General features: G+C 36.8%; 3 protein-coding genes and 1 long non-coding RNA gene across 6 annotated transcripts; 3 read left to right on the top strand and 1 right to left on the bottom strand.

The window, feature by feature from the left end:
• Positions 1–32532: 32532 nt before the first annotated feature.
• LOC149186158 (metacaspase-9-like) lies at positions 32533–32954 on the top strand. The gene is made up of 2 exons (XM_089409239.1): positions 32533–32698; positions 32815–32954. Exons 1-2 carry the CDS (start codon positions 32569–32571, stop codon positions 32952–32954), a joined length of 270 nt encoding a protein of 89 aa, XP_089265365.1. The 5' UTR covers positions 32533–32568.
• Positions 32955–34849: 1895 nt separating this feature from the next.
• LOC149186157 (heat shock factor protein HSF24-like) lies at positions 34850–36716 on the bottom strand. The gene is made up of 2 exons (XM_089409238.1): positions 36681–36716; positions 34850–35608 (listed from the first exon to the last, which is right to left on the bottom strand). Exons 1-2 carry the CDS (start codon positions 36714–36716, stop codon positions 34850–34852), a joined length of 795 nt encoding a protein of 264 aa, XP_089265364.1.
• Positions 36717–37568: 852 nt separating this feature from the next.
• LOC149186156 (uncharacterized) lies at positions 37569–38064 on the top strand. Its single transcript, XR_016256112.1, has 2 exons — positions 37569–37627; positions 37810–38064. It is a non-coding gene; the product is annotated as an uncharacterized LOC149186156 (long non-coding RNA).
• A 16462-nt stretch (positions 38065–54526) lies between these two features.
• LOC149186155 (chaperonin CPN60-2, mitochondrial) lies at positions 54527–68826 on the top strand. Of its 3 annotated transcripts, none has more exons than XR_016255685.1 (18): positions 54527–54887; positions 55112–55133; positions 61632–61763; positions 61952–62111; positions 62394–62569; positions 63005–63100; positions 63202–63306; positions 66073–66159; positions 66326–66415; positions 66572–66652; positions 66827–66895; positions 67040–67117; positions 67258–67353; positions 67457–67556; positions 67663–67766; positions 67871–68068; positions 68206–68284; positions 68399–68551. XR_016255685.1 is itself a non-coding variant. In XM_089410918.1 (18 exons), the coding sequence occupies exons 1-18, from the start codon at positions 54850–54852 to the stop codon at positions 68511–68513; spliced, it is 1734 nt and encodes a 577-aa protein (XP_089267044.1). In that variant the 5' UTR covers positions 54531–54849; the 3' UTR covers positions 68514–68826. The 3 variants fall into 3 exon arrangements, 2 of the variants coding, with proteins under 2 accessions (XP_089267044.1, XP_089267045.1); XM_089410918.1 differs by having other exon boundaries at positions 54531–54887; positions 67871–67976; positions 68399–68826; XM_089410919.1 differs by lacking the exons at positions 54527–54887; positions 55112–55133 and adding an exon at positions 56286–56309 and having other exon boundaries at positions 67871–67976; positions 68399–68826.
• Positions 68827–72089: the final 3263 nt, after the last annotated feature.

The following is a 72089-nucleotide window of genomic DNA, read 5'->3' as shown; positions in this document are numbered from 1 at the left end:
ATTTGTTGATGATTTAGTCTCCAAAAGTGCTTCCTAGTTGTCTATCAATTGGTGATAAAATTTACTCGATAATTTCACATAAGTGATCCCACCTATCTTCACTTGGTATAGAAAGATTAACTAATTTTTGTAGACTTCATCAACCTCGGTATACTTTTCAAAAGTAGGCTTATTAAAAAAGATGTGTTTGATTTCATGCTTGATTATTAAATCAAAATCCAAAGCTTCTAAGGTTTCCTTCCCTACAAGGTGATCCTTTATACTTGCAAATCTAGTTTTATCAGTTGCAATTGCATAAAGCTTTTGACAATATTCCTCCAAACTAATCACCCTATAATTTGGTGCCACTAATCCTAGTAGTCCTCTCTGGTTGAGTAAGTTGAACTTGAAATGAAACCTTTGGAGAACAGTTTTTAAGGCTTAGCACTTGGTCTCCAACTGAGTCATGAGCTTCTTTTTTTGCAAAACCTTCTTAATACCTAAAATAGTTTATGTCTTGTCCACAATTTGAATCTGCTCCAACTCGACTCTGGTTTTTGAATTGAGAACTTTAATCATATATGTGGCTTCACTTGGTTTATCCTTAAGAAGTTCTCTAACTTCTTCAATAGTTGTCTGACACCTATTTATCAACTCTTCCTGTTCAAAAATAATCTGTATGGAGGGCCAAACTTCAATTATAGCCCGACTGATGTCTGTCCAAATATTTTCCTTGGCTTGGGCCAAGATCTGAGCCATTAATGACTTATTTTCCAACTCGTCTATTCTTCTATTCAATCTATGGGACTTCTGCATCTCTTCAACATAAAGAGTGTCATTTTTAATCTTTCGAGTCTCCAGATTCTTAAATTTCTTGTGAAGCCTTTCATTCTCCTGTCTCTGGAGAGACAGCTCTTGTATGACTTTGTTTAAATCACCTATTGTTGATGTAGACTTTGTTGTTGCTGATGTCGATTCCCCTGTTGTCCTTGACACTGTAATAGGTATAGTTGTAATTGGAGCTATGGCTACTTGAGCAGATTCTTCTTTTTCTTTAAGTAATTTCTCAATTTTCTCTTCCATTGTCTTTATCTGTACATTTTTCTCAATGATCAACTTGAGAATTTCTTCTTTGTGTTGCTCACTTTCTACTATCTCCTTGGTTTGAGGATCCTTTGTAGAAGGTAGTTTGAGCTGCTTCCTTAATGCTGCAATGTTTGCATTCTTATTTTTAATAATTTCCTCTGCAGCTTTAACATTAGTGGGGTCATACCCAACTTTGATCACTAAGTCTTCTAATGATTTTACCCTGTTATCCTTTGCCAAAGAGGATATCTTTTCTATCTTTAATTGTGACTGTACATTTGAAAGAGTTGTCCTTAGTTTTGATAATTCCATAGCAATTTTAGTCATGGCATAGAAAACCATATCACCAGAATTCCTATGCATGTCCATCTGGTCTATTGGATGTATCTGGTTGGCATCAAAGGAAAATACAATCTTCTTATAATCTGAAGAATCCTTTGGAAAAGGCACTTGGGCTTGTAGGAATTCCATTTGCATTATTCCTTTTTCACTGTCAAAAATTGTCAATAACTTGTGTTGTGAAGTTGATGTTTATTTCCAAAACTGAGCATAGACATTTGCCTTCAAATATTCATTCTTTTGTTTAATTTCAAGGAAATCAATGAAGATGTTTGTCTCCTCTTGCTCACTTACTCCTACAAACTGGGTGATCTCCAACAAATTCTGTGAAACTGAAGAAGTGGATGGAACCTATGAATCATCCAAATTGATGATTATAGGCTCTTTCTGACTTTGAGTAGTAGTGCCTTTGGAGTCAGTCCTTGGTTTCTTCTGATAGATAATGAATTCTTTTTCACCTTTTGCTGATGATGAAGATTCTTCTCTTGGCCTCTTGTCCTGCTTGCTTTGAGAAGTGGGAGTCTGGAGGGTAGAAGGAGGTAAAGTTTGTTCTTCTACTTCCTGAAGTGTATTCTCCTCCCACTGTTCTTGATTTCTGTATTTTTCAATCTCTGGTCTTGGAGTATGATTGTAAGGTGTGGTTTTGAGTTCCACCCTTAAGTTGGAGATTATACTGAATGGGTCATAAGACCAGGTGAAACTTGGTTGGAATCCCATTTGTTTGAGGATTGAATCTACTTCAATACCTACTGATCTGGTATTGCAAATAAATGATCCTACTTGTGACTTGATTTTGAACTGAGATTTCCTCTTCCCTGAAATGAAATGTAGTTCATCCATATTAATCATTTTCCTAATATATTCCAGAGAGAAAAATCTCATTGGAACATATTTGGGCAATTTGTATGGAGCTAGTTCACAGCCATACACTCTAATCTATGTATAATTCTGGTAAAGATATCAATCCCTTGTCTTGGCTTGGTCACTCAGATGTAGGATCCTTTTGATTTTTGGACTAATCCTAGGCTCGCTCTGGCTGCTAAGAATCTGTGTAATTGGATGAATAAAACAGTCAATGAAATCTGAAAACTTGAACTCAGTTGAGTTCCTCCTGATCAATGAAGTCCATTGTGTGGTTGATTGAATCACTTGCTCATCATCTTTCTTGTGTAAAGTTATAGGCAACCTGTCTCCTTGTTGAAAAAGGATCATATGCACTAGTACAGAGGAATATTTAAATACTCCTTTAGTAGTAATTTTCATCAATTATTCATGCATACTTTTAGCCAAAAATTGACTGTAATTATACATGAAAGCAAGTTTGTTTTCTTTGGAGAATATGGATAGATAGCCTAGAATAGATTCATCTACCCATTGATCTGTTTGGCAACCTAACAAGCAATAAAATAAGGAAATGATGTGTTTAGCTCTCTCAGGGAACATGGATGTTGGGTATGGAGGGTTCCTTTTAGGAAGTTCAACATATTCTGGAAGAAATATCTCAAAATTTTGAGCTCTTTGAGGGAAAGTCAACTAATGGTATAGATCCATTAAGACAGGAGTGGAGAAAAAGCTAAGGGAATTATTTTGAGGGATAAGAAGCATCTTATTGATAGTTTCAAGGGTGATGGATATCAAAATGTCTCCATTTTGAGATATCACAGTTCTTTGTAAGGGATTGTACTTAGCTTGACACCACATGACTAAGTCAGGAAAAGGATGGGTCTGAGGAAACATGTACATGGGCAATAAAGATTCCCATAAGTTGATTTCATCTTCAAAGTCCTGGTAAGTCTACTTTAACCAATGGTGCAATTTGAATATATCAAATTCGCACTCTCTGTCTGTAATTTTGAAGAACTGGACAGCTAAGGGAATGTGATCAAGGTCTATGGTACAAAGAATTTGGGATTTTCCTTTGATGAGGTTTTATTACAAGAGGGTTGGTCGTTTCTTTTAGAAGCCATTATTTGCAAAATTAGGAGGAAGAAATAACAAAAGGTTAGGGATGAAAATACCTAACAGAAAGAAGGTTTCGTTCTGATGGTAAATTCAGTTATGTCGTAGAGTAGGAGAAATGAGCAGTCGAACTTAGGAAACTTGAATAAAAGAAAAAGAAAAGGAAAAATGCGTAATGGGGATGAGGGGCCTATTTATAACAGAGAATGTATTACCGTTAAAGGGAAACTATTACTGAACAGGAGGATTTTCATTTATGGGCAACGGGAGAATGTAACGGCTGGAAGAAATGGATAGGCAGATAGAATGCAATGGATATGGACACGTGGAATGAAATGGTTGGGGGATGGAAGGCGGATGAAATGGAATGACGTTGGCAGGATGACATATGAGTCAAGTAGATAAGCGGATTTCAAGGGGGGTAGCATAAGTGGTAATGAGCGGCGAGGTGTGAAGTGAGGAGAGAGTGACACGTTGCGAGGGTGGCGCCTTGAGGAAAACCACTTTTCGTACCAACCCCCCTTGTCGTTATCGTGCAATGGTGGAAGGGGGTGCGAAATGGCTTCCCTGCCATTGATCTGGGTGGGGAAGAGGATCATTGTCCAAAGGTGTTGGCTTCTTAGCGCTTCGCGACAAACTTGCCTTGTCGTTTATGAATTTGGTTAAAAACATAATAAAGTTTAAATTAATACAAAAAATTAATCACCCTTAAGAGGTAATTAAGTACTAATCAATCCAACCTTAATCTAAATTTGGCTCATTTTGAACTAGCAACAAATCCTTTGCCTAATTTGCTTGTAACCCTAATCTAATATATCCTTTGGCCAAATTTTGAGAATGTTAGGCCACAATTTATTCTATTCTATCCTATCTAATAATGTTCTACCAAGATTAAACAATTTGGTGAACTTATTCACTAATCTAAAACATAAATTTAAATGATTTGATCATGATTAAACAATATGATTCAAATCAAAACAATAGGTTGTGGCATTTAAACAAGTTGCACACAAAACCTTAATTTATTACAATGTAATTTATTTCTTTGAAGTGGCATTTAAATTGGCTCACTTATACAAATTTTGATTTTCTTTTGATGGGGTTTCATTTCATCCTTTTATTTTTATTTTCCATTTTTCATTTTCATTTTTTTATTCTTTATTTTTTTATACCCTCTTTTATAAATAAAAACTAACTTATCAAAAATAAAGGATGTTACAACACATGCCACATTGGAATGTCACATCAAGGAGCATCAGTCGGAAAGGTGGTCGATTTAGTTATGTGAGAGTGGGTGATAATTACGAGGGTAGACTGCATGATCACCAATGGTGGGACAATGGTCCCAATGTGGAAATCTCGTACCACTTCCAACCAACGCAGCGCTCCAAGAAATCGACCATAAATAGTAAAAATTCCAAACTTTCATGCACAAATTATTCATTTTGATATCAAAGAGACTGGGACCACCTTGGAAATCCATCGAGGAAGAAAACCTTATTTTTTCCACCCTACAGAAACCACAGGAAACTCAGGGAGCTACAGGAAGCACTGGAATTTCACCAGAAATCTGCAAGGGGGTGCCTAGGGTCCAGTTGGTTAGCAATTCTCATCATCCAAAGCATCATAGTGAAAGGTAGGTGGCCCATCTCTCCTATGTTTTTGACTTGATAGCTAGGGAAGAAAAAGGGACAAGTTTGAAATGTTCTAGTAATTATAGTGGGACTAGGGTTTAGACAGAGTTTTGTGAAGTTTAAAGAAAATTGTGTGGAGATAGGAAAGGGTAAAAATTGCAATCATCCACCAAAAATTCTAAACTCTCGGTCACCTTGAACTCACACTAAGGCTAGCCTACAAAACCTCCTACAGTCATCTAACCAGAGAAGAGAAATGGGAGCAGGGTTCAACAGAAGGGAACCCACAGACACATCCAGGATCCACCTTCATCCCCCTATGATACATATATTTAGGAGACATCATTGGTTGAGATTCGTTGAATTGCGCAGAGAGTACGATGATGATATAGCTCAATAATTTTCCATAGCACTCAACCCTTAGGCTAGAACCAATGCTACTACTATGGTGAGGGGTTGTCAATTAGAATCAACCCTGAGGTGATTATCAAAGTCACCACACTTCCTCAAGGGGTGCAATGGAGAAAGGAGGATAAGGCTAGCAACAATTTTGCTAATATTTTTTTTTTACTAGATGATGAAGAGCCAATTGAGAACAAAAATGGGGTCAGAAGGGAGAGCCTTCCCTATCCTTAGAATAAGGCGAGCTATCACATTTTCAAATACATTTCTTGTGAAGGGAGGCTCAGTGTAGTCTATGGCTACCAATTTAGACTCCTCCATGAGTTGAGATTTGGAGAGGAGCTACCCATAAACCAAAGGCTCAGTGTGCCTTATTTCCTATTGCAGTCAATGATAGACATGAGCCAAAAGGTACAAGAAGGGAAACATCAACAATTGGCACATCATGGACTCATTAAGCTAATACTAGAGGATGCCTTGAGCCAATTAAGAATTCCTATTCTATGGTCCACATTTAGAGACATGGACAGAGAGGTTGTAATTGAAATCCAAGCCCTTGAATATGATAGGGACCCAACCTCTAGTGGTGAAGAGGAGGCAGAAGAAGAGGAAGAAGAAGAAGAAGAAGAAGAGGTAGAAGAAGAAGAGGAGGCAGAAGAATAAGAAGAGGAAGAGCAGAAGGAAGAGGTAAACCCTTAGGAACATACCAAATAAGGAGATAAATCTCCAAGGTTGACCCCTAAGCCCACTGAGAAGGAGGCAATTGTTTTCTTGACTACCCTAAGCACACCCATCAAGTCAAAAGGGAAAAGATAGAGGCAAAATCATCTCTATTTCAAAAAAGAAGAAGCACCGGGATCAAGAAGGGGAGGCCACAAACACCCACAAGGACTCCCATCATAATTCAGGAGTCACCAAAAAAGTAGGAAGAGCTAGTTTCCTTGGGAATGAAAGTTGAAGAGGGAACATCAAAACAAGCTCCCCAAAGGCTCCCATCACCTATGTTAGGAAGCCTGTCACCAGGTCAACGTAAACAAAGTAAGAGAAGGCACCTGTGACGCCATTACAAGGAGGAAAAATCCTTCTATAGGAAACTTTGTCAGTCCTACAAGAAACACAGAAAAAACTACAGGAAGGACACGTCGCTGGATAGAAATTTCCAAGTCAAAGAAGGTAGAAGATGTGGGCCATATGGTATAGAAACTCCTAGATATGGGTAGGGGGTTGAGTGAGATGAGAGATAGGGAAAAACATTATGAGATCTTAACTACAGGCAGAAGACACATGGCTAAAGAGGCAGTTGCAGGAAAAAGAGAGCCAATTGGCCACCATGGAAAGCCTCTCCATGGAGGCACTTCAATGCAGGATGCCATCAAGATCATATGCATTATACCTCAAATATCAATGGCTACAATTTTAGATCAAGACACTAGCACAACAGGGGACTATGCATTTCCAAGAATATAGATAGTTCATTGAATTATGTGACAAAAGCACCCTGGAAGATAAGGCCAAGATATTTGAATTTTACTTACATAACTTGGCCTTAACATATTTGAATGTGTGGGACCCCAATGCAAAGTTGGGGGATTTAAAACTAATGGCCCTTGCATCATGGATGAGCCATGAGGAGGCCAGGGCTAATGAGGTGAAGAGAATATTGGAAAAAGAGGAAGGGGATACCCTTTACATCAGAGCAAAACGTATTAATTCAATGGTTGTCATTAGCAGCCACAACATCATCTCCAATGATTCCCAGCTTTCACCAAGATACATATCTACACAAGAACATGCCATCACCGACTTTGAAAACACCTTAAGGTTTTTGGGAAATGAAAGCCAACAAGCATGCCAGAGGAGATGGAGCAACCTACCACACAGTCTAAGGATCAGAGAGTTCCCTCGAGAGGTTGAGGAATGCACTAGAAAGGACCCCACTGTATAGGAATGCCATGTAGAGACTAAAAATCAATTCGATTGGTTTGAAACTCAATCCACCCTTGTTGTTGGGTCCGTTAGAAGGTAGGAAGGATGATCCAGGTGGATCTTCAGATATAATGGCATGGAAAAACTCAGAAAATCAAAGTGATCAGAAGGAAGTCAACTCAGGATCAGAGTGGAGGTCTTGTCTTCCTAATTCCAACAGCACAGACAGTACTTCAATCTGATTCCAGATGATGAAGTTATCACACAAAGAAGGATGTTTTAATCCTTAAGAAAATGAGGAATTTCCTTTAAAAATGGGTCTTAAAGCCTTAAAGGCAAATCACAATCGGAGGTTGCATGTGGGCGGACTTAAGGTTTGGACCGTGGAATCCCCAATCGTCGATTTCTGATCAATCGGATAGGCGGATTGGAGGTAATCACAACCGGCGATCATATATATATATATATATATATATATATATATATATATATATATATATATATATATATATATATCGGTGGTGGCAGGGAGCGGTTGGTGTTATATCGGCAAGCGAGAAGTCGGATCGACGATACATCGATCGACGGAACCATTATAGGGACATCAGAGCATTATATATGAGTGGGACTGACGCGATCGGTCGACGATGATATCGAAGATCGGCGATCGACGGTCGACCCTTCCCCGAGAACAGGACCTATCCACCAGCAAAACGCCGATTGTGACTTCAGTGCAGACCCGCCAATCGTTCCACTCTACCAGCCTCCATTTTAAACCAAGACAAGCCCGATTTAGATGGGATCATGTTCGAGAATCCATTATAAAAGAGGATCGTTGGAAAGAGAAAAGGAGGCATTTTTAATGGTTGCAGCACGTTGTTTTGTAGGAGGCTGAGAGCACATATTGATTTGTTTTAGACAGTTACATGACTCCAACCCCTTTCATTGTTGTGGGACACTTTGGTGCTGCATACCACTCCATCTCAGGCATTCATTTCATAGCCATCTTGCAGATTGGAGGTATAAGCCTCTTTGTGGACAGATTGATGAATGTAATTCTGTTTATTCATGCCATTTAATAAGAAAGGCCTCACCATTGCTGAGCTGGGCCTAGAGACGTAGTCTAAATTGGACGAACTCTGTTATCAAGCTTTGGTGTCTTCTTTTTGCGCCTTGTATGTGTTTACTTCTTCTTTTCTTATGTGCACATTTACGTGTTAAGCTACAATTTTATATGCAATTCTTTTCTATACATCTATAAGCGAAAACATCCTGGATCAAGTGGTATCAGAGCAGGGCTTTTTAGATGTGAATTGCATGTTTGTATGCTAACAAGAGGCAGGCTTCAAAGAGGCGAAGGGAATCTAGAACCTTTCGATCCAGAGGCAGGGCATGCACCTCGAAGAAGAAACATGGCTGAAGAGGAAGCTCGTATTGAAGAGGAGCGCAATTTCAGAAAGACTTTCTATTCAATGGCAGAGAATATCAGTCAGTTGGTTATAAGACTGGAAAAAGTTGAAGAGAGGAATCCAGAAGGACAAGGTTCAGCACATGGGAATGATGGAGAAGAACCCCCTCAACCCCCTCCTTCTCCTTTTGGTGGTGAAGGTTCTTCTTCCCCTCACCACCATAATCAGAGAAATCCAAAGGATGCATCTAAGAAACCATTTTTTTAATTAGATGTTAAATTTGATCTTCTTGTGTTTAATGGTGAAAGTAACGCAGAAAATCTTAACAACTGGGTCAGGCAGATTGAGGTTTATTGCAGGATTCAGCAAATCGTAGAGGATGAGGCGAAAATCTAGCTGGCCTCTCTACGACTGGGTACCACAGCTCTCGTTTGGTGGGAGAGTAAATTGTAGAGCAGTAAAAATGTGGGTAAGCTCTTTTCCCCATGGTCTGATTTTACTTTTGTGTTAAAGGAACAGTTTTATCCCTTAGGATACAAATAGAAAGCTTTTATGAATTGGCAATACTTAAGGCAAGGCAAAGAGCAGGATGTTCATAGTTTTACAGAAGAATTTAGGAAGCAAGCACTGAATTTGGGTATTGCACCTGATGCACCTGAGATTGTAACTAAATATATTGGCTCATTGCATAGTTATATTAGGCATTCATTGTTATTATTTGAACCAACCACTATTGATTCGGCAAGCATAAAGGCAATCCATATTGAGAACAGGGGAAAGAATTAAACAGAGGACCAATCCAGAAAGCCACCGTTCAAACCTCCCAATGGCAAATCCAAAGCGAAATGGAAAGGGAAGGAGAAGAAAACAACAATAGCCAAAGAGGGAGAGCGGCCTTATTGCAATCATTGCAAGAAAGAAGGCCACAATGATGATCACTGTTGGAAGCAGCACCCAAAAAGACACCCAAAGAAGTATGGAGGAAAAGGGAAGTAGAAAACGGTGGCAGCAACACAGCAAGACATTGGATCAGATTCAGGAGATGAAGCATTAGTCGCAGCAACAGGAACAAAAGGTACCCTTACACCTACTGTCGATTTTAAATCACATGGAAGCACCAATTCTGTAGATGAGTCCCTTTCAAATGATAGAAAAAGAATTGAATTATTTCATATCAGAGTTGTAGTAAATCACACCAAAGTAGAAACTTTGTTTGATACTGGGTCCCAAGTGAATTTAATTGCAGAATCCCTAGTAAAGAAGCTTGGCTTAGAAACAAAACCACACCCAAAGCCTTACTCACTGGGATGGATACATGATAAAGCTAAATTGAATGTAACCCAGTAGTGCAAGGTAAAATTTGTGATTGCATCTAAGCTGGTAGACGAAGTAGAAATGGATGTAATCCCACTGGATATCTGTGGCATGGTATTAGGGAGCCCATACCTATATGACAGGAAAGCAGTCTTTTTCTGCCATGAGAATAAATACCACATCACTAAGGATGGGGTAGAATACATAGTGCGGGCTCATCAAAACAAGATTAACACCAGCCTCGTAAGCGCTGGGCAGATGAAACGGCTGGTGAATTCCAGCAAGACATGCATGCTTATGGTCGTAAGGGATAAATGGGTTGAATTTACTGATGTGTTCCAGGGCTGCGATGGGAAGCATAAACATGAATTGATGGACTTAATTTCTGATTATAATGAATTTTTTCAGGAGCCGCAGTGACTACCTCCAAAGAGGGAAATCCAACATGAAATCCCCCTGTTGTGTTAGAGCCTAGATTTACCTCAGCCTGAAAAGGTAAGATCCAGTACCAACATCAAACCACGCTCAGCCTCGTAGCTAGCCCTACGAGGACAGGAGAGGGCTCTCTCCGGGTCAATATCAGCAAAAGATAATCGATGGGGCTTGAAATGACTAAAATAAAAACTACTTTTAGGCTAGGTATGAAGTGCAAGGATTTTATTTGGTTTTTTGAGGGTTTTGTTGGAAAAAAGGGAAAGGCAAATTTGGGTCCAGGGATGAGGCCAAATTTTTGCAGAGTTCTAGTTGGGGCAAGGTAGACAGTAGTTTAGATGCTTTAGATAAATGAATGGATGGAAAAGACCGCTGAGGAGCTGAAGAGGGCAAGAGGTTGCAAGAATCCTCTGCAAACAGATGAAAATATGTAAAACTAAACAAAGTTTTAAGGCAAAGCACAACAAACTCATGGATTCTACCTTTGTCACTCAATTTGTTTAATTTCAGAAGCAACGATAAGGGAAATGGCATACATAAAACATCAATGAACTTACAATTACATGAAGAAAACCACCATCAAAACTCAGAGCCACAAGGATTCCAACTAGTGCTACAAAACCCTGGTCTTTCCTTTGCCAAAAATGCAGAAATCAGATGTACAATGAAGTGCCAAGCAATCCCAAGTGTCCAACCATGAGAATGACTTAGAAATTACATCATATAGACAATCCAAACCCATTCCCTTCCCTCTAGGGGTCGAGCTCATCATTCTAGGAGCTATTTCAACCATATCTAAACAAGGAACTGAAAAATAGGTAAAGAAACAACTTGCCTCTATATGCTAGGAAACTGATTCATTCACTCACATTTCACCTTTTGGTGAATGAATCTACTAAAACAAGTAAAAATGTGCCAAAATCACATCATGGTCATCAAATTACATCATGGTGGATCAATAGTTACATCAAAAAGTAAAACTAGTCAAAACTGGGCGAATTTCTGAGCTGAAGAGTGAAAATGAGGCCAAATTTCTCTATGCGCCGTGCCCAAATTCTCTATGCGTCACGCCACTTTGGAGCTGATTTTGAGGCCCTTCCTGAAGTCCAAATTGATCTCATGATAGCTCGTTGGAAAGCCCTACCTGTCTACGTTCCAACCCAAGTGGAATTTCTGGATTTGGTGTCCATTTTCCGCTCCAAATATCCAATCTCCCAAGACTGCTTCCTCTGTGTCAAAATAAGGGCAGTGAGGTCATTTTTGAGTGTTTTTTTACCTTTTGAGGGCTCAAAACCTGCCCAAATTTCTTGGCCATAGGTAAGAAAACATATTTTATCATGAAAAATCCAGAAATGCAAAGTTTTTTGGATTTGGAGCCCTCTAGCAAAAGTGAGCGCCACGTGGCGCGGCACATAGGGAGGAAAACCCTGTTTTTTAGTGCAAAAATTTTCAAAATGCAAAAATTGCTCCAAATTTCTTGAAATTTGGGCTGGACCTTCTCTATCAAGAGCTATGATGGGCCAAGGATGCCTCAGCCAATATCCGGAGTCGATCATGCTCTTTTTGCCTCTTTTGCCTTTTTGATGCCTTCCTTAGTTTTGCCTTTAAATTCCTTATTCGTGCCTTGCAAACCTTGTTCCGCGCCATGTAGTGAAAAGCCATGTGTCTCAGCAATGCTTTGTCCCTATCGACCTTGTCCAGTAGTCTCTCTAAGTGGATGTTGACTCTCTCGAGCCAAGACTCCCGATGCTTGCTAATGTGTGAGGTTTCTTGATGAGATTTATGGTGATTTTAGTTTTCTGCCACCAAGGGTAAGAATATATGAGGGACTGTGGAGAGAGAGGGTAAGAGGGGTTTTAGAAATGTTGCTGACTAGAAGTTGGGGAATAGAAGGGTTTTAGGGATAGTTTTTAGATTTTAGGATAACAATTAGGGTTTAGGAATGTGTAGCTAGGGTTTGGGATAGTGGGAGTTAGGAATATAGGGTTAGTGAATTTAGGGATATGGGATCTAGGGATATGGGGATGAAACTAGAAAATGAATGTGGGAAACAAAGAGTGTGGGAGTGAGGGAATTGAATTTGGCAACAAAAACACAAACTACAAACCCTAAGAATTTGTTTGTGAGCACAAATTGCAAGGTATTAGGGTTTGAATTTTCTTTTACACAACCACCATAAATTGTATGAAAAACTCCTTCACTAGCAAGGAAGAGGGATTGAATTATTTGTACACTAGAAGAGGTGAGTGATTTTGGAAATTTTAGGGAGTTTTTGAGAGAAGTCAGGCTTCCAGCGCTATGCACCGCGCCTCAAACCCAATGCGTCGCGCCTCCAATTCCTATGAGTAGCACATTTTGTAGGAGACTTTTGGAGGCCTTTCCGGTGTCCAAATTGGGCACAGGATAGCTCGTTGGAAAGGTATTTGAGTCTAATTTCCAACCCAACTAGAATTTTTTAGTTCATTTTCCCTATAAAAAACCAAATCTCCCAAGACTGGTCAAAATGTGCAAAATGAGGCTGCCTCAAGGCAGAGTGCTGTTGCAGTCAACTTTTGAAGGTCTTCCTCAACTCCAAATTGAGCTCATTATAGCTCATTGGAAATATATTTGTGTCTAGTCAACGTTGGACTCATCACGCAAGTCATTTTGCTAACCAAGCTAGGAGAAAACTTGATTTTCCCAAGGTCACTTCAGAGGTGCATTCAATTCTCCCGAGGCATGACACCTATATAAAAATTGAAGGAGGTTTTTCTTCCTTGGCCTATTTTGGACAAAAAAATCTCTCATTTTTCCAAAATTCATCTTTTATTGCTCAGAAACATCATTTGAGTGAAACCTATCCCGATGTGTGGAACAAGAGATTTGTCGAAATGAAGTGAAATGAAGGGGATAAGGGGCTTCTAAATTCTTGAGAAATTGGGAAGTGGGGAGGGATGTTAGGAAGCAAGGGAAAGTGGAATTTCAGAGATTGAGTGAGGGGAAGAGGTCCAAAAGGGCTAAACACAAGCCCAACCTAGAAAATTGTCAAGTTGTAGCAAGAAACTAGGGTTTGTGGAAAATGAGGAATTTGCGGGATCTCAGTGATGGGAAGTGTTTAATAAGGTACTTTAAGGATAGGGGAAGGTGTGTGAACATCAGGATACAAGTTTTGCTAATGATTTGACCATCCAAGAGAAATTACCTTCAAAACCCTGAGAGAGGGAAATGAACCTTACCTAGGTGCAACTGAAGCATGAACAAGGTATAAAATGACCTAGTGGAACTTGACATGATGATGAAAACCCTCTGAATGAGTACACTCAGCTGAATGGTGACATGGATAGACATTTGGACAACTTTGACCGGAGTAAAAGCAAACCCTAGACCTAATACCTAGTGACCAAATTTTGCTTGAAGACTCAATGAAATGACAAAATTTGACCTTGACACCTTAAAATCACTTCGTAAGAGCATGTTTGATCACTGGAGGAAGGCTGCAAAGACTGACACTAACATGTTGCATGACGCCCCTCTGCCGAATATTGGCATGTACAGGATGTCGACAGTTGAAATGGAGGAGATTAAGCAGCAAGTGCAAGAATTGTTGGACCAAGGCATAAGTAGGCCGAGTTCTTCTCCATGCGGGTCGCCAATTGTTCTAGTGCCCAAGAAGGACGACAACTGGAGGATGTGCGTGGACTACCGCGCGCTCAACAAATATCAGTAAAAAATCGCTATCCCCTCCAATGCATAGATGATTTATTGGATCAATTAAAAAATGTTGTATATTTCACAAAGTTGGATTTGCGCAGTGGCTATCACCAGGTCCGAATTGCGGAGTAGGACGTGTGGAAATCACTTTCAAAACCAAGCAGGGGTTATTCGAATGGATGGTAATGCCATTCGGGCTTTGCAACACTCCAGCCACCTTTATGCGGGTTATGAATGATATATTTTGGCCTTTCATTGATGAGTTTGTTCTTATATATTAGATGATATACTAGTTTTTAGCAAGAATTGATTTGAACATGTGAGTCATGTAAAGAAAGTGCTTGATGTGCTGAAAAAGGAAAAACTCTTTGTAAAATTGTCAAAGTGTCAGTTTGGGAAAACCTCTTTGGGTTACCTAGGTCATATTGTTGGTCATGGTCAGTTAAAAATTGATCCCGCTAAGGTTGAAGCGATTGTATATTGGCCTAAGCCTACTAGTGTAACTGAGGTCCATAGCTTTCTAGGTGCAGTCTAGTATTGGAGGAGATTTATTGCTAATTTCTCTGTTATTGCAGCACCTTTGCACACATTGACAAGTGTGAAGCAGGTCTTCCAATGGGGAGGAAGGCAGCAGAAATCCTTCGAAACATTGAAGGAGAAAATCAACACTGCGCCAGTCCTAGCCTTACTCACTCTCCAACAGCCATTTGAGATCGAAACCAATGCCAGCAGTTATGCCATGGGAGCTATACTGATGCAGCAAAAGAAGCCAATTTGTTACCATTTTGAGAAGTTTTCTCAAGATGTGATAAACTATCCCACCTATGACAAGGATCTTTATGCCTTGGTGCAAAGTGTGAAAAAGTGGAGACACTACCTGATCGGCAAGGAGACCATCATCCACATAGATCATCAGCCATTGTAGTACCTTCAGTCACAAACCAAGTTGCAAAACTCGTCATTTCAAGTGGATGGGCTTTCTTCAACAGTTTCATCTGGTAATAAAGTATAAGAAGGGCATTAGCAATAAAGTGGCCGATATGCTATCTCGCCCTCCTATTTCTGCTTTTGTTATTTTTCATAATGCTTCATTGTCTTTTGAAAGTTATGCTGAACAATATGCTAACGATGATGACTTTAAGGAGTTTTATGCAAAACTAACCCATGGTTCACAAGTGGAAAATTATCACTTGCAGGGGAAATTGTTGTATCACCTTGATAAATTATGTATTCCCACAAGAGAAAGAGTGCATGTAATTCAAGAGGCCCACACCTCTCGTGTGTCTGGACACTTCGATGTCGAGAAGACTTTATGTCGTGTACAAAGATTTTGTTTTTGGCCTCATATGAAAAACATTGTGACTCGCTATGTAAAGGGGTGTGTGATGTGTTCTGTTTCAAAGTCCTCTAATAGAAAACTTGGGCTCTACACACCACTCCCTATTCCAAGTCATCCATGGGAAAGTGTGTCGATGGACATTGTAGGAGGTTTACCTTTGTCTAGGAAGGGTCACGACTATTTGTATGTCGTCGTTGACCATTTTAGCAAAATGTGTATTCTTATGCCTTGTAAAAAGCAGATTACTGCAAAGCAGACTGCTTCTCTTTTCTTTCAGTATGTTTGGGTCCACTTTGGATTACCCATGTCAATTATGTCAGTTCGGGACTCTCGCTTCCTTGGGGAGTTCTGGACCAGCTTGTGGAGGATGATGGACACCAAATTGAAAAGAAGCACGGAATTTCACCCGCAAACCGACGGACAGATAGAGGTTGTTAACCGTACTGTGGTACACCTATTATGAGGCTATTGTGGGAAACATCCCAAGTTGTGGGATGAACATCTCCCCTATATACAGCATTCCTACAACCGAGCAGTGCATTCATCAACGCAACATTCACCATTCGAGACGTGCTTTAGTTACCTGCCAAAGGACCCTTTAGACATGGTCTTTAGAAGGGAGGATGGCTCTAGTGGACGTAATGATAAAGACAAAGCTTAGCAGTTCATTCAACGAATCCAAATGATTCACCAAGCAGTGCAAGAGTAGTTGGAAAAGAGTCAAGCCCGTTACAAGGCTCGACATGATAAACACCGGGTCAACCATCAATTCCAAGTGGGCGACAAGGTGTGGTTCCACATCAGCAAAGACAGGATGAAGGGAGAATGAAAGAAGCTGTGGCTAATCCAGTATGGACCATTCACCATATTGGAGAAGACTGGGAACAATGCCTTTCGTCTTGACTTGCCGGTATATATGCAGATGTACTCAGTAGTGAATGTGGAGAATCTGAAGTTGTATGAACCTCCTTTGATCATGGAAACTGATGAGGTGGGCACAATTCCTACCATAGATGATTTTGCACCCGAATATCTTGATGAGTTGCCCGAAGACATCATCCTCGACAAAAGGACCCGGACTTCACGGCGAGGAGAAGTATAGTACCTTCGAGTTGGATTCAAAGGAATGCATCCCAGCAAGGCCAGATGGTTGGAGAAAGAGAAAGTGAGGGAACAATTCCCTCGTTTGCCAATTGACTAATGAAAAGCTTTTGGCAGTCCAAAAGCTCCTTAATGGGGAGGATTGATCCAGGTGGATCTTCAGATACAATGGCATGGAAAAACTCAAAAAATCATAGTGAACAGAAGGAAGTTAACTTAGGATCAGAGCAGAGGTCTCGTCTTCCTGATTCCAATGGCGTAGATGGTACTTCAATACGATTCTGAATGTTGAAGTTATCGCACAAAGAAGGATGCTTCAATCCTTAAGAAAATGAGGAATTTCCTTTATGTCTTAAAGCCTTAAAGGCAAATTGCAATCGGAGGTTGCATGTGGGCGGACTTAAGGTTTGGACCGTGGAACCCCCGATCGCCGATCTCCGATCATATCGGATCAACGGATCGAAGGCAATTGCAACCGGCAGTCGTATATGTATATATATCAATGGTGGCAGGGAGTGGTCGGTGATATATCGGTGAGCGGGCAGTCGGATTGGCGATACACCAATCAGTGGAACCATTATCGGGACATCAAAGCATTATATATGAGCGGGACCGACGCGATCGACGGACGTCGATATCGGCAATCGGCGGTTGACCCTTTCCCGTGAATAGGACCTATGCACCAACGAAACGCCAATTGCGACTTCAACGCGGACCCGATAGGAAAAATAAGCCTGATTTCATGATTTTGAGGTCCGGGTATATGGTTTTGAGGCGGTTTTTTAGTGTTTTTTTGGGGATTTTAAGCCTTTATCCATGCAACGATAAAAGGACCCTTTTAAGAAGTGGTTGCACCCGTCGATCATTCCACTCCACTAGCCTCCATTTTAAACCAAGACAAGCCCAGTTTAAATGGGATCATGTCCGAGAATCCATTATAAAAGAGGATCGTTGGAAAGAGCAAAGGAGGCATTTTTTAGGAGGCCGAGAGCACATATTGATCTGTTTTAGATAGTTACACGACTCTAGCCCCTTTCATTGTTGCGGGACACTTTGGTGTTGCATACCACTCCATCTCAATCATTCATTTCATAGCCATATTACATATTGGAGGTATAAGCCTCTTTGTGGACAGATTTATGAATGTAATTCTATTTATTCATGCCATTTAATAAGAAAGGCCTCCCCATTGTTGAGTTGGGCCCAGAGACGTAGTCCGAATTAGATGAACTCCATTATCAAGCCTTGGTGTCTTCTTTTTGTGCCTTGTATGTGTTTACTTCTTCTTTTCTTATGTGCACATTTACGTGTTAAGTTGCAATTTTATATGCAATTCTTTTATATACATCTATAAGCGAAAACATCCTGGATCAAAGGAAGAGGAGGAAAGAAATCAGTGGGAAGAAATAGAGAAACATGCAGGGTTCTATCCTCAAGAGGAAAATCCATCAACATAGGCCTGGGATGTCAGAGAGGCCACAAGAGCTATGAAAGATATGGACATAGACTAAGTTGCTCAGAGGATGAGAAACACCTTCAGTAGGGGGGTGATGATGAGGCTCATCAATAGGTAAACTATATGGGTCTTAATTCCACTCTCCAACTTATTAAAATAAACTTTTCTCACATTTACTTACATATTTTATTATATTTTTCTTAATGAGAAGGGTAAAGGTGAGATGTTATGTCATGTGGCCTAATATGCATTAATTGTAGGAATTGGAGCAGTTTTGGGCTAATTTAAGTGCAGGAACTCGAAGTGGACAAGAAAGAGGGATTTTAGGAGATTTGTCTCCCTCCTTAACTCCTCAAATCATTCGAAGATTCCTCCAGCATATCTCGTCAGCTCCGAGTTACAAGCAGTCAAGCCAACCGATTTCATTGGCAGGCAATGTAGTGATAGTGAAGACAAGTCATTATCGAGTTTGGGAGCCAAGTCTCCCTAATTTTTAGAAAGCTTTTGGTAGCTTCAGTTTGTATAAATAAGAAGGGCGAAGGCCTTATTAGGATTTGACTTTTTGTTGTAGCCAAGAGGCAATTTAGAGCTAAAACATTGTGATTGTTAATCTTATGTTGTATTTGAATTTTTTATGATAATGAGAAGGTTTACCTTGATCCAACACTGAGTTGACTCAGAGGGATGAAGCTCTTGGGTTAGGGCCCAATCCTAGCAGCATAGGTTCCTCTTTCTGTACTTGTATTCTTAGATTAAAATCATATTTAGTTGCTAAAGTTATTTCTGCTTTGTTTAGTTGAACAAGTATTTGAATGATTGTTTAGTCTTGTTTCCATTAGTTGAAGAAGTAGATTAGTGGTACAATAGTGAGAAAGAATACTTCAGAAAATCTTGTGACAGTGGCCTCTTCCTCATCTCCCTCATGGGATCATGGTTTGAGGGCCCCACTCTCACAACCCCAAAAACAGATTTATCTTTTGATCATTGCATAACTTAGGGTTCATTGTTGAATAGATCATTGTTTATGATTTCTTGGAAGCACCTGCAGTTGTCATTTTGTTTCTTGAGTTTGTTGTAGTTTAAGAAGGCATTTCATTTCATAGATCTAGTCATTAGCCATCAATAAATCAGTTTTCTCAAATTCAACTCATCTTTTCCCTATTTATATGAAGTTATGCATAAATGAAGAGAAGAACATGTTTTGTTGTAGGGATTGTTGATCTGCAGGGAGGAACTCATCCCACCAACCTCATCTAAGTCTTCTCCACCTTCTACTTAGGCCTACCAACCCCTAATCCAAATTTTTGTTCTATAGCCACTGTGGACAACTACATCCAACCATCCTAAAATGTTGGGTTTAGCCTTGGGTAGTGTGCAGCTTACCTACACCTCGTTTCAACATCAGGCCTCTTTCCAACACTTCATTTCACCTTCCCTACCTTCCTATGGTCTTCAACGAACTTCCTGTAGAAAACCAGCACATCCTGTAGTAAACTAGGACATCCTATAGCAGTTCTTGCGGCAGCTACGGGATCTCCTGTAGTAGCTTGTTTGAACCTATTTTCACTAGAAATGCTAGTCTGAGTATAGGGAAGGCCCTAATATTGAATACAATACCTCTTAATTCCATCTAAGGCCAACCCTCTCATGCCTCTCTCCCTTTCAAAGATCGGATAACATAACCAAGGATTTACATTTCTAATTTAGAAATTAAAAGACTCTTTTCTGCAATTTCAACATGAGATAGTTAGTGCATGCATATATAAATCATAGATTGATAGAATAACTTTCCATGTCTAGTTAGTCCAAATAACTAGATGATAAAATGTAATGTTAGCTTAGTTCTCTTTTACAAGTAGTTTATGTCATTTCCTAGCTAGATGATTTCACGACATTTCATAGCATTTTCTCTTCAGTGACTTTCATTTCCTCATTAGATAAGCATTTACTTTCCGGTATTGGAGCTATCTTTACATTCACTATTAGTAGTCAGACTCCTTCTAGTCAATAGAAGACTGGTTTGAAACCCTAGTGGTCCATCGCCCCAGTTGAAAAGTGACATGAATAAATTGTTGTATCTGTTGCGTATATAGCACTGTCACCTCCATGTTTGTACGAAACCCCAGGTTGATAAAGTAAATTTGGTAGCCTTGGGAGTTGGAGCATCCTTGCTGCAACACTGAGGCTCATCAATCGAGCGAAAGAAGTTTTGATGTAGGCGACTGGGTATTTTTACGACTACAACCATACAAAAAAATGTTCCTCAAGCAAGCTAAGAAGGATAATAAATTATCACCAAAGTATTATGGTCCTTACAAGGTGTTGCAAAAGATTGGTACTATGGCATAAAAATTGGAGCTTCCTCCATCTTCCCGAGTGCACCCAATTTTCCATGTTTCATGCTTAAATAAGGTTATAGGTGGCAAGCTCCTAGTTCAAACAATATTGTCAAACTTGACGAGGAAGGAAAAATCATATTGGAACCTAAAGCAGTCATGGAAACAAGAGCGTGACAACGACGAAATCGATCAATTTCAGGGTATTTTATCAAGTGGAAGAACTTACCCGCTGAAGATTCCACATGGGAGGATGAGAATTTTATACAGAAGCATCCAGAACTACTCAAGCATTGAGGAAAACACTTTTTTGAAGGAGAGGGGCATGTTATGTCCCTATAATACTAGTGTAGCCCTTTTTATTATTGTTGTGCCCATGTAGTCCCCATATTATTATTATTGTGCCCCATAGAAGCTCACTATTGTTATTATTTTTCCCTTACATTATTATTGTTATGTAGGCTCTGATTATATCTTGACCCCTTAGACTCCTATATATAGAAATGAGGTATTTTCATTTGTATCATCAAAGAATTGTCCATTTATGTAATGTAAAGGAGGTTTCCCCTAGAAGAGGATAATTTTTAAGTCATTAATCTATCTATTTTTGAAGAAGAAGGGCCTATGCAGAAGAAGAGGGCCAAGAGAAAAGAATAGTGTGGAGAGTATGCTACAGAAATGGTGAGGATTGAGAGCTGTTATGTGGGTTGAGAGTTGTTATGATGTGTTTGTTGTTGCATTATGAGAAGAAACCATAGTGTTGTGTGGGCAGAGTATCGGTGAAGGTTGTTAAGTAGAAAAGAGGGCCAAATGCAGAGGAGAAAAAAGGGCCAAGTGGATGAGAATAAAGAGATGAAATCAGACCAAGTGGGTGCCATAACATAGTGTATTGATTTCCTTATTGAGTGTGGGTTGGAGCCTATGAAATAAGGAGTTGGTGCTTCCATCTAAATGGATATATGAGTAGATCTTAGGGGTAGGTGCCTCCAGCAGGTTGGTGCTTACAAAAAATCCATGAATTTGGTGCTTCAGTTGGTGCTTCTGGTAAGTTGATCAGGGGTCTACAAAAATAGGGAGTTGGTGCTTCATGCTAGTGGGTGCTAGCAAAAAAACAAAGGGAGTTGGTGCTTCCTGTGAGTGGTGGCTCATAAACAATTTGATGTAATAAAGTAGGAGCTCATTTTTACATCAAATAACAAACAATCTTTGGTGGTTTTTTCTCCCAGAAGGGTTTCCATTTTAAACCTTTGTGTTCTATGTGTATGCTACTCATGGTGGTTTTGTGTATGTGTATGTGTATTCATATTGTTGCCACATGATATGTTGTTGATGGTTTATTGGTTTCCAAGTTTGAATGTGAAAGTATAATTTGGTGTTAAAGTAAAATTAGCCTTAATATTGATTCACCCCCCCTCTGAGTATTAAATATTGTTTCCAACATAACTATAGGCTCATATCTTGTGATAATGTTTGATAACAATGTTAGTGGCAAAACATATATATGTTAAGTCATATGATTGGGATCTGTGGTATATTCTTGTGGGTGCACTTGATAATGTTATAGTTGGTATATAATGAAAATGGTATGAGTCATAGTATAACGTCGTTGTGGTATATTATATGAGAGTTTATATATAATAAAGGTTGGCATAATGGTTATTTGGAAGGTGGTATACATGTTAGCCCATGCATTTACTAGCACATTAATGGTGTTAGTTTAACAACTCACCAGTTACCCTTGGAATTCATTAGGGTGTCTTTTCTCTAAGCATTTGGTCATTTGAAATGTTTGTAGTTTTTCTCTGCTCTCCATTGAAGTTTTCAGCTAAATTGGAACCCTCATAGTTTTACAACGAATTTTGCAAAGACTTAAGGTAGAGGTGAAACCATACAACACTATGTGTGGTTCTCAGGCACTAGTAAAACTTATTTCTGTTAATAAATGTATTATCTTGGCCTTGGCTTATCTTAGTATTCTAACTGTATTTTCCCTTTTTTTCCCTTTCATTCTGCATGCATACGATAATGTGAAGTTGAAATGGCATTTTTTTTTGTCAAGCCTATGTATTTTGTGAACCCAATCACACTTGAAGAATTTTGAATACCCTATATCTAGCTTAACATGAATAAGATGATTGTTTCCTTTATGTAAGTGTTTCACTCGTTCACACTCTCATTTTTTATTCTTTTTACTTCATATAAATTTACTTTGCGTACTATGTGGTGACATAAATTGTTAAGATTAGTACATTGGGTTTATTATCACATAAAAATATTTTTCTATCCTAATGATAACCAACTTAAATATATATTAGAGGGTGAAAAAGGTCATGCAAACTCTAGTTGAATAGTGAAAGTATTTTTTCTAACTTTTCAGGCCAAAATAAGGACTATCTCGAATATTCAAAAAAAGGTATAGGGCTCAAGTTGAGTTCTGTAAAGTTGAGTTTTGTTCATTGTTTTTAAAATAGAAATATAAGTGGTACCCTAAAACCTTGTATTTGAAATTTGTTTTAAAGGATCCATATCCGCAATTAAGAAAAATTCAAAGTTTTAAATAGTGAAGTCCTCAACATGAGTTTCTCATTGGTTGGAAGAAGAATTTATATGAAATATTATATAAGTGATACCCTAGACTCAACGTTGGCATATGATGCTAGGCTTTTTAAAAGAATATGTGTGGGTAATTTTAATTGATATTTATATTATAATTTAAAAAAAAGGATTGACTTATCATATTCCATACTTATTTATTTCGGCCTTGCTCTTCACAACATATATTGTAATAGTTTTAGTTTTGCTATATATAAGAAATATTATGAAAATTTGGATTATGATACAATTTTTTGGTATATAGTAGTGATAATTATTAGAAATTAGTTAACGAATAAATGAAATACATAAAATATTGTGGAACCAAAAACACAGAAATACATAAAATAAGAGAGATATAGATATACGCGGTTTACCAAATTTGGGCTACGTCCACGGAGAAATATCTAGTCCTTCCTTTTTTATTATCCAGCAAAATGAAGAGATACAATCTACAAAAGTTCCGTTTTAATTTCCTCTTCGCTCTCACACATTCTCCTCTCACTTTCTCGCTCAGAATCATCATACGCAACCGCAATACAATTCTCTCATATAAAAGGAGGGTTGCCTTCTAGGGAAAAAACCATAAATTAACATAACTTCTATAGTCAGATCATTCGTCTAATGAATGGCTTAGATCAACTATGAAATTACAATATTTTGCAAGGTAAAATTTCATCTATTTTTAGCTTCGGGGGCACTACCCCCAAACCCCTGCCAGTGGGGGCTCATAAAATTTGTTGTGGCCCCTTCTTAGACCCCCCTTGACAGCAATTAAACGGTCAGAGTTATCGCCCCGTTAGGAACATGGATACAACGTGGCTGAAACAAAAAACTTTGAATAATCAGGCTCCACACCTAACAATCTCCCACTTGGAGACTGATTATAGAAACTCCACCATTGTTTCATTTGCTGGAAAACACTTCCACTTTGGACCTGGTTGTTTCTCATCTTCATCATCATACTTGAAGACCAAATAAAACTGAGCAGAATTTCACTTTCTCTCTAGCTACAACTTTTGTTAACATATTTGCAGGATTTTGGCTAGTGTGTACATTATGGGCTAATAAAAATCCTAGCTAGTGAGGAATTGAAGAATAGGGGTTCTACCTAAAGGAATTCCTGGATTCATACCAAAGTGGGGGTGTCACAAGGGTTATTAACATAAAGAATCAATAAGGAGAGAAGCACAAGAAGTTTAAAGAACCCATGGTTACCCAACCTCAGGAAGAAAAACAACAACAAGGAGGAAAACATAAGAATGTTAAGGAATCCAAGGCCACTTAGCCTCAACAAGAGAAACAACGGGGAAGAAAAGCTAGAAAACAAAGAAGAGTGTGACACCTAAGGTTGTGGTCCCAGAACCACCCCAGAGGATAACACGAGGGTTGTTAAAAAGACATCATGCCTCTTCTCATAGGAAGACATCAGAACTTGCTAGTTTGCCTGAAGTTGAAGTCATTGTGGACTCTAAATCGTCTAAAGGAGATTGTGCCTCATTGGAAGAACTAGATATCCCTGTAGGTGAAAACGAGGGGATGGCTAGTGTTAGGGTTTCAATTTGTATGAAGAAGCATGTGCTTGAGGAAGGGAACATTTTCCTTTTAGCAGGAGTAGCAGCAATGGGTACCCTTGTCACAATTCAAGAGAAAAGAGAGGAAGATCACGAGGATAATATTCCTCTGGTGTCTTTAATGAAGAAAATAAAAAAGCAAAAGTTGATTCATGAGTAAAAGGAGGAGGAACAAGATGGAATTTAGGAGCAGAGGAAAGAAGAGCAAGAGGACTTTGTTCCTCTTGCATCTACGATGAAAAAGAGGAAGAAACGGAAAGAATTCCATGAGTAGAAGGAGGAAGAGCTAAAGGGTTTTGTTCCTAATGCACCCTCTATGAAGAAGATGAAGAAAACTCAGAAACTAAGACACTAAATTCAAGATTTGGAGGTATTGAATAGATGTGCAGAAACTCAGAATGCTACATTGATGACTAGAAATGAAGAGTTGCTTGCAGAGGTGGATGGACTGAAGGAGCAGGTGAAGAAGTGGAGAATTCAGGTGGCCTACATGAAAACCTGTGCTAGGATATTTAAAAGACAACTAAATAAGATTCAAGTTGAAGGCTCGGGGATCAACATTCAAATCCAGAAATGAGAAGGAAGGGATTTCAAGTTTTTGTTTTTTGCAGAGGTCAGTGAACAGTTGTGTGAGGACACACAACAAGATGAGGTTGGGGGAATGTTAGGCCCTATAATTTCTTTAATTTTTACCTAAATACCCCTGCCTTAACCTCTGTTTCACAATATAAATAAACCTCTATGCATACATTTCTAGCCCTTTTTAATGTTTCTTTGGGTAAAATGGGTAAGGGTTGCTTATATTTAATAAAAGGTCAAATAGATTAATATTTTTAACTATAAGCTTACCATCATGTTACCTGAAGAATATTTTGCAATATTTGTCACTAATTTCAAAATCGAAGTGTTGTTGGTATAAGAAGATCATGATCTCGAGATTCCTACACTAATTTCAGTTCCTACACCAAATTAGGAAGGTCATTGGATTTGACAGTTTGACTAGGAGTTCGATGTGAGCTGTTAAGGAAGAAACCACACGTTTTTACTCCAGGTATTTAACAGAGTTTTGTTCTTGTCTTCCTGCAAATGGTTCGAGTGAAACAGAGTGTGTGAGTGTTTCTATTGTTAGAAATTAGTTTGCAATACATTTCATTTTCGTGATTGGCTTGATATGGATGAGAGCCTGTTGTAAAATGTATATATATCAAGTTATAGGAGAAGATAGGTTAGCGATACTGTGAACAATTTATTGTTTTGATATTTTGAAGGCTTGTATCACCTCTAACTCCTCTGGAGCTGGATCTATTGTTACATCACATGTATTGAGCAAAGACTCTTTGATTAATAAAAGGAGCTTAATGTCAGGTTTATGAAATTATCTTGTTTGATTCATGTAGATGATTAATCTGTTTCACATAAGTTAACTCTTTTCCTTAAAGGGAAACGAGCTGGTTGGCTAGGGCCCAGCCAACCCAACTCGTTTTCCCTCAAATCGTTTTACTATGTGATATATTATGTGTTATAAGCTGGTGTGTGTGTGAATTTTTGACTGCTTGTATCGGGTGCATGTGAAATAATAAGAAACCCTTGTGCATCATTTATAAGGAATGGTAATGGTTCAGATATGAAGTTTATCTTTATTTTTAAGGTTATTTCTTGAATTAAACGCTTAAAAATCCTTGGGCATCGTTTGAAAGAAGTAGTAAGGATTCAGATCTGAAAGTATATTTTCATTTTCAAAGTCATCTCTTGAACTGAGGTTTAAACCCTAGCACTTAGTCTTGTAATAGTTCTTTTGTATGATAACGAATCAAGACTTGGAGATTGGGTTGAGGGTGAAGAAAACCCTCGTTCATTAAAGATTTAGTTCTATAACTAGTGCATGCTCATTTAAGTTTGTTGACATACAATGAATGAAATAAATCATTGCTCTTGGTGGATGAATGTTGTTTGTTGATACTATGTTAAAAACTTCAAGGTTATTTGTATGAAACTCTATGTTAATGAGTGGGTCTATTCTCCTCTGTAAGGATTTATGATTTAAAAGATAACAATGTCTCTGGTTCTATGAAACTTAGGCTAGCAATTTGGTTTCCTTGATACCTTTGGTGCAGGAACAAAGTTTCATTGTTATTGAGCTATCAACCGAGTTCTTTATTTTGGATAACCTATATCACATTTTTACATAAACATAGATTTGGCTCTGGAATATAGTGTTAATTAAACATGAGCAATGCATAATCAAACTTGATTGGTGAGGTGATTTTTTTAGTCTTGTGTGCACATGTGTGAAACATTTTCTATTCTATTTGATGAAATCTTCATTCCATCTCGAGATTTGATTGTTAGTAACATAATAGAGTGTGTTGAGTTTGGAGAATGCACTTTTAATTCAAGCAAGTTTTATTTCACACCAAAATAGTTAATTTTGTCACAAAATATTTTCAGTGCATGAACAAAATCATTTAAAAGTGCAGGAACAAAGTCAGTTTGAAAGTGAAAGAAAAAATTTGGTTTGAAGGGTTCTATAGTGCAAGAATAAAGCTTGTATTTGTTTGAATATGCCATTGAATCCCGAGTTCATTTGTTTTGACATGAAATATTTCTAGATATAAAAAGTCTCTGATTGTTATTTTGTGAGAATCCAGTCTTTGGAGTGGTTTTGATGTCACTATGTCAATAGTGCAGGAATAGAAGTAAAGGGATTTTATTTGAAGCCTTTTAGAACCTATTTAATTTGATTATCGGGATAAAGATATGATTTACATAATTTATCTAGACTCTTTGGCATTGATTGTGCTACGCCTTGAAGTATATGAGGCCTTGGTTTGACAAGTAAGTGTTGAGACTTAAATTGTATTACAATTATGTCGAACAACACAAAGGACTTCAAAAAAGAGAAGAAAAGTTGAAAGAATATTCACCTTCTTGCTCCTCTACCTACAAAATGTGACTACCTTGCGCCTGTTCACTACTTGGATTTGGAAGAGAATGATTAGACAAATCAAGGGACAAGGGGTCATGAGAGAGAGATGGTAGAGGATGAAAATATCCAAATTGGATTGAAGACTTAAGTTACGAGTAGTAATACCTTCTTGCGAAATGGAGGAGTTAGTATTCACCTTAGGCTCCACAAACCATTCCAAGGTTTTCTGCATCGGATTTGGTTCATGAGAAATGTATGAAGGTTGAATAGATGAATCAATGATCTAATTTTAAGATTTCCCAACTTCGACATCATCACAAGGAGGCACCCACATCAAAACTAAAAAAGGAGGAGGACAAGGAACAAAAGGAATAGTAGGTTCCTCCTCTAAAATTAGAGGTGTCTCATGATTTACGAGAGTTAGGGAAGCAGAAACATCAGGAGGTTCATATTCACCATGAAAATATATATGAACCAAATGCTCAAACTTTTGTTTCAAGAAATCCCAATCCATATCTTCTTCCAAAAATTCACAACAAAGGTGAAGGAATCGATTAGAAAACTCCTCAACTGATTCATTAGATTTCATTCTTAGTTGATTGATTCTTTTAAGAACATCCTGATAATCATACCTATAAAATGCTAAATGAATCTCCTTTATGAGGTGTTCGAAAGAATGAATGGAGGCAGGTGGTAGAGTATGACAACATTGGTTAACTTGACCTTCAAGTGTGAGGGAGAAAATAATATAAGACACATATTCACAGTCAATTTCGTTGTATTCACAAAACTTAAGAAAAATAAATGCATGCTCGGTAATGGATGTATCACCCTCACTATCAAACTTCACAACTTGTCATCTGGCCCTCCTTCTAGTGCCATTCGTTGACAGTGCTGGAAATTCGTCAACCGTGGGGGTCTCCCCAATGTGAAGTCCCAATTAGACCTCACACTGTTTGGAATAGGAGCCCCATCCGGAGTATCGGCTCGACTGCCATATATTCTTATAGATTTTCCTTGGCTACAAAGTTCAACACAAGAGAGTATTGCACAAGTATTCTCATATCAAAAAGTGAGTATGCTTTGTGAAATGTTTAGTTGTGGAAAGTTTCAAGGTCCTTTTACTGAAAGGGAAGAGAAAAGTGGGCCCTTTAAAGACAAGTAATAGTACTAACCTAGAAAAGGCACACAAGCATATAAATATGAATGAATTGTTGATCAACCAAAAAAATAGTTCACAAGGAAGCAATAATTGTTAAATCAAATACAACACATATTCAATAAGATAAGTACCAAAACCACCAAAATAGTTCAATTTCCTTAATACATATGAAAACAACATACATTGCAAACATTCAAGGAATAGTCTTACAATATTCACGACATATGCATGAAAGCATGTTGACTCAATGAGATTCTAAATTAAGTTAAAGTTCCAAGATACATCAAGACAGTGAACACCAAAGTTCCAATATATATCAAGAGTGTGAACACCACTAGCTCCAACAATGGAGCATTAGAGCAATCACTCGCTCCTCCAGAACACTATCTTTCTCTCCAATGCCTAGTAGCAGGAGCCAAGGTGAAAAGTCCCTTTGTATGAACAATGAGGGTGTATATATAACAAATGAGGTTATCATTTACCTCCCTTGTGACTCTTGGGCTACCCTCATGACTGTTCAACATCTCTTTGACCATTTGAATTCCTACGTTACTTTTCACATTACATGGATGACTCTTGGACTTCCACTTTACATTACATTTCTCCCGTATAGAATTTACATAATCCACAAATTTTTGTGGTACATGATGACTCATGACATGACATAACATGGTATTGGTGACATGGACTTGTGACAACATGGCAATATCAAGTCACCCTTTGGTGCTAGTTTCTTTATGTCTTCTCGAAAGATGGTGCATGTTCTTCTACTTCCTCCCACTCATGACTTGAATATGAGGAGTCTTCATTGTGATCTTATCTTTTTTCTTTTGTTGTAATCTTGTGTTCCTTCGTCTTCTTGCCTAATGATCATTTGGTCTCTTCAGCTCCATAGGTGTCTTCTAGCATGGTCTCCTTCTCCTTTTCCTCCATCATCATCCTGTCATGATAAGATAGAGTACCTGTGACTGAAAACCATTCATGAAAAGATGACATTAGTCCGAAAATACCTAATCTAACATGTTCCATGAAATCACTTGTTAGGGCTGGAACTGGTGACTGGTTGAGCGACTGACTCAGGGATTGTGCAGTTTCAGAGGCCAAAGTCTAGGGTTGAGGCTTGAGACTGCGCAATACGTAGTTCAGGATGAACAGGATCAAGGGATTACGCAATTGAGGGGCTCAAGAGCTCAGGGTTGGGGCTTGAGGCTTAAGGTTGCCCACTGTGTAGTTTTGGAAGGACAGGGCAACTGATTGCGCAATTGAGGAGCTCAAGAGCTCAAGGTTTATGCTTGAGGCATGGAGTTTCCCAATGTGCAGTTCTGGTAGGGAACAAGCTGGGAGATTGTGCATTTAATGGGGTCAAGGGCTTAAGATTGAGGCTTGAGGCTTCAATTTTCCCAATGCACAGTTCTGGAGGGGGAACTGTCTCATGGATTACGTAGTAACTCAAGGTGTTAGGTTGGAAGCAGAAAGTGAGTAGTTGTGGCTAATTGGGAGGCAGAAATTATGCAATTCTAGAGCTCAAGGGTTAAGGCTGGGCACTATGACTGCGTAATGTGCAGTTCCAAGAGGCAAGGTCAGGGCTTGAGGGTTGAGACTGCACAGTGTGCAATTTATGAAGGCTTAGTGAAGTCAAGTTGCCCGAGAGTGAAATTTTCCGGCTAAGGTTAAGTGTGGGATCAATGAAGCTCAAGAGAACAGAGACAAAACTAGATCATGATCACACACTCAAATAGTCAATGACACAACATTGATCACTCAGAAAAAAAGAATAACATTATGCCCTCAATGTGACAGTGATACAACATACCTCTCTAAGTGTGACACAAAAGGTACACTTTAGGACATAAGTGATGACACTCGTGTGATTGATCCTGTTGGATCTCTAGATACTAGTGGCATGGTAAAAGGCTCAAAATTCAAAGTGGCATAAAGTTGATAAAATTGACATCAAATCGAAGTAACAATGTAAACTTTGAAATGAGAACTGTAAACTCAAAACGGGAACTCTCGCCAAAAAACCCCGAAAAAACATCAAAAACATTGCTAAAAACGAAAAGTGTTGATGCTGGAATAACACCTTTTTTTTTCCAAGCTAAATTTTCAACATGTTTTAAAAATGACGGTGAAAACCAATTTTTGGTGAAAAAATTGTCCAAAAAACGCCCTCAAAACGAAGTGTCGATGTTCGAATAACATTTTTTTTTTCTCAATGGTAAATTTTGTGCAAAAACACCCTCAAAACGAAAAGTGTTGATGCTGGGATAACAATTTTTTTTTCAATGGTGAAATTTCAACATTTCAAAATAATAGCATAAAATATTTTATCATGACCACAAAAAACATTAAAATTTCAAAAAATTAAAATTAAAATTAAAACAATAAAAAAACAGAAAACAAAAAAAATAAAAAATAAAAATAACAAAACATAAATAAAAATATATACTAAAAACAAAACATAAAATAAAAAACACACAACAAAAAAAATCAAACATCAAAAATAAAATCAATCATAAAAATGTTAAATGTTAAAAAAAAAAACCAAAACAAAATTAACCTATAAAAAATAAGAATTAAAAAACTAGAAAAAAAATTACAAATTATGAACAAATAAATAGTGAAAAAACATATCTAAAAAAAAATTGGAGAAAAAAAACAAATATGTAAACCATAAAAAAATTTGGGAAAAAAAGAAAAAACACATTTAAAAAACTATAAAATTAAGTTGGTAACAATAGAAAAATTAAAAAAGGAACATTAACAAAAAACTAAAAAAATTAAAAATTAAAAACAAACTAGATTTTAAAAAAGAAAAAATGGAAAATTAACCAAAAATAAAAATAGTGAAATTAAGATTAAGTAAGTAAATATTGAGACATAAAAATATATATATATTAACGAAAACTAGGAGAAAAAAATAGAAACAAACTAGTTTAAAGAAAAAAATAGAAAAATAACTAAAAAAATTTAAAAAACTAGTGAAATTAATATTAAAAAAAAAAAAACAAAAAATGTCAAAAAAAATAAAAAATAAATCTCACAAACCATAAAGAATTTGGAAAAAAGAAACAAAATTAAAATATATATACATATATAAGTAGAAATAGAGAAATTAAAAAAAAAACATTAGAAAAAACTAGGAAAAAAAAAAAAAAAGGAACTAGTTTAAAAAAATATATAAAATTAAAGAAAAAAATCTATAAACCAATAAAATTAATATTAAAAAAACAAAATTAAATTTAAATTATAAAAAAATTGGTTATTTTTTATTAAAAAAAACAAAAATGCAATTATCTTTTATTAAATATCCCTATTTTATTTAAAAATAATTATTTTTTTCAACAATCTTATCTTTTATTAAAAAAAATAAAATTTTTAAACAATTATTATTATTATTATTTAATAATTTAAAAATTCAAATTATTAAAATTACATTTTATATTTTCAAAAAAAATAAAAATAAAAAAATTAAACCTGCATTTTATGTTTAAAAAAAAATTATTTCAAAATATAAATCATAAAAAAAAAAAAATAATAATATTTTTAAAATAAATTTTAATTTTAATTTAAAATTTAAAAAATTTAATATTTTTTTTTTAAATTAATATATCAAATAAATTAATTCGAATTATGTTTGTTATAAAAAAATTAAAAAATATTATTAAACCTTTTTTATTTTTTATTTGTTAAAAGATTTTTTAAAAACATATATTATTGTTTTATTTAAATAATAATTAAAAAAAACAACGCCCCCGGCGGCCGTGGGTCGACCCACAGCCCTCCCGCCGCCCGCTGGTGGCGCGGCCGGGGGCCCAAGGGCATGCCAAAGAGAATATCAATTTGCTTATCGACACAGACAAATCATATACAAAGCCCACCGGTGAAAACATTATCAGGGCTCTCGTCAAAATGATTGAGCAGGCCAAACCAGGAGACGTGCTCTTCTTTCACTACAGCGGCCATGGCACTCTGGTTCCAATGCAAAATTCCACCGGCTCTGACGAGTGTATCGTCCCATGTGATTTCAACCTGCTTACAGGTCCTATTTCTATATACCCAATGTCTTTATCTTTATCAATTCAATCATTTATTTAACATTCATGATCATTCTGATTATTATGAAATATTCAATATGTGATATATGGCATATTGCAGATGAGGACTTCCGGTTAATGGTGAACATGTGCCCTCCGGGGACATCTTTCACCATGGTTTCAGACTCGTGTCACAGCGGAGGCTTAATTGACAAAGAGAAAGAGCAAATTGGACTCGTGTCACAGCGGAGACTTAATTGACAAAGAGAGAGAGCAAATTGGACCTCATGCCACAGCCAACAGATCGTTAAAAGGCCCGAAAACATTTTCAAAGAGATCCTGTGGGATTTGAACATAATCTTGGTCTCAAACATGAAAATGGATATTATTTGACTTTCAGTGGTCCTTCTCACATATATTAATAAACCAAAGCATCACTTTATCAATTCATTATCTTAATCTTTCGCATTTTGAACCTGAATCCTATTTTTAAACATGCTCCGTGTGAAAGTTTCAATAACGAATCCGTCTCGTTTATATAAATAAAAACCAAAGTCTCACTCTTATCAATTTATTTTAAACATGCGTTTTTATGTGGTCTGGTAATAAATTTTATCAAACTGAATCAGTCACTTTAACCAATACACACTTTTATACTCGTTATCAATATCAGTACGGTGTTGTTTTTTTTTTAATTATTATTTAAATAAAACAATAATATATGTTTTAAAAAAATCTTTTAACAAATAAAAAAATAAAAAAGGTTTAATAATATTGTTTAATTTTTTTATAACAAACATAATTCGAATTAATTTATTTGATATATTAATTTTAAAAAAAAATTATTAACTTTTTTAAATTTTAAATTAAAAAATTAAAATTTGTTTTAATTTTTTTTTATGATTTATATTTTGAAATAAATAATTTTTTTTAATTAAAAAAATATGTTAAAAAAAATGTAAATTTTATTTTATTTTTTAAACCTAACATGTAGGTTTAATTTTTTTTTTTTGAAAATATAAAATGTAATTTTAATAATTTGAATTTTTAAATTAAAAAATAATAATAATAAAAATTGTTTAAAAATTTATTTTTTAAATAAAAGACAAGATTGTTTAAAAAAAAATTATTTATTTATTTTTAAATAAAATAGGTATATTTAATAAAAGATAATTGCATTTTTGTTTTTTTAACTAAAAAATAACCATTTTTTTGGGTTTTTTTTTTTTTTATAATTTAAATTTATTTTTGTTTTTTTAATATTAATTAGGCCGATAGGCCTTCCTTTGAAAGGGACTTTCGTCGTCCCTTTGTTCCTCATGCTGACACGTGGCATCGGATTTCGAATGGCACAACCGGGAGTTTTGCAGTCTCGTGCTGACACGTGGCGTCAGAATAGAGCGGGACAGTTCTGCGAGGGAGTGGCGTCGTGTATTCATGGATATTCATGTTCTGCGAGGGAGTGGCGGCGTCGTGTTAACTTCGTGCAGTTATCTTCCGCAGCTTATGCATTCTTAAGCTCCAGTAGTAATTGTTTAGTAACTGTTCTGCGGTTTCCTTCTTGCATCAAACTACCGGCAGCGATCAATGTCACAGAGTATACCACTGTTCAAACTAACAGAGGAGCCTGGTTTAACAATCTCACGAACGGGTCTCGGAGCTGGAAATAGTTAGACGGAGCTGTTGTTTAGAAAACGTCAACACAACATCATTTCTTCCAGGTGAGGTCATCGTCTCTCAATCTGGAATTCTGCTTTTGTGATTCAAGCTCTGGTAAGACGAACCTCAATTTTATATCTCCAAATCCCATGTCAGACTTTGCCATGTATACCACATAAAATGAAATGATGTTTCACATCTATAGTTTAATTTCACCACAATTTGTTTCATGAGGTGATTCAAAATTCAAAAAATGTCCTGGAATTCTTGACAAAAATTGGCCATATATATATATATATATATATATAAGATCAACATAGATTGACCGTTTAATATATAGTAAAGATCACCATATAAATATAAAACGAAAGGTTTAAGTCCTTACAGTAGGCATTTTACCGGAGATGTAATTTTCTTCAGCTACAACCATTTTGGCTACAGGAAAAACAGAGAGCGTAGTTCAAAACAAAGAAAAAACCTCCCTTGTGGGAGTGAAATCAGTTGGCACACCTTCCAATTTTGCGAATCATCGGTTCAGGTTGCCCATTATCGTTAGATCCTGGAAGGGGTCTTTTGCTAGGAAGCAGAGGTACGCCAAACAGCTTGGGGTTTCCTTTCTCATCATCATCTTCTATCTTTACAGAAATGTAACTTTTCCTACCTACTTCTCTACATGCACCATCTACAAAAGGTGGCCTCTTTGAGGCCATGCTTTCTTTTGCCGAGCTTGAAACAAAAGGGTCGTCATTTGCCACAGAAACTCCCGAGCTCAAGGAGCTACAGGGAAAATCACTTGAAATCTCCTCTCCTCCATATTGTTCCAAATAATCTTTTAACCATGCCAACATTGACAACCCTTCAGAAGGACCAACATTTTGGGACAAAAAAATTGCAACATGATCTGCTGATGTGATATTTACATGCCTGGATAAGAAGAGAAAAAGCTGGCTGTGGAGCTTCTTCATTTGTGTCAGCTCAGATACCAATAACAGATTTTCCTTTTTCAGTTTCTCATTTTCTTCAATTGCATTCTTATGGCTAAGAGCATCCACCCCCGTGGAAGAATTAGGAGAGGAGGTGGAAGACCACGTTTTCTCATCACCAGAGTTAGATGGTGAAATAGATCTGTTCTCAGGTGGTGGAGGAGGTTGTATTAGACCTTTTCTTCTGTGTATTTCAGAAAGTAGCTGCTTTTCCCCCTTGTGAAAAAACTCATTTGAGAACTCCCATCTGTCTGGTACAATCTTCCGAAAGCCCTGTATGACGAAACATAGTGTTACTGTAAGTTTCCACAATAATACTTTTGTAATTGCTGATATTCAACAAATAAATATATGTGATATACACCACAAAAGCATGCCATTTGAAACCTGCTTTTAAAACACATTCATAACAAAAATTTCATTAAAACTACAGGTTCATCTATTAACAACAGCTACAGGAACAGACAAAAGAATTTATATGAATGTGTGTAATGTTTAAAAAATAGAACAAGGTTAGTCTATTAACAACAACTACATGAATAGACAACAGATTTTATATGAATGTGTAATGTTCAAAAAAAAACAAAAACAAGCTGTAGCTTTAACATGGCCACAAATTAACTAAAACGAGAACAGTTGTGCTAACATATCAATATCGCAAAGAACAACATCTTGATTATATTACATCAAAGCTAACAACAATGTTTCAAAATATCTTGATTCAGCATGGTTGGGACAAAATTGGAATGGCTCTGTAAAATATTGATAGAAAGTGGAACTAGATCAGAAAATTTGGAAAAATTGGGTCAGAAAAATGGAGGACATTATCTGCTTCTTGGAATTTTTTCCACACTAGTTAACAAGAATTGCAATATTTTCAAGTATTAATTGAATTATGAACCAAAAACTACAAAAACTTGTTATGTAGGGGATGTCAAGCAAAAAATGTTGTTTATTGTGGTAGTCATTATTTTATATACCTATTATATTAAAAATTATATAATCTTTTGCAAAATAACATTTAGATCATAGTAATCGGTTTCCAAAAGTTCAGTAGGTTTCAAAAAGTTTGGGATTTCAAATAAAATTTGTAGGCTTGAAGAAAGGTGCAGAAATATGTAACCTACAAAATCATACTTCTAAATGATAGACCACGAGGAGCTTGACTAACAGATTCAGAGTGGGTAGTGATATTCCCTTCAGCAGGGTTCAATTCCCTCCCAAGTGTATGGAATGTTTCACCCCATGAAATAGTGGCGTTGTCACAGAGACATTAAATAGGGCCAGATATGGCATTTGTCATACGGTGCAGCAATGCATCCCACCTTTTGACAGGTATTGGCACCTGAGTGTAAGGAAGCATCCTGTGATACTCTTTCATACTTCTAATAATATGTATTACCCAGAAATTAAAATTATCAACAGTGTAGTACATAAATATACAGAAAAGTAGTAACTTGAAATATGCAAAAGTCTCAACAATAACAAATTCAGAGTATCCATAGTTCAAAGAAATAGCTGAGAGTTAAAATGGAAATTTAAACATCTACAAAATCATTGGAGGCATAAGTTAGAACCTAGGGCACGAAACATCTCTGATGGATCATAGGTTTGTTGTTTGGTCTGGGGTTGTATGTTACAGTAGATTGAGACTCTTGACCAATATTATGCATCTTATTTCAAGCAAAGAATGCCTGTCTGATTACAATATGTGTTTTAAGGCTCCAAGTCGGGGATTGCACGTTAGAATGGACTGAGACTCTTAACCAACATTATGTATGTTTGGCATGTATTAAACACTCGTTATGGATAACTTGTATTGTTCAGGATATTTCCTTTTGGTTTAATGATGGAACTGTGTGATGTATTAACAGAGAGTTATATTTGTAGGCAATCTGCTCTTGTGCATACAACATAACTTTCATTTATGCCTGGATATATTGCATATTATTTTTTTCTTTATTGATTTTTTTATGAGAAGCTAAGGGTATGCATACTAAGTTTCCTTTATACCCACTATGTCTTCTGCAAATTTATTGTTCCAGTTTATATGAATATAAAAGACGTTTTTGTTTTTTGTGCACCGTTTTGGTTCTGCTAGATTCAAGATATTTGACTGTGATTAATATGCTTGACATTATACATTTTCGAAAATCTTCCCTTCATGGGTTAACATGATATACAAATTGAGGCTTGAAATTGTGTGACACTGGAGAATGCATTGCACTCATGCAAATCTTCCTTTATGGATTTTGTGATGACAGGTACTGGGACATGCACATTTCCACAAAGGTATATACTAAGGAACCACATTCCTCCTCCTATCTTTTTTTCATTTTTCTGTTCTACAATAAGTACTTTTTCAAGTTTTCATACAGAATTGAGAATCAAGATTTACTGGATTTTTGATATATTTTATGTTATATCTCAGCTTATAGTTTTGTAGCATTCTGATTTTTCCAAATTACTTGCAGCAGTAGCAGTTCATCACTTCTTAATACAAGCATACCTGCATCTGGTGGCTTGGGTGGTACTAGTATTCCACCAACATCGGGCAATAATGGTGATGCAACATCCATATTCTTCTGTGTTCCTGTTTTCTTTGCTTTGTTTTCTTTGATTGTATCTATGATGGTCGGAAAACAACTTTAGATGATATCGATCTCTATTGGGTGAATCGAGGAGAAACATCAAGATGTTTTAGTTGGAATAGCTAGTGTAGACAGAGAGCTAGAGGATGTACAGGAAAAAATCTCCGAAGTTCGATCCCATTTGTCCCAACATTTTTTTTGATGTAATGGGGGGAACGCTAGGAGAGACTTTGAAAATGGGTACACCAGTGCAGTTCAGGTAATTCTTTCACTTTGTAGGAAAGAGAGGTTAAATATAGTTGGTATGCAGGTTTCACTGGGACAAATTGGTTCCACATTTTTTAGTTCACTATCAAGTAAAAGCTTTACAAGAGCAAACAATTGTCCATTTTCTGCAACATCCTGATTTCATGCTATACTCCTTAGTTTTCAGAATTAAGAATTTAATTAACAAACTTTGGCAGCAGAATAGCTCTGCAGTTGTCCTGCCTCAGGAGTGTCTGAGGTGTAAGCACTATGTGGCAACAACTACTTATTTCAGTTGCATCTTCTTGTGTGTTGGAACATTGTTGGTAGAAGCAAAAATGCTAGCAGCAGCCAGTTTTGAAGACCTAAATGCCTGTATCAATTAAAATCCAATAAATGATATAGTGTAGCAGATTTCTTCTAGGAGCTTCTTGGTACTCAAGCAAACAAAGTATATCATTATCATTGTTATTAAAATCCATCTTGTATTCAAAGCCATGCTCATCTTCTGGGGTCTGGATGTTGTTGTTTGGATGGATCAATCATCAAACAGTGTAATTGACAACTATGGAGATGTGGGCCTTGATAATAAAACTGTTTTAAAAGAATGGTATCTCATTCTCATCTTCTTGCTAACCTTCATTCAAATATTTATTTTAGCTGTCTTTTGCATTTTCCTGTGCGTTATCGGTGGGGATGTATTTTTCACCGGAACCAACAACTATATCTAAATACCCAATTGCCTGGTCATATGTTGTTAACACAATATAATGGTAATAGTGCAGTAGTTTTTTCTTAATAGATATTGGCATTTAAGCAAAGAGTGTGGACTGGACACCATTTAGAAGCAGGCATGCATGCAATGGAGTATTAATATGTAAATTGTGTGTGCAGGCGAGTGCCATTAAATTTCTGTTATGAACTCGTTGCAGTGGGAGATATTTTTATAAGAAAAATTGCAGCCTTGTCGGACATTTCTTGCTTTATTGTTTCATTGCTTATACATGGATATTCAGCTCATACAAAAGGTTGTATCGATCTGGTTGGTATTGAGAGTACTTGGTCTCAAGTTGTATCGATCTGGTTGGTTTTCAGAGTACTGGGTCTCAGGCCTTTTGCAGTTTGGTTTGCCTTTCATAATTTTTATGATGTAGAACTTTCATTCTGTATCAAGTAGAACTATCACTATGCAAGTACAGTTTTACTATTAGCTTTGTAAATATTTTTCCTTAGCAATAGCTTATGGCTTGGACAAGAAGGGTGGAGAGGAAAATATTGTTGTTTTTTATCTTGGCGGTGGCACGTTTGATGTCAGTGTTCTAACTATTGACAACAGAGCTTTTGAGGTTTTGGCTACAAACGGTGATACCCATCTTGGAGGTACTCTGTCTGAACTCTGTCTGGCAGTTTTACATTATGAATTTGAATACGTGAACAGTTTTACATTATGAATTTGAATACGTGCATGGTGGCTATGATTGACTTTTTTGGTTCGCTTTCGAGCTTTGAACTTACCATGATGTACACTAATATGCAGGTGAGGACTTTGACCAAAGGATAATGGAATATTTCATCAAATTGATCAAGAAAAAGCACGGACAGGATATTAGTAAGGATAACAGAAATGAAATAAGACATTCAATGTGTTCCTTGTAATATAGATATAAACAAAACATCTAAAGAAAAGTAATTGCACAATGATCCAGTCCAAGAAAACAAGGTTTTCCACAAACCAATTAACTCTTTTAGAAAAATTCAAAAATTCCAATTAAATAATCCTATCGGCCTCTCTTTGTACCTTTTGGGACAATTGCTAGTTTTACTAGTTTATAGATTTTTTTCGTTAATTTTCTATTTTTTTTTTAAACTAGTTCGTTTTTATTTTTTTCCTAGTTTTTTCTAATGTTTTTTTTAATTTCTCTATTTCTACTTATATATGTATATATATTTTAATTTTGTTTCTTTTTTCAAAATTCTTTATGGTTTGTGAGATTTTTATTTTTTTTTACATTTTTTTTTTAATATTAATTTCACTAGTTTTTAAAATTTTTTTCGTTATTTTTAAATTTTTTTCTTTAAACTAGTTTGTTTTTATTTTTATTTTTCCTAGTTTTCGTTAATATATATATTTTTTATTTCTCAATATTTACTTACTTCATTATATATATATATATATATGTATTTTATATATTTTTGTTTTTTTTTTTCCAAATTCTTTTATGGTTTATGATATAATTTTTTTTTAACATTTTTTATTTTTTGTTTTTGTCTTTTTTATATATATTTTTCTATTTGTTTTTAGAGACAATTATTTCATGTGGATTGAAAATTTAATTAATGATGTATAAATATGTAGAATATCGAAAATGTAAAATATCGACCTTCTTCTTTAAATATGCAAATCAATAAAAGCCCCACTACAAAAATAAAAATAAAAAAAATAAAAACTAGAAAATATAAAGAAGAAGATCGCTTCCAAAATTATTAAATTTACGAAATAATTATTTACATTTCATACATTAGAAAATTTAAAGTCAAAAAATAGGTCTTTTAAAAAAAGGGTTACGAAATAATTATTTACATTTGATACATTAGAAAATTTAAAGTCAAAAAATAGGTCTTTTAAAAAAAGGGGTTGATGCAGAATAACCATTTTTTAAAATTAGCATGAAAATCACTACCATTCTAAAAAACAATGTACATAAAAAAAATTAAAGTGCAAAAAACTATGCTCTAAAAAAAACATGTGTATTCTGCATCACCCCTTTTCAAAATCGGGTCACTTTTTTGCTATCTCTACAAAACGGGTAACAGTATCAGTTCCCGTTTCAAAGTTTACATTGTTAAGTGCTTGTTGCCTTGATTCCAATGAAGCAAACGACACTCCAATCCAAGTTCGTATGAGGAAGATAGAAGCACTCAAAGTTTAAGGTTGACTTGTGATGATGATGATGATGGTTGTTAACGTCCACTGAGACCAAATAATGATCTACCGGACCTAAAAAGACAAATTATTTATTTTGATTTAAGATTTTATTCCGATGCTCAAAAAGCTTGGAGAGAAGCCTCCCGAGTTCACTATAATTTTGGCATTGTAAAAGGCTAGAAAGGTCAGTATTGTAACAAAGGTTGTGAAATTGAGATCTAATGTGGTTGTATGCAGGGCACTCTAAGAGGAAGTGGTTTTCATCCTCGATGCTCTTATTCTCACAAATATGGCAGATCCTTTCTATCCATGGCGTTTTAGGAACTACCCAGCGGCCAGTCTCACTATGGAGCTCATGAGAATTCGTTCTAATCTTTGCTATATTAATTTTCTTTTTTGAGCTAGTTAGAATAGAGAGATACTTTTGATCTTCAAGGGTGGGGTTGATGACCTTCTTATAATAACTTAATTTTCTTTTAGACGCTAAATCTTTCTCACACCACAATTTTTCTTTGAACTTAGAAGTAACAATATCTTTAATGTTATTTATGTTTTGCAAAGCATCATTCTCATTGATCTCCCAATAGTTTAACCAGGCCCTTGTGTCCTTATGCCATCCTCGGTTAAGCCTTAGGTGGTTTTGGCTGGAATTTAAAGCTAGCTTAGGAAGTCTATGATTGTCTATGTTATTGAGCTTGTGCTTGTACATCAGAAACCTGAGCATAGCTAGGCTCTCAATAGAAGAAAGACCCGCTTCTATAAGGAGAATAGGATAGGGTGTATTACTTTTAATTTTCAGGTTATAAGTTATAAAACGCTTCTGGATTTGCTCAATCTTTCTCCATGATTCTCTGGAGATGCTGCAGCCCCAAACTTCACAGCCATATAAGATAACAGGAGTGACTAAAGTTTCAAAGAGGAACTTCTTTTTATCCCACATTACGAGGTTTGTTATTTTACAGTTATTTTCAAGACCAAAATAAGCCTTCCATCCCCCATTGATCCTTTTCTCAATGCTATGGTTCCAGTTGAGCTTGTGATGGATATCAATTCCTAGGTACTTGTAAGAATACACTTCTTCCAATTTATTATTGTCATACGTAAAATTAGCGCAAGTGTCCTTTTTAGATTTGATAATCATAACTTTTGTTTTGTCTGTGTTAACAGTCATACCCATGGTAGAGCAGAAATCCTTAAGAAGCTTGAGTTGCTTATCAAGATCAGAAGGGCACCTTGCCAGAAGAACAATATCGTCAGCATAGAGAAGAAGGATAATGACTATCCCAGCTAAGATTGTGCCACCACATCCTGCTTCTTCTAAATAACCTTCGAGCTTATCGATGTAAATGCCAAATAGAGTAGGGGAGAGGGGGCAACCTTGTTTAACTCCGATGTTACACTTAATATCTTTTGACCACCCCTCATTGTTCTTTAGCTTGGCAATTACATTCTCGTATAGTCTTATAGCCGCAGCTCTTAACTCAAGAGGAATCTTTAGCTCTTCTAACCTATTCCAAAGGTTGTATCTAGGAACCGTATCGAAAGCCTTTCTAAAGTCTACAAAGCAGCAGAATAAATTGGATTTATCATTACGACATTCCTCCGCAATGATCCTTAGCGTAACAAGGTGGTATGTTGTTGAGTGATGCCTTCTGAAACCTGCTTGGCCTTTAGCCCGCTTATCTTCACTTTCAAGCCATATGCTTAACTTTTTTTCCAGAATACTACCATATAATTTGGCTAAGAGAGGGTTGTACATGTGGCAAGCTTAAGGAGGATGCAATTTGGTGGAAACCCACCACCAAAATCTAGCCAGTTTTCCGGGCAAATTTGTAGGATGATTAATTCGTCCAATAACCCTAAGGTTCAAGAAATTTTCTAATATGGATTTATAAAGTTAAAAAAAGGGTGGCAAGCCATGATCCTGTCGCCCCCGGTGGAGTCCACAACAAATTTAACATTAAAAAAAGGGGCGGGCAGACATGACCCCACCGCCCTCGAGAACCGCCACAATAGTTGTTAATATTAAAGAAAAAAGGGCGACCATGACCCTACCGCCCCCACAACCACTGCAACTGCAATATATTTATATATATAAGTGTTGGGGGGTGAGCTATCAAGCTTGCCACCCCTCCACTCCACTTTAATGTATTAAACATAAAAACTGGCGGAGAGTGGGGGGACGGGCCATCGTTCCGGCAGACCCGCTGCCTGATACAACAAATAAAACAAACCTATGTTAAAATGGGGATGGGAGGGATTTGATCCCCGACCCCTCCTCAACGACTACGCCTATTTTACCATTGCACCAACAGAGTCTGTTGGGAGGTCTGCTAACCAAAGGATATTTAAACTTTTCTGAATAGTGCGACCATAGGGGGGAGCAGGCACAAATTTCAAGACTATATTATTTTATTGCAAGAGGGCGAAACCCTAAGCGACCTGTGGCAGGGGGCGAAACCTTGCCTGAGCACATTTTTTAGAGGGTCATTTTGGTCCAGTGTCAGAATTGGGCAAGTTTTATATTGATTTTGCACCTCTTGGCAACAGGAACTCAACAGTGATGTCAGTTTCTGCAACAGAGCTCTCCATTTTTCGTCCATTTTCCATATTGGAGGTATAAGACTCCTTATGTAAATGCTAATTGTACTTCTTTCTCTTTTATGCCACTTAATGAATGAAGGCCTCCCCATTGATCGAGTAGGGCCCGGAGACGTAGTCCAAATTGGACGAACTCCGTTATCAAGTCTCTTGTCTTCTTTTCATGCCTTTATGTGTTTCCTCTCTTCTTTCATGTGCACATTAAGTTTCTATGGTTAAGCTGCAATTTGTTCATGTAATTCTTTAATACATCTATAAGCAAAAGATATTGGATCAAGTGGTATCAGAGCAGGTATTTGTAGATGTGATTTTCATGTTTGTATGCTAACAAGAAATAGGCTCTAAAGAGGCGAAGTGAAACTAAAGTCTTTCGATCCCAAAGCGGGGTGTGCACATCGAAGGAGAAACATGGTAGATGGCCAGGCTCGTTATGAGGAGGAGTGAAATTACCACAAAGCCTTCTATACAATGGCAGAAAAGGTCAATCAATTGTTTTCAAGGTCGGAGAAAGCAGAGGAGAGAAAGCCAGAAGAACAAGGTTCGGTACATGGAAATGGTGGAGAAGAACACCCTCCTTCTCCTTCCACGGGTGAAAGTTCTTCTTCCTCTCATCACCATCATCATAGGAATTCAAGGGATGCATCTAAGAAACCTTTCTTTAAATTAGATGTCAAATTTGATCTTCCCATGTATAACGGTGAAAGTAATGCAGAATAGCTTAATAATTGGATTAGGCATATTGAAATCTACTGCAAGATTCAGCAAATCGAAGAGGATGAGGCAAATATCTAGTTGGCTTCTCTTTGACTGAGTGGCACCACTCTCGTTTGGTGGGAGAGAAAATTACGAAGCAGTAAGAGTTTGGGTAATCTTCTTTCCTCATGGTCCAATTTTATTTCTGCATTAAAGGAACAATTTTATCCCTTGGGTTATAAGCAAAATGCCTTAATGGACCGGAAATACTTAAGGCAAGGCAGAGGTCAGGATGTTCAAAGCTTTACCTAGGAGTTTAGAAAACAAGCACTAAATTTGGGTATTGCACTTGACTCACCCGAAGTAGTAACAAAGTATATCAGGTCATTACATAGTTACATTAGACATTCATTATTATTGTTTGAACCAACTACTATTGACTCGACTAGTGTAAAGGCCATTCATCTTGAGAACAGGGGCAAAAATTAAAGAGATGATCATTCCCAGAAACCACCTTTCAAACCTCCAAATGGGAAATCCAAAGGGAAAGGAAAGGGAAAGGAAAAGAGGATGACATCAACCAAGAAAGATGAAGGAGAAAAGCCTTATTGCACTCACTGCAAAAATGAAGGTCATGACGATGATCATTGTTGGAAATTGTACCCGAAAAAGAGACCAAAGAAGTATGGAGGAAAGGGCAAGTAGAAGACAATGGCAACTGTGCAACAAGACCTTGGATCCGATTCCAGAGATGAAGCGTTGATCATGACAACAGGAACAAAAGGTACTCTTACACCTCATGTTAATTATGAATCACATGAAAGCACTAGTTCAACAGATGAGTCTCTTCCTAATGAACGAAAGAGAATTGAGTTATTTCATATTAGAGTTGTCATAAATCATACAAAAGTGGAAACTTTATTTGATATCGGATCCCAAGCAAATTTAATTTCAGAGTCCTTGGTAAAGAAGCTAGGCTTAAAAACCAAACCGCATCCAAAACCTTATCCGCTTGGATGGATACATGATAAAGCGAAATTGAATGTAACTAAGCAGTGCAAGGTTAAATTTGTGATCACTTCTAAGTTAGTGGATGAGGTAGAACTTGATGTTATACCATTGGATATATGTGGCATGGTGTTAGGGAGTCCATACTTATATGATAGAAAAGCAGTTTTCTTTCGTCACGAAAACAAATACCAAATCACAAAAGATGGGGTAGAATATATTGTAAGGGCTCATCAAACTAGAATAAATTCCAACCTTGTAAGTGCAGGACAAATGAAGAGGTTGGTGAATTCCAGCAAAGGATGCATGCTTATGGTTGTAAGAAGAAAGGATGAAGAATTATTTGATGCTTTTCATGGTTGTGATCATGTGCATAAAAAGGAATTATGTGAATTAATTTCCAACTATGATGAGATGTTTTAGGAACCAAGGGGATTACCTTCGAAGAGGGAAATCCAACATGATATCCATTTGCAGCATGACACTCCTTTACCAAACATTGGCATGTACAGGATGTCGACTATTGAGATGGAAGAGATCAAAAAGTAGGTGCAGGAACTATTGAACCAAGGGGCCATTAGACTGAGCACTTCTCTGTGCGGCTCATCGATTGTCTTAGTGCCAAAGAAAGATGGCACACGGAGGATATGTGCGTGGATTACCGGGTGCTAAACAAAATCATGGTGAAAAATTGTTACCCTCTCCTTCGCATTGATGATTTGCGAGATCAATTAAAGAATGCTATCTATTTCACCAAATTGGATTTGCATAGTAGTTATCACCAGGTCCGAATTATAGAGCAGGATGTGTGGAAAACTGCCTTTAAGACCAAACAGGGGTTGTTCAAATGGATGGTGATGCCTTTCAGACTTTGCAACGCTCCAACCACTTTCATGAGGGCCATGAATGATATTTTTAGGCCTTTCATTGCTGAATTTATTCTTGTATATCTATATGATAATCTTGTCTTTAGTAGAAATTGGAATGAACATGTATGCCATGTAAAGCAAGTGCTTGATATACTAAAAAAAATAAAAACTCTATGTAAAATTGTTAAAGTGTGAGTTTGGGAAAATCTCTTTGGTTTACCTAGGTCATATTGTTGGTCATGGTCAATTAAAAATTGATCCTTCTAAAGTTGAAGCAATTGTAAATTGGCCTAAGCCTACTAGTGTAACCAAGGTTCGCAAATTTTTGGGTGCAGTGCAGTATTGGAGGAGATTTATTGCCAATTTCTCTATTATTGCATCATGTCTACACACGCTGACAAGCGTAAAGCAAGTCTTTCAATGGGGAAGAAAGTAGCAGAAGTGCTTCGAAGCATTGAAAGAAAAGATCAACACCACATCGGTCTTGACCTTACCAAATCTCCAGCATCCATTCAAGATTGAGATAGACACCAACGGATATGCCATGGGAGTTGTATTGATGCAGCAAAAGAAGTCGATATGTTACCATTTGCAGAAATTTTCTCGGGCTGTGATGAACTATCCCACTTATGACAAAGAGTTATATGCCTTGGTCCAGAGTGTGAAAAAGTGGAAACACTACTTGATCGACAAGGAGACCATCATCCACACGGATCATAAGCCCTTGCAATATCTTCAGTCACAAACCAAGTTGTAGCAAGCTCGTCATTTCAGGTGGATGGGTTTTCTTTAGCAATTTCATCTGGTAATAAGGTATAAGAAGGGCACTAGCAACAAAGTAGCCGATATGCTATCTCGCCCTCCTATTTCTGCTTTTGATATTTTGCATAATGCTTCATTATCTTTTGAAAGTTATGTTGAACAATACGCTAACAATGATGACTTTAAGGAGATTTATGCAAAACTAACCCATGGTTCATAGGTGGACAACTATCACTTGCAGGGGAAACCGTTATATCACCTTGGAAAATTGTGCATACCCACAGGAGAAAGGGTACATGCAATCAAGGAGGCACACACCTCCCTTGTGTCTCGTCATTTTGGTGTTGAAAAAACTTTGTGTCATTTACAAAGATTTTGCTTTTGGCCTCATATGAAGAACATTGTGACTCGCTATGTAAAGGGATGTGTGATGTGTTCTATTTCAAAACCCTCTAATAGAAAACTCAGGTTCTACACACCACTCTCTATTCCGAGTCATCCATGGGAAAGTGTGTCGATGGATTTTGTAGGAGGTTTGCCTTTGTCTAGAAAAGGTCACGACTATTTGTATGTCGTCATTGACCGTTTTAGTAATATGTGTATTTTAATGCCTTAACAAAAAGAAGATCACTGCAGAGCATGCTGCTCATCTTTTCTTTTAGCATGTTTGGGTCCATTTTGGGTTGCCCACATCAATTGTGTCAGAACGGGATTCTCGCTTTCTTAGAGATTTTTGGACCAACTTGCGGAAGATGATAGACACCAAGTTGAAAAGAAGCACGACATTTCATCCACAGACTAATGGACAGACAGAGGTTGTCAACCGCACCGTGGTACACTTGTTGCGAGGCTATTGTGGAAAACATCCTAAGTTGTGGGATGAGCATCTTCCATATGTGCAACATTCCTACAATCAAGCAGTGCACTCATCTACACACCATTCACCATTTGAGACATGTTTTGGCTACCTGCCCAAAGATCCTTTTGATATGGTATTTGGAAAGGAAGACGACTCCAGTGGACGTGATGATAGGGACAAAGCGTAGCGATTCATTTAGCGGATCTAGTTGATTCACCAAGCAGTACATGAGCAGTTGGAAAAATGTCAAGCCCTATACAAGGCTCGACATGACAAACACTGAGTCGAACATCAATTTCAAGTGGGTGACAAAGTGTGGTTCCATATCAAAAAGGACATAATGAAGGGAGAAGGGAAGAAATTGTGACCAATCCAATATGGTCCATTCACCATCTTGGAGAAAATTGGAGACAATGCCTTCCATCTTGATTTGTTGGTATATATGCAAATGTACTCCCTAGTGAATGTGGAAAACTTAAAGCTTTATGAGGCGCCATTGATTATGGACACCAAAGAGGTGGGATCAGTTCCTACAGTTGATGACTTTGCACCAGATTATATTGATGAGTTGCCTGAAGATATCATCCTTGACAGAAGAACCAAGACTTCACAACGGGGAGATGTGGAGTACCTTCGAGTTGGTTTCAAAGGGATGCACCCTAGCAAGGAAAAATGGCTGGAAAAGGAAAAGGTGAGGGAACAATTCCCTCACTTGCAAATTGACTAATAAATATTTTGGAGGTCCAAAAGCTCCTTAATGGGGAGGATTGATCCAAGTGGATCTCCAGATACCGGTGGCATGGTAAAAGGCTAGTTTCCCTGATTCCAACAGTGCGAATGACACTCCAATCCAAGTTCGTATGAGGAAGATAGAAGCAGTGAAAGTTTAAGGTTGACTTGCACATGTGGCAGGCTTAAGGAGGGCACAATTTGGTAGAAACCATCACCAAAGTCCGACCAATTTTCCAGGAAAATTTGTAGGACGATTTATTCGTCCAATAACCCTAACGTTCGAGAAATTTTCTAATATGGGTTTATAAAGTTAAAAAAGGGTGGCAAGCCATGACCCCCACCACCTCTGGTGGAGCCCACAACAAATTTAACATTAAAAAAAGGGGCGGGTGGCCATGACCTTGCCGCCCTAGGAACTGCCACAATAGTTGTTAATATTAAAAATAGGGGTGGGCGGCCATGACCTCGCCGCCTCAAGAACCACCACAACTGCAATATATTTATATATATAAGTGTTGGGGGGCCGACGTTCAACCCCGCCACCCCTCCACTCCACTTCAATGTATTCAACATAACAACCGACGAAGAGTGGCGGGACAGGCCACCGCTCCGGTGGACCCACCGCCTAGTACAACAAATAAAACAAACCTATGTTAAAATGGGGAGGGGCTGGATTTGATCCCCGACCCCTCCTCAATGACTACACCTATTTTACCATTGCATCAACGAACTTTGTTGGGAGGTCTACCAACCAAAGGATATCTAAAATTTTCTGAAAAATGCAACCAGAGGGGGGAGTGAGCATGAATTCCGAGACTAATTATTTTATTGCAGGAGGGTGGAACCATGAGCGACCTGTATCAAGGGGCGAAACCTTGCTTGAGCACATTTTTCAGAGGGTCATTTTGGTCCAATGTCAGAATTGGGCAAGTTTTATATCAATTTTGCACCTCTCGGCGACAGGAACTCAACGATGATGTTAGTTTCTGCAACATATCTCTCCATTTTCAACCATTTTCTAGATTGGAGGTATAAGACTCCTTATGTAAATGTTGATTGTACTTCTTTCTCTTTTATGCCACTTAATGAATGAAGGCCTCTCCATTGATCGAGCAGGGCTCGGAGACATAGTCCAAATTGGAGGAACACCGTTATCAAGTCTCTTGTCTTCTTTTCATGCCTTTATGTGTTTCCTCTCTTCTTTCATGTGCACATTAAGTTTCTATGGTTAAGCTGCAATTGGTTCATGTAATTCTTTAATACATCTCTAAACAAAAGATCTTGGATTAGCGACAATGCATAAAACTTTGGAATTGAGTGTAAAACATATCTACATGACTAGAAAGACTCATCAACACCAAATTTACCATTTGAAACAAGCCAAAACTCCACTTTACACAATAAGCGACACTTCCCATGCCGAAAGACGACATTTGTTATATGCGGAGAAAAGTGCGAGCATGATTTGAACTTATACAGGAATAGACATAATACAGATACAAAAATAAACACTGAGATGCAACATAAATAAAACTTCATTTCATTAATATCAAATAACTGAAATATGTTTACATGCAAAATGGAAATAAACTAGCTCAGGCGATGAAAGCTTATCTCTGAGAAGAGATGTGGCAGCTACTTGCCTCTGAACTGTGTTACAATCAGACTCAGGGGCCTTTTATTATTGAACAACAAGGAAAAACCCTAAACAACCAAAACACTAACCCTAGGAGATGGAACACCAAGAATTTGTGGGCCCCGTTGGGGTTAGTTGGGCAGCCAACTTCGTGGGGTCATAACTTGGTCATATGATATATGTTTGGCATGTACGATACCTTGTTAGAAAGGTCTCTCCGAGTACTACAGGATTTGCTGCATGCAGGACCATGACTAATGGTTATGGGCCTGTTGCAGACCTAAAAAAATGTCGTTTAGGGGGTAAAAACAACTCTGAAATTTCAAAACCCAAAAAAATGCTAAAAATAGTAAATGTTGCTATAATAAAGGAAACACATGAAACCAACTGGAGGTCTAGGTGGAATAGGCAGATGGCCACCAATATCTACCTGGATTAGAGTGACACTTGCGATATGTGAACGATGGTGAAAGCAACACATGCCAGAGCAAAGATAACATGAAAACAACACTAATTAAGGTGGAAGCAAGCGAAAGTGATAGTCGAAAATGTAGAAATTTCTCACTGTAGATCAACAGATTATGCAATATACTAAAGCAAAATACTTAATCTACTTCTACAAACAAACTTGCGGAAGCTTAATCGATTATGAGCAAGATCAAATAGAACACATATAACAGAGAATGAGAAAGCAATCACACATGAACACAGAAGAATACTCTGGGGAAAGCCTCAGCTAAAAACCCCGATCTCTGTAATATCATACAAGTGGAAATATGTCCGGATTACACAAAGCTTTAGCTCACAAGCTATCCAGCTCTCAGTACAATCCTACAATGCTGCTCATAGACTGAATAAACACAACATATGCCTTCCCTCAGTCCTCCAAGCCTCCTATTTCCTTGCACAATTTCTCCTGGGGTCCAATGCTGCCACTTGTGTGAATTGACCTTTCACACAACTCATCAAACTCAAAAGTAACTGCGCAATCTCCAAGGAATGAATTCCTTCTGCATGCAAGAGATATCCTCAATGGAATATTCCTGCAACTGATAGTACACTGTCCCATCATCTGATCTCAACTGGGTCTCTGACTGAACTGACATGCATGAGTTATTTATGAGAGAATATTCAGTTATCTGAAGTGCAATAGTTACATGCATGCATGCATTAACTAACTGAACTCACAAGTTGGAACTAATCTAACCGGACTTAACTGAGATAATTGAGCTAACTAATTACAACTCAAAGTACAACTCATCCTGATCTCCTTAATCAAGGGATAACTTCCTCAATCAATGGAGAAACTATTGCATGTCTTCACATAGACTTCATGTTTGATTTCCTATAACTAATTAACTCAAGATGAATTAATTAATTATTTTACAAACAACTGCTAAGATCAAATTCGAATTTTAATTCTCAATTTTAGTTCGGGGACTAACTAAAATTGGAATGTATCCTGAAATGCTATTTTTAGCATTTCTTGTTGCTATTTTCAACAGAAAACATGAAAGCGACACTTGTGAAAGCGAAGGCACACAAAAGAGGCAATTTGAAAAAGTCACCGAAATAGAAGTACAATTGCAACCAAAAGTGAGAGACTGTTAATGAAAGTGTGCACTGACTGTCGACATAAGTTGATCATCGCACAGGCACGGTCTTGATGGACCGTGCTATGCTTGTTCAAGCTTGCGTACAAGAATTCACTCACGAACTTGTTGCAGGCTGAGCATGCGTGAGTAGGTGACTTTGACACTTACAATCCAAGAAGGGACCTGAAATACTTAACAAAGCATCAATCGACTAAGAAGTGACTACAAAACGATCGATCACAAGATCTAGAGTAGGCTACAAAATTCAAGTGTAGGCAAATTTTTGGAGGGTGTTTGTCGCAACGACAACAACTGTGTAGTGCACTATCCTTATGGATTACGTTGTCACTATCAATAGTGACTGCGCAAGCACTATATCTGAGCATTGCAAAAACTCTATTTCTAGAGATTGCGCAAGCCTTACTTGCAAGAAATGTGCAATGCTTGTCTAAGCTTGCAAAAGGAAGATGCGCATCAAGGATTGAGCATGTGTGAGCAAGTGATTTTGACAATTAGATCCTAAGAAGAAGACTTAAACACTTTGAAAACATTAACCAACCATGAAGTGACCATGGAACGACAAATCACAAGATCCTCAGTAGGCTCCAAAATTCAAGTGTAGGTAAAATTTTGGAGGGTGCTTGTCGTAGCGACAACAATAATGTATTCATGTTTAGTAGTAATAATACATTAGATTCTCATATCATGTCTCTTGTGTAATTCAAATTGTATCTTTTGTTAGTTAGTTAATTTTCTAAGCAATTTTTCATTATCTTCTCTCTTATTTTGCAATAGCTAGTCTAGTATTTATTTTCACGCATAGATCTTGAGCTTGTGTTTAAAATCCTATACCAAGGGACTAAATGAATAACTACCAAACGTAAACATAGGATGAACTAATGCCAAAAAGTTAAATGCATAAAAGAAATTCAAGGGCTAGGATGATGAAAGTTTCACACACAAGGTGTTCCTTGAGACTATAACCAACAAAACAAAATTCTAGAAAAACCATCGAGAGGTAGAAATAAACTCTTATTATATGATTTTTTAGTGGGATATCCTTACTCCAAATAGCGATGCTTTCTCCCATACCAAAATCCATTATCCCACTTCACCTTTGATAAACATCGCCAATATGTTCAAGAGACATATCAAAATTTAGTTCAAGCATGTGAGAGTAGGATGGAGATATCCTCTTGTATCTATGCACCTCATTTGTGGTGGATATTGTGTTGTGACATATGTAGCATTAATATGATGTTACATGGCTTAATATAAATGACACTTTGGTAATGGTTCATGAAACAAATCCTCATTTTCTTAAGCACTCTAGTTTTGAGAGCGATAACCCCATTGGCTAAAGTGTCAACTTGATGATTGCAGTCTCAAGGGACATGGTAAAACAAGGCTTTTTAGAGATTGCAAATCTCCTTCTACAAATGAGCTAGTATAGATGCAAGCTTGTTATTAGATAAGATTGATTTTGAAAGCATCATATTAATGATTGTGCTTCAGTCACCTATGATAAACAAATTCTTTATTTTTGATTTGATTGATAAGAAAAAGCCTTGGAACAAGGTATAAACTTCATCTTGATTAATTTGGGATTTTCCGAACCCCTAACCCTTAAATAATAGATAAAGATGATTTCAAGTTTACCTTTACTAAAAAATGCACTAAATTCATAAAAATGGACTTTAAAACAACCCCGAATTACTAATATTTTTTTACAATATATTCTTATCTTCCCTCAAAAATAAAATCTTTCGGAATTTTACCCTTATAGATATAATTTTGTTAGAAACCTACAATTTAGTGTAATATTCTTATTAATAATATTTCAGTCTTTTATAGATAATTTTATTCTCAATTTACCTTTGACTTAACATCCTTATCACCATATCACTTACCATGTTCAATTTCTAATGTCTCACTTCTCATCCTCAACACCATACTACTAACTATATCTCAAATAACATATAACACGTGAACCCTTGATACTTACATTTATTGGTTACCTTTAACTTAAACATTTCTTTGGATGCCCAATTGCTTATGATTAATATAATAATAATAATAATAATATATTTTTAAGTCTCGTAAATGATTGAGTAATTGGCATAATAAGATGTTATCGAGTCCACTTAATTTCAAATCTCACGAAAGCACATTTTAACCCCTTATAATAATACTCTATCATACTCAAAAAGTATGCTTCCATCTTATAAAATCTCAACTCTTCTCACTATAATAATAATAATTTATTTTTAAAATTAGTTTATTGAAATAACTCATATAATAAATATTTATTAGTTAATATGGAAAGGATACCTAAATTTGAAACCCACCTTATTGGCTTGGCGTACATGTAATCTCTTCGACTCAAGTATAAAATGACTTAATTACTAATTTTTCCAGGTATTAAAAAAAAAATAATCTTAATGTTTTCTGACATATGCTTTGGAACCCATTAAAATCGTAACACGAGGAAATTTACACCCAACTATGCCAAAAATAAAATAAAAAAACAATTTAATATCCCAAACATTTTTAACATCACGGACAAAAGTTTGTGTCACATTTTGAACCTTTGGTCCCTGCATGATCAGTGCCTTCATAATACTCGAAAAAATATAGATGTGGTTGTTAAATTATCCACATGTGACTTAAGAAGCCCCTACATTCGGCATATCCAAGAGTGGAAAACCTTTCTAATTTCCAACGCTCTCAGAGAAGACATTGCCCGTCGGATGAAGTGAAGTTACGAGTTTTTTAAATAACTTTCCAGTGCAACCTTCCGAGAAGGCAAGCACTCAGCCAAAACCCTAAACCCTAGTAGAGGCTTCTAGAGACTTGTGGAAACAGAACTATATTCCACGCCATTTTAATCAATATATTGTGGTTTTAGCTATCGCAGAACACACCCATCTGTTCTGACTGTATATTCGTTTCGTTTCATTTCACTTCATCTTCAACTTCAGAAGATCTACTACAAGATGTATAGAGCAGCAGCATCCGTAGCTTCTACAATCGGGTTAGTAGCTTCGATTCTTTCTGCAGCTCTCATTTTAGATCCTCTTATTTGTTCAACAATGAAAACGGTGTCTGCAATCCTAAATCTTACAGGGTTTAAGGCTGTATATCGTTGGGTTATTATTTTTAATGGTTTAGTTTATAAGTCCAAGCATTATGAAAACATTCATTCTTCAGAGATTCATTGGCTAAAGACGGTTTTATTGTTTGTTTGGATGTATGCAGGAGGCGGAGCTCTCGTATACAGGTACCTTGATCTGATCCAGTCCTAGTAGTAGTAGAGTTGAGGTCATCTAATCTTCCAGGTTTCAATACAGAGTTTTGTTCTGAGAAATGCTTAGATGTATTTAGATGTCCAGGTTATTTAATATTATATTATTGTTGAGATTATTTGTGGATATCAATAATTCCAAGTATGGCCTGTATTTGCCATTGCATAGGCAAACCTACTCATGTGCCACACATCATTACTACTTTCAGGATTTTTCGCCACGATAATTTCATTACACAACATTTTGAACCAACTCTCCAAAATATCAATATTTGGAGCTGTAGGTGTTGTGGCTTGTTTATTGCTTCGCACCCCCTTTTAATAGTCATGACGATCAATCCATCTCATTCTCTGTTGGAGCATCAACCCACGCTCTGAACAGAGTTGCCTGCCTAACAGAGCAACCTACCGGCCGAGAGCAGCAGGTACTGGGTTCCATTCCCAGCCGCTCCATGTTTTAACATCCTCGTATTTGGCCTATCAATCGTCATATCAATTGTCACTGGTTACACATCAACTCTTCTTCTCAAGAGTTGGGCGACGTAAATAGCGTCATCTGAAAGCATCCAACTCTCATTTTGTAGTGTTGACAGACAGTGAAAACAAAAGAATAGCAGCGTTTATGTCATCCATTAGTACAGCTGAGTAATTAGTATTACCATTGCAGTTAGGTGTTCATATAGTAGTGGTGCCTATATATGTGTGTGTGGGTGGAAAAAAAACTAGCGAAATTGGCAATATTGTGTGTGGGGGAGGGGGAAGCGTTGCTGATGTATAAATTGTTTTCTGTAACTATCAATATAGATAATAATGCACATTGGTTGAAGAGAGAATCACACCAGGCCTCAAAGGTTCAGGCTCGTAAAATGCAAGGATTAGACAAATTGGTTCCTGATGAGGACTTTGATGCCATATGTAAACAATTGAACCACTACATCAGTGGTAATGGAGCCACTTGGATCAACCAGGCAATGAGAGATCAAGGGGAACCTGTCTTCTCTCAAGTCATGAACATGCATGGCAGCGCTACCCCACAACTACAACGTTTGGCAACTTTAGGAAAGCAGAGTGCTTTCCTAGGCAGTGAACACTTGTTCTGCTGGGGACTCGATAGTTTCATCTAAACTATAGTCTTGAAAAGGCATGTTGCAGGTAAATTGTTCATAAAGCTTGGTTTTTGTGCATTACAACTTGCAATTATTGTATGGATATTGTCAGGAGTCAAAGATGGATAAAACATTTGAGACTAGGGACAACAATTTAGTAGAGGATAATTTGGAGTATCGAGTATTGGTGTTGAAGTAATTAGAGAATGCTCTTAATGATTATGATTGTGTTGAGATGCCACCCTAATCCACTGCAATGTTTCCCTGACCAAGACTCTAGTTGTGCTAGTAGCGACTTCATATTTAGTTCCATTTTTGTTTGCTTCCAGCTTTGGCTCCACTACCACCACATGGAGGATCATGCGACAATGATAGTGGTGCAAAGAGGAAGGAAAAGGAAATAGAAATTAGAATGCGTGCTTCTCCTTTTCCACTACTTAGATGTCATAGACTATATTCTATAGCAGCTAGCTAAGTTTAGTGTTTTAGACTTTTTGGTCTTCATACGTTAGTGAAACTATCATTCTATAACTTATGCAGATGGCCCATTTTGTAAACATAACTATTTGGTCATGTTGATAATTAGCGGATAACTGATTTCATTCCATAATGGTCTACTTCCTCTTATATGGTTTAAAAATTTGTATGCTTGTTTAATAATTGCTAGATGTTTGATGAATGATTAACCATCAATGTACTTGGATGTCATTTTTAACTTCATAATAATGTAGTATCATCTACAAGTAGCACAAATATCCACGCTTTAACATATTTCACAACTAAGTTGGCATTCTGCATGCTTTCTTTGTATATAAATGCATCACAATATATATTAAAAAAACTCAGATTTTCTGGTCTCAAAGTTTTTTGGGAAATGGTATGCTTGATGCAGGTCATAGATCCCTCGTGGTACTTAATAGATTGGAGTTTAAGATGTAATATGGATCTATGCTAGTACATCTTGACTAAAATATATTATTCTCAATAAAACTTAGCCAGGAATAGCAAGACTTCAGCTTTAGCGAAGCATATTGTTGCTTTCAACAAAACTTGGAATACGGAAGTCCAAATTGTACAAGGAATGAGAAATGCAAAATTGTGAAAGTATGATACACGAAATACATATTGGAAAGTTCTGAAAGTAATGTTTTTTAATATATAAGCATTTTTTTTTGCAAATGGATAAGGCAATACACATGTAAGTCTATGTTACCAGAAATGGGACGGTAGTGAGGGTTTCTGGGAAAAAACGCACAAGAAACGGAACGGGACAGAAAATGCCGTTTTCTATGTCCGTTCTCGTCTTCATGGTCAGCGCTCAGAATTTATCTTTCATTACCTGTTTGGGAGGTGGTTTGGGGTGTGTATCTTCAACAATGCACAAAGAATGTATAACAACAATCTGAGCAATTACACTAATATTCCCAGACAAGGAATCTACAATTCAATTGAAAGTTCATTGCAAATGTCGCTTCAATTGCCAATTTGGACCAAAGCTTATTTACAATCGGGATTTGTGGCATTTCCCATTACATTTAATGTATTTTCCATTATCTCCCATTTTTCTGATGAAGCTATAGTTTTTATAACGTAAATAACATAAATCAAGCCAAACTCTACACCCAACATCAATCCCACAAAGATTTTTAATGTTAGAAGTTACCAATTTGGAGCAGGCTATAAGGGTCCAGTGTTATATCTCCCTGCATTGGAGCAGGTCATAAGGGTCCACTGTTGTATCTCCCTAGCATTGGAGTAGGGTCATATATTCGGCCCGGGGTCTGGCCATACACACTAATCCATTATGGGTAAATCATAAATGGGATTATTACTCTATGTAATGTTAGAAGTTACCAATTTGGAGCAGGCTATAAGGGTCCAGTGTTATATCTCCCTGCATTGGAGCAGGTCATAAGGGTCCACTGTTGTATCTCCCTAGCATTGGAGCAGGGTCATATATTCGGCCTGGGGTCTGGCCATACACACTAATCCATTATGGGTAAATCATAAATGGGATTATTACTCTATGTAAATGAATGTTTTGCTATGTAAATGAATGTTTTGTTTTATGTTTTCTTTATATATATTTTTAAAATTTTTTCTCTCTCCTCGTTTCTTGAATGCGAAACTTCTATATTCCGTTTCTCGTCTTGTTCTCGTTTCTTGTTTTGTTTCCCGTTTCTGGTAACATAGATGTAAGTGCATAGTTTAGATAACCACATCCCCCAAGACACACACACATACATATATGATATAACTACTTTGAGATGTTTTTTTCCGATGAAAACCTCACAGGAATATTCAAATGGAAGGTGGCTTAATTGAGTGACTGGTAATGCTAGGGGACTTGATCAGATTTGAACTTGTGACCTATGATGTCCTCAACAACAACATGCCTTGGGCAGATGGTTTAATTAATTGAACTAACCCTTGATGCTAGCTACTTTGACACACACATATAAGTACATATAACTTTAATTAGATACACATGACATTGAATAGACCACTTTAATCATATATATTAATTGGTTTAACACATATTTAGCCATATATAACACAATGACCAAACAACCCCCTAAACAAACCCAATCACGTTAATATGTCCAATCCATTAGGCTATTTTAATTATATAGTCTACTACAACCTCTTGTGAACTTTCCTTTTAGTGAAAATGCTACTACTTCAGTGTGAGAATCATGCCATCCAAATGCTAAAAGTGTCATCATACCATCTTGTGAACTTTCCTTTTAGTGAAAATGTTACCATGTCAGTGTGAGAAACATGCCATCCAAATGCCAAATTTGTAATCATATCATTAGATAGTGAAACCATAAAGATAATTGAGAGTCTAAATTGTGAAATGAATAAATTATAAAGAGTTTAGGATAATTGAGAATTCTTGCCTTTTTGAGTATAAAATTTGAAGTTGTAACCACAGCCAAGAAGAAACGTAAAATGAAGAAAAAGAAAGAAAATAACAATGAGAAGTCTCATTGTAGCTCATGCATGGTGTTGCTTTGACCCCTCTATATGCTATCCTCTTTCTCTGCAATGCTGCTATAAGTGAGAGTATGCTCCCAACCTCCCATCAGCTCCACGTGATGGTTGTAAGATGAACTAACGAGGTGGTACCGAAGGCCAAATTACCTTTGTTTGCAGCTACAGAGCTACCCTCTAGGATAGGTTTTTCATTTTATATTTAAGACTGAAGTTTAAATTCATTGGCATTTTTTTATTTTGACTTATTGATGGTTTTTTTGCCTTTTTTCTTTGAGAAATGAAGTCATGTTTCTCAAGAAACACGAGTTGGTTTTGGAGAAATACTACTAGGCAGGAAATGGGAAATGCTTTTGATGCTTTTTGCCCAAAAATGTGGCCTTGTCATCATGTTTTTGTAGTCCCATCTCAAGGTACTAGATAGGCAATGGTTTCGATCCCTGTTATGAAAAAAATGATGCCATTTTTGGGCCCCTTTTACCAAAATCATGATGCCATTTTTGAGTAGTGGTCTTTATTGGTTGGTCCTTGCGTTTATCTCCTCATGGGGGAGTGGGGGGGTGCTAGTTTTTGAGATAGAGTCCAGTAAAAAATCCAAGGATTCAACAAGTTTTATTCGTTGTTGATATACCATGTCCACATGTTCTACAGTGGTCTTCTAGGCTCAAGTATGATTGACCTGAAGTGATGGCCTTAGCCTATAAACATGTCACCTTCCAAGCTAAAGAAATCCAGATCTTGTTGCGTAGACAAAAAAGGTCTCTATTGACATTGCCTCAAGATGCTTCTCCTTGATCTTGCCCAATGGTCTTTGTGTTCTTTTATCCTTTCCTTCTGTTGCATGGCTTATTATCTGGATACCTCTTTGAACTGGCTCCAGGTCTCCTGATTTACCTTCACTCTTGAAATTCATGGTTTTGAGGAACCCTGTTTCTTTTTAGTTGAGCCTGCCCATGTGTTCCTTAAGGGATCATCTGTCTGGTTGATTTTGAGTGAGGGCTTTACCTGTAAATGTGTCCCTGCTTAGTTTAGAGATTCCAGTTCATGTCGTGTAGATGGAGAAGGCGTGAATTAATCACACTATTGAAGGGCTTCTCCTTCATTGCCCCATTGGTCTCTATGTTATCTTTTAATCTCCATGTGTTCCATGGCTAAATATCTGAAATCCTCTTTGAATCTTATTCTTGGTATCCTTGATCATTCTCCAATCTTAAAATTTTTATTTGTAATATTATAAAAATGCCTTGCCATTGTTGATATGTGGCTGCTTAAGGTAAAATTGATGACACAAATGAGTAACATTTAGTTCATTGTCTTGGTGCAATGCATCCTAGTCTGTCATGTCAGCTGAGATCAGCTTCTGAATGCCATAAATGCTGGGCTTTAATGCCATCGTGAAAGATTTGGCATTTCATGAAAAATAAGAGAGCAACAATGCTCATTTTGCTTATATTATCAAAGGGTTAAGACATAAAATTGAGTAGTTGCCATTGTAGAAGTGTAGTTACATAGTATTCTTTAAGTAATAATATATAGACAATTGAACTAGTTCTAAATTACCCGAGCTCCAATCTATTTTTTGAAAATGCAACTGTCCTAACACTATCGAGTATTGATCTGAACTGGACAGGAGAAAGAGGGTGACTGATTCATCTTAATCTTCACTGAAAGAGCTTAGTTTAACCTGGATCTTTATACCAATTATCATGTACCACACAACAACTGCGTTTTGTAGGAGTTCTACTCATACTAGTGTTGCTCCAGGATGGACACAGCAGGGTGTTTGTTGTGGCTTGTTCATTATTTTATTCATTCTGTTATCATAAGGTTATACCTTGCTACAATAGCAACCCCTTTAAGAACAAGCACATCCTCGATTTTGGCTTGCTTATGGATTATATGAATTATTAGTCACTGGATGTGGTAGAACATTACCTCTTGAGTCTTGACTGAAAGAACTTAGTTTAACCTGGGTCTTGATACCAAGTATTGTGTGCCACACAATAGCTTTATTTTGGAGTAGTTTTACGTATACTAGTGTTGCTCCAGGATGGACACAGCAGGATGTTTGTTATAGTTGCTTCATTATTCTATATTCATGGTGTTGTCATAAGGTTATAGATTGCTATAATGACAATCTCATTAAGAACAAACTCATCATCTTGTAGGCTTGGTTATGGATTATATGAATTGTCAGTCACTGGATGTAGTAGAGTTACGCTTCCTTGCCTCTTGATCTTATGAGACTTTGTCGCACACCACCATGGCTTTATTTAGTATGATCATTGGAAGTAACTACAGTTTGCAATGGAAAATAACATGAATATTTATTCTTGCAATCTAATAGCATTGGTTATTTGTAATGTGTTAGACTGCTAGCAGATTCGGTTGGAGCAGAAATTATGCTGCAAAAGAGATCCGATTTGGAGTTGATGCACGGTCAGCAATGCTGCAAGGTATTGAACAACTTGCAGATGCAGTGAAGGTGACAATGGGACCAAAGGTACACCTTTATTTGTTGCTTAAAGACTTTATTTTTCATATGCTTAGGCAGTTTGGATATCTAATACTATTGTTTGTTTGTGTTTTCATGTTTATTGCCACATTACCCACCAATGCTTGCAGTACATTCCATTTCATACTTTTCTTGATTTTTAAGCTGTTATAGTTATTTTTTCTCATTCTCCACAGGGTCGCAATGTTGTCATCGAACAAAGTTTTGGAGCTCCAAAGGTCACGAAGGATGGTGTCACTGTAGCAAAAAGTATTGAGTTCAAAGACAGAGTAAAGAATGTGGGTGCTAGTCTCGTTAAGCAAGTGGCCAATGCAACTAATGATGTTGCTGGAGATGGTAATGTTGCTTTTTCTTATGGGCCTAATTTATTAGTACTCTTTGTATGTTTTGGAAAATGACGATCGGTCATTAGGATATTGTGTTATGTAGTTTTGAGTATCATGTATTTATTTATTTCTTTCTTTTAGGGAAATACTGCTTATAGAAACCTACAGCTGCTGTCCCCTAGGATAAGCTGCTGTGTGATGAGAAGCCTTGACCAGGCCCTTAATTGAGTTATGGCCATATCAATGCATATACTATGCTTTCTATTTCTAAATCATATTTTTTGTGTGGCAGGTACAACATGTGCAACTATACTCACTCGGGCAATATTTACAGAGGGCTGTAAATCAGTAGCAGCTGGTATGAATGCAATGGACTTAAGGCGTGGTATCAACATGGCAGTTGATTCTGTTGTGACTCATTTGAAAAGCAGGGCACGAATGATAAGCACATCTGAGGAAATTGCGCAGGTTTGTTGATATTTGATTTCTCCCTACCACTTTCCTATCAAGTTTTCATTATGCTGTAAATTGTCCACCTTTTCTCTTTGTGACAGCCTTTTATTTGAATGGGCCAGTATTATATATTGCTGTCTTTCTGAGGCTGCTGAGTTGTCTCCGAGGTGATTTTCATGTTGTTTTTACAGTAATACCTATCTGAGTATCTATCCTCCCCTCCTGTGGCTGCATGCGTCTTATTCTGGTCTTGTTTTGTCAAACCTGATGGATTTCAGGCCCTACCTCAAATTCTGTTAACTTTCAATAGATTTTCTTCAGTATTTTTCTCTATCCATGTGCTCATACTACTGGGAATAATGGATTTACCTTGATCTTTGTTTAGTTGTAACCATCTTGGCTTGAAAGAAGCTCGATAAATTCTTTGCATTGTGTGCTGTTTGGATGCAGGTAGGGACTATCTCAGCAAATGGTGAAAGGGAGATAGGTGAATTAATTGCCAGAGCAATGGAAAAAGTTGGCAAAGAGGGAGTCATAACTGTTGCGGTGAGTTGATTTTCTCTACATGCCGAACTGTTCTTGCTTTATGTGTAACATCTGTAATCAATAAAATTTGTTGATTACTTTTTAATTACCCTTCTATGCAGGATGGGAAAACATTGTATAATGAGTTAGATGTGGTGGAGGGAATGAAGCTTGACAGGGGTTATATTTCGCCATATTTCATTACAAATCAAAAGACTCAGAAATGTGTAAGTACAAATTTGATTTTGATGTTATGGTTCATATTGTTGTGCTTTGTTCTCTTTGTTTGCTATTGTTGGGCATGTTTCTTTTGGGCTTCAGATTGTGTTTTTCCTCATGCCTAAGCCTTCTGAACATGGCCTACGAAATTGCAGAGGAATCTGTTATATATGTTTGAACTTTGAACAAAGTCTCTATATCAAGTTAGATGCCTAAAATGTATAGGTACTGGAACGTTTCATTTTACCTGTCCTTTCAGTAATTGTGCTGATTATATAAGCACCAATCTCTTTATTAGCAATATACAATTCTGTAGCACAATAAGTTCATGGAATTAGTTGGAAACCTGTAAGGCATTTTTTGAGGTTATCTCCCATAAATTTGTCTTGCTATGTGGTATAATACCTCTAATCTGAGAAGATAAACACAGCTAGGTTTCACCATGAGATCAGTTGGGGAGTGTGGACTTCTGGTCTTGGATGTTAAGGGAGCTGATTATATAAGCACCAATCTCTTTCTTAGGAATATAGAATTGTGTAGCACGAGAAGTTCAGAGGATTAGTTAGAAACCTGTTAATGCATTTTTTAGGTAATCTCCCATGTAGTTTTTTGCTATGTGGTATAATAACCTCTAATAGGAGATGCAGAGCAGTTAGGTTCCACTATGAGATCAGTTGGGCAGTGTGGATTTCTGGCCTTGGATGCTAAGTCACAGGACACCTCCCTCAGGGTCTTGTGTCCCGTATTTCACGTGTCGGATACGAAAACTGCCCGAAAATGTGTCGAAAACGTTTTTCTTCGTGTCCTCCAATCAAGACACGTATTTTGGACATGTTGAAAACATGCCCCAACGTTTTTGGTTCTTAGGACACATGTCCCATGAAAAGTGACAATTAAAACCTGCAACATGGTTTAGTTTTGGGGTTTTTTGTCATTGTTCACCACCGAAGTTGAGTTTGCTTGTCACTGGAATCCAATTTGTTGTGCAGTGTGAGGAATTCCATCAGATTCGAGCGCAATGCTCTCAACTTCACATCAACCTGGACCTGGAGATGTAGGAGACGAGCGTTCACATGCTTTGCTGAGAGTTTGGAGCACTTAAATTTCTTGTAAGTTGTGTTATAGCCTACGAAACTTAACTTAATTATACATGAGTGACCATGTAGAGAGCGTGTGTTATAGCCTACCAACTCCCTATCATGGGCTCATTGCTCACTACACCTTCGAGGTCTAAAGGGAGGGAAAGCTCGATTAACGCTCTGGTCAAAAATGAAGTTTGAACACATATAAATTTACATAAACTACCTTATGTGAAGTTTGAACATGATCAAACTTGTTTGAAGTTAATAACAAAAATTATAACATGAACAATGAACATTGAACTGTGAACATCATTGATGTAGTAAATTAATAAACTAACTAGTAAATCACTAAATACTAAATACTAAATAGTGTATACTAAATACTAAATAGATATCATCATGATTCATATCTATATGGATCAAGCACTATATTTCAGTATTTTTCAATATATATATATATATATAAAATGTGTCCCTCGTGTCCTGTTTCCAGGGTCGCTGTGTCTCGTGTTGAATACTCGTATTTACGTGTCCTCCGTGTCTCGTGTCCTTGTGTCATGTGACTTAGCTTGGATGTTAAGAGAGCTACAGAGTGGTACTAGTTTTGTGGGCTTTTACTGTTCTTGGACTTCTGTCTTGGCACCCTCCTTCGGTTGCCACTCCTTTTTACTGATTTGTGTTTTTTTTGTGCATAATTTTATTTCTTGTAAAACTTGCCGTGCCCTAGTTCATTGCCCTAGTTTATCGTGTTTGCTTTCTCTACTTTTCTTGTAATGTGTGCTTTAGTTCATCTTGTTTGTTTTCTCGACTTTTCTTTATTTGAGATGTTTTACGCACTTTCATTGTATGCTCTACGATCTGGTCTCTCAGTCTTTAGTTCCATTTTTTGCAGTCCTATTGGCCATATTTGGCCTTTAGTGATTTACTTTTCTGATTTACAACTGTGGCATCTGTTGTAATCTTTTACAAGTGCATCTTTACAAGCAATGACATGCTAAATGCCTTGTATTATTTGTGGTAAATGCAACAAAGTGAGCCTGTTGTATTATTTGTGTCAAATGCAATAAAATGAGCCTCTAGATCATCTCTTGTTTGCTTTCTCTTTTTTTCTTGTAAGGCATAGTTTAGTTCAGCTCATTTGTTTTGTCAAGTTTTGTTAATTTGACACGTTTCAGGCACTTCAATTATCTGATCTACAATCTGGTTACTGTAGTTTTAGTTCTTGCAGCTCTATTGGCCATCCTTAGCCATTAATGGAGTTTGTAGTTAAATTAAAATTAAATTCAATTAAAATGATTACAGTTCTATTGGGGGATTTCCTGCTGGATTAATTTGATATACTTCTGATTTACATCTATATGGTATCCATCATATTCCTATACAACTACCTTTACAAGCAATGACACGCTAAATACCTTGTATCATCTGTGGTAAATGCAATAAAGTTAGCATATATATGTAGAATTTGTGTATTATGGAGACAGGTTTGTAATTAATTACTATACTTTTGCTGTACCCTCACAAGTATTTGGTGAGGGGAGGCTAATATTTTTTTTGAACAGTTATACCAATATTTGAAATACCTTAATTGGAAATCTTTTATGCTTGCGGCAGTTTACTTTGTTGCTAATTGACAGAGTTATTTTATTGTATTAACCTTTCTATTGTTTGATTCTCTGTTAATTGGAGCAGGAATTGGAAAATCCTCTCATTTTGATACATGAAAAGAAAATATCTAGCTTGCAAGCAGTGGTTCGAGTGATGGAGCTAGCAGTGGAGGTAAGTAGTTATTGCAAATTCTTGCCATCTGTTATATAGCTTACATTCAAGTTTGTTGATGTAGGTTTTTGAGGTTTTCCAAGGCCTCTATCAACTTATTTGGTAGTTGCTTTTCTTAAACTGTTGTTAGAGAATGACGTAGCATCTCTTACACTTTTTTTAACAGAGGCAAAAGCCCCTTTTAATAGTTGCGGAGGATGTAGAAAGTGAAGCATTGGCAACTTTGATTTTAAACAAGCTTCGTGCTGGGGTGAAGGTCAGAAGTGGTTGCTGTTTCTTTAGTTTTCTGATTTTGTTGTTTTTGCCGTAATGGATGGTTTTTCAAATAATGTCAAGTAGACATCATTTTAATGTCCAATTATAACTTCTTGGTTTATTCATTTAAAGGTTATAATTTTACTGTCTGAGACAGGTCTGTGCTGTTAAGGCCCCTGGCTTTGGAGATAACAGGAAAAATAACTTGCAGGATCTTGCTGCACTCACTGGGGGTCAGGTTGGGTTTTATATCTGCACCCTTTCACTTCTCTTTTCTGTCTTGGACTATTAATTTTAATTTTTAATTTTGGCGAGATGTAAATGGCATGCTACATACTAAATATTTGGAGGGTTGTTGATTTCATTCTGTGAATAAGTTCAAAAAATCTTGATAGGCAGGGCCTCTATGCAGGTGATAACAGAAGATCTTGGCATGAAGCTTGAGAAAGTCCAAATTGAGATGCTCGGATCTGCAAAGAAGGTTGACAAATATAGAAGATATGTTACATTATGCATTGTTTTCATGCCATCATGTATAATATTTATGTTCTGCATTATTGTTACTGCCACAATGTCATTCATAATTTTCGTTTGGCAATAATAAGAATTTGTCAATTTTTGATAGGTGACTATCTCAAAGGACGATTCAATCATTCTTGATGGCGGCGGTGACAAAAAGGGTCTTGAAGAAAGATGTGAGCAGGTGTGTTCGGGGGAATGAAGAAATAGTTTTGTCAGACTATACATGCTTTTTCTTGGAAAATTTGTCATGTCTAATAACAAATAGAGACGTTCTGTGATCTATGGGGATAACTGACTGGGCTGAAATAATTTTGGTTACAGATCCGCTCTAGTATTGAAGCAAGTACGTCAGACTATGACAAGGAAAAGCTTCAAGAGAGGTTAGCGAGGCTGTCAGGAGGAGTTGCTGTTCTCAAGGTGTGTTATCAGCTCCAATGCTTGGGAATGCATCTAATGTTTAACAAACGTTAAAGTAGGTGTCTGCTTTTTAATGTTTTATAATTGTCATTTATTCCGGCAGATTGGTGGAGCCAGTGAACTTGAAGTAGGGGAGAAGAAAGATCGAGTCACTGATGCCTTGAATGCAACCAAGGCAGCAGTAGAGGAGGGCATTCTGCCAGGTGAACTAATCTGGGCCGTCGTTGGACTTGGGAAGTTCTAGTGTTTTTCTGTTGTCGAGGAATTGTAGCTTTTAGATCTCGTTGCTTACGGTAAGGTGCCTCCCAGGTGGTGGTGTTGCTCTTCTTTATGCGGCACGGGAGCTTGACAAACTACAGTCAGCAAATTTTGACCAGAAGATTGGAGTCCAAATAATCCAGAATGCATTGAAGGTATAACCTTATTCGGTATTTTAGTTTGTAAGTTTTCCAGTTAGGCATTGGAATTGGGCTTTCACGAATGTTGTCTGACTTTCATCATTGCTCAACTTTTGAAGACACCTGTGCATACGATTGCTAGCAATGCTGGTGTTGAGGGTGCTGTTGTAGTCGGCAAATTATTGGAACAAGAAAATTTTGATTATGGCTATGATGCTGCCAAAGGTGCGCTTAAATATTTGCTTCGGCCATTTTCTTAGATAATTTCTAGTTGTATTATTTCACTAAGTTCGTGAATGGCTATGATGCTGCCAAAGGTGCGCTTAAATATTTGCTTCGGCCATTTTCTTAGATAATTTCTAGGTGTATTAGTTCACTAAGTTCGTGATTTATTGGTATTTGTCTTCCTTTCTTAGAGTTTGTGGACCATGTTATTTCTTGCGTGCCTCATCAGGTGAATATGTGGACATGGTAAAGGCTGGCATAATCGATCCGTTGAAAGTTATCAGGACTGCATTGGTGGATGCGGCGAGGTAATATTTTTGTCTTTGAATGCTATATTCGTTAACGACTATTACTGAAATTGTTTTTTTTTCTGCACACTAATCATCCAAGGTGCGCGTTATAACCTTTTGCTTTTTCTGCAGTGTGTCTTCACTGCTGACTACAACAGAGGCAGTGGTTGTCGAACTTCCAAAGGATGACAGACCAGGCCCAGCTATGGGCGGTGGCATGCCGCCCATGGGTGGTATGGACTTCTAAAAGGCTTCTTGAGTGGTGAGGATTTTATCAGAAAGGAAGAGCAAGTTTTGGGGCAAAGTGGCAAGTTATAATCACATGAGACTTGGTTAAGTGTTCTGTGCTCCGCGGTACTCTTTTCTTTTCAATTAGCAATTGAATAGTGCATAATTTAATAATTTAATATCTCTGTGCTGGCGGAGAGATTTTCATTAAACTGTGGTGTGACTACACCCGGAGTGAGGAAAGAATTTTGTAAACATTGAGGACATTGAACAGTTTTGTAATTGTTCCGATATAAAAGCAATTAAAAGTATGGCAATTATTTCATGCCTAATACTACATTTACCATTTTGGTTCTACAGGGTTGCAGTCACTCTAGCTGTCCCTGCCGCAGCTCAACTATAGAGTAGACAAGCATCCTTGTCAATAAATTGTTTCATCTACCTAATGCCTGTTCTGACTAATAACTGTGCGGTTACCTTAATGACATTTTTAACAGGTTAGCTGAAGATCCATGCTATTGTTTGTAATTAATAAAACCAGTCATGCCAGTTAATGAGTGTGATTCAAAACAGGTACTAAGATGGAGATAGTCTAGCGGAGTGCTGCCCACCAGTGGAAACAAGTGTTTGTAGTTTCTTCAAAACAAGCCTCTATCGAAAACTTGATATTTTGTGAATTCAAAGATGTTGTATTGTTAGGCACTCCCTGAAAATAGAGAAATGTTTTCACAATATTTGAAATGAGATTATTATATCTTGGGATTTGTTCCAACTGTTGATGTGACAAACTAAGCCCATTGAATTGTCTGGTAAAAAATTATTAAATTAGAACTCGATTTGCATTAATTGGACATTGTTAATATCTTTTATCATTGCATATCATTATTCGCTGCATCCTTGAACTGCATTTTTCACGTCTTCCTCTAGAAGCTGCCTGGTGAAAGAGAATCGTGATGGGGAGGTCTACGCGGAGAACAAATCCGCCTTCAGCGATGAGAATCATTGCAAGATAAGAGTTTCATTGGACAGTTGCATACTGTGAACATGGATGAAGGTGTTCCATATTCTCATTGTGATTGTGTTTTGCCAGGTTCATTCACAGATGTGTTTGTCGAGATTTTAAAGACGAAGCCTCTGTGGTTGAATGTGGGTTGATCAAGTTTGTGGATGAATTTAATTCCACATTTATGTTTATTTATTGTGTTTTGCCATTTTCATTCACGGGCGCGTTTGTCGAGATTCTAAAGACGAAGCCTCTGGTTGAATGTGGGTTCCTTTAATTCCACATTTTATATGTTAGGCATTGTCTACTGAGGCGACAATGTGGGTTCATTTAATTCTACATTTTATATGTTGGCATCGTCTACTGAGAATTATGAATTGACGGCGAAATTTTTGCAGGAATCTGGTGATTTTTTTTTCAAAAAATTCAATCTTGGCAGTGTTGGATTTTTTTTATTGGTGGAAATAGATTCAGTATCATCAAGAACTCCCGGTGCACCTAAAATCTTGAAATTCTAAAAGTTGTACCTTGAAATTCTGAAACTTGAGAGCTGGAATCTGGATTTCTTTCTAAAATTTACTGAAATTTCCATTGTTTTCCAGGTGAAATTGTAGCCAAGTTAGACTACATTGTATTTTATATATTTATTTACTAGTTAGCTACAATGCCTACATAGCTGCAGTAAAAAAATCATGGCCTTGTACAAATCACACCTTTTCTCTGTTAGCTTATTCACTATTTTAAACTTTTATTTTGACACTCTTAGGCTTATAGCTGCAGTAAAAAATCATGGCCTTGTACAAATCATACATCATGGCCTTGTACAAATCATACCTACTTTCTCTGTTAGCTTATTCATTATTTTAAACTTTTATTTTGATACACTCTTAGGCTTGTTAGTAAAAAATCATGGCCTTGTACAAATCATACCTACTTTCTCTGTTAGCTTATTCATTATTTTAAACTTTTATTTTGATACACTCTTAGGCTTGGAAAAACAAGGGCTTGATGTACATGTTGTAGTACAAACTTTGTTTTTTTTGTTTTTTAATTCTTTGCACATATTCTTTCAAAAAAAGAGTTACTAGTGGCGTTGTCTATAGAGGTCACAAATTTGTCTTAAAAATTATTTTTCTCTGGAATTTAGCATTTTTTAAGCCAAAAAATTCTGATTATAGGAATGTTTCATGGTGGAAATGGATTCAACACCATCAAAAACCCTTTGGCACCCAAAAGCTTGAAATTTGACAACTTAACTTAGATTTCCCAATTCTTTTCACTGGATTTTAGGAAAAATCATACCAGAAATTCCATTATTTTCCGAGCAAATTTGTTAACTCAGTAAACTACACTGTTACCAGTCACTTCTAATGGAAAACTGCTAATCACTTCTAATGGAAAACTGTCTGGTCTACTTTTATGTATGCAACCAGGTCTATCACTTTTCACTGCAGATGTCAAAGTGTCTCTAGCTTTTGGCAAAGAGTATGTATAAGAATGGTCTTCCTTTTCACTGCAGATGTCAAAGTGTCTCTAGCTTTTGGCAAAGAGTATGTATAAGAATGGTCTTCCTGTAACATATAAGAATCTACCTTGCGAAAGAGTATTTATAAGAATGGTCTTCTTGTAACTTCTAAGAATCCACATATCGATGACTCTAACCATTACAAATAGATAGTCATATCTCTTTTTTGGTTTGCTATTTTTTTTTTTTTTTTTTTAATAATATGTAAATCATCTACAAATTTCATAGATATGTTATTGTAAAGTTCACTGGGCATAGGTAAGGGATGATGTAAACTTTGTTTTTATAAACCATCTATAGAATTCATGTCCTCGCATTTTTATAAACCATTTATAGAATTCATGGATATACTATTTCAGGGTTTATTGGGTACATGTAAGGAATGTTGTATAACTTGTCTTTTTATGGCTAGGTTTGTCCATACAAAGTATGGATTCTCACTTTTTGGCAAACCATCTGGACAATCCTTAGATATACTATTCTAGAGATTATTGAGATCACGTAAGCAATGGTATAAACTTTGTCTTGAGATCACGTAAGCAATGGTATAAACTGTTTCTTTTTCCTAATAGGAGATTATTGAGAGCACGTAAGCAATGGTATAAACTTTGTTTTTTTGGTCAAATAGGTATATATATAATCTCGTGTAATTATTAATTTTTATTTATTATTTTTTACACTTGATTATTTTTTTATAGCTTTTTATTTTGATTATTTGAGAATATATATTTTTTAATTTATTTTATAAATATTTAATTTATTAGTTTTATTATTTTTTCTGGTGATTTTTTTTGTTTGGTTTTTTAAATTTTAATTTAATTTAATTTCATTCTTTGGGTTTGTGGTTTATATTAAGTTCTTTTATATTTTATTTGATTATAGTTTTTTTATCTATTTGTCGTGAGGATGAACTACATTAGTTGGTTTAAAATGTGTCGACAACTAATATATTGATGTGATGGATCTAGAAGGTATAGATCTTAATATTTCTATTTACAGAAACCTACATTTAGAGATATGGATGCTCTAATAAATCAAGTTACATCACCTTGTTTTTTGTTGTTAAT

The sequence above is a fragment of the Pinus tabuliformis genome, chromosome 3_1 (assembly GCF_031772625.1).
Source record: "Pinus tabuliformis cultivar Carrire ecotype Pingquan chromosome 3_1, CPIR1, whole genome shotgun sequence".
NCBI lineage: Eukaryota > Viridiplantae > Streptophyta > Pinopsida > Pinales > Pinaceae > Pinus > Pinus tabuliformis.
Note: the sequence above shows the minus strand (reverse complement) of the source record. Positions and strands in the feature narration are given on the sequence as shown.

Bases quoted from the DNA above. Each gene is read 5' to 3' on its own strand.
- LOC149186158 (XM_089409239.1), top strand. From the start codon at position 32,569: ATGATTGAGCAGGCCAAACCAGGAGACGTGCTCTTCTTTCACTACAGC. The intron at 32,699-32,814 runs GTCCTATTTCTA...GGCATATTGCAG, and splicing joins TGATTTCAACCTGCTTACAG to ATGAGGACTTCCGGTTAATG.
- LOC149186157 (XM_089409238.1), bottom strand. From the start codon at position 36,716: ATGAAAGAGTATCACAGGATGCTTCCTTACACTCAG. The intron at 35,609-36,680 runs GTGCCAATACCT...TTCGTCATACAG, and splicing joins GGATGCTTCCTTACACTCAG to GGCTTTCGGAAGATTGTACC.
- LOC149186155 (XM_089410918.1), top strand. From the start codon at position 54,850: ATGTATAGAGCAGCAGCATCCGTAGCTTCTACAATCGG. The intron at 66,896-67,039 runs GTTGACAAATAT...AATTTTTGATAG, and splicing joins TGCTCGGATCTGCAAAGAAG to GTGACTATCTCAAAGGACGA. The intron at 67,767-67,870 runs GTATAACCTTAT...CAACTTTTGAAG, and splicing joins TAATCCAGAATGCATTGAAG to ACACCTGTGCATACGATTGC.